Here is a 71108-nt window from a genome sequence, read left to right as displayed (position 1 = left end):
GCAAAAAACACATCTGTTTTCTTTCAAAAAATGTGATGTGTCCACGTTGTGTTTTGGGGCATTTCCTGTCACGGGCGCTAGGCCTACCCACACAAGTGAGGTATCATTTTTATCGGGAGACTTGGGGGAACGCTGGGTGGAAGGAAATTTGTGGCTTCTCTCAGGTTCCAAACTTTCTGTCACCGAAATGTGAGGAAAACGTGTTTTTTTAGCCAAATTTTGAGGTTTGCAATGGATTCTGGGTAACTGAACCTGGTAAGAGCCCCACAAGTCACCCCATCGTGGATTCCCCTAGGTCTCTAGTTTTCAAAAATGCACAGGTTTGGTAGGTTTCCCTAGGTGCCGGCTGAGCTAGAGGCCAAAATCCAGAGGTAGGCACTTTGCAAAAAACACCTGTATTTTCTTTAAAAAAATGTGATGTGTCCACATTGTGTTTTGGGGCATTTCCTGTCACGGGCGCTAGGCCTACCCACACAACTGAGGTAGCATGTTTATCGGGAGACTTAGGGGAACGCTGGGAGGAAGGAAATTTGTGGCTCCTCTCAGGTTCCAAACTTTCTGTCACCAAAATGTGAGGAAAACGTGTTTTTTTAGCCAAATTTTGAGGTTTGCAAAGGATTCTGGGTAACTGAACCTGGTAAGAGCCCCACAAGTCACCCCATCTTGGATTCCCCTAGGTCTCCAGTTTTAAAAAATGCACAGGTTTGGTAGGTTTCCCTAGGTGCCGGCTGAGCTAGGGGGCAAAATCTACAGGTAGGCACTTTACAAAAAACACTTCTGTTTTCTTTCAAAAAATGTGATGTGTCCACGTTGTGTTTTGGGGCATTTCCTGTCACGGGCGCTAGGCCTACCCACACAAGTGAGGTATAATTTTTATCGGGAGACTTGGGAGAACGCTGGGTGGAAGGAAATTTGTGGCTCCTCTCAGATTCCAGAACTTTCTGTCACCGAAATGTGAGGAAAATGTGTTTTTTTAGCCAAATTTTGAGGTTTGCAAAGGATTCTGGGTAACAGAACCTGGTCAGAGCCTCAAAAGTCACCCCATCATGGATTCCCCTAGGTCTTTAGTTTTCAAAAATGCACAGGTTTGGTAGGTTTCCCTAGGTGCCGGGTGAGCTAGAGGCCAAAATCTACAGGTAGGCACTTTGCAAAAAACACATCTGTTTTCTTTCAAAAAATGTGATGTGTCCACGTTGTGTTTTGGGGCATTTCCTGTCGCGGGCGATAGGCCTAGCCACACAAGTGAGGTATCATTTTTATCGGGAGACTTGGGGGAACGCTGGGTGGAAGGAAATTTGTGGCTCCTCTCTGATTCCACAACTTTCTGTCACCGGAATGTGAGGAAAACTTGTTTTTTTAGCCAAATTTTGAGGTTTGCAATGGATTCTGGGGAACAGAACCTGGTCAGAGCCCCACAAGTCACCCCATCTTGGATTCCCCTAGGTCTCTAGTTTTCAAAAATGCACAGGTTTGTTAGATTTCCTTAGGTGAAGGCTGAGCTAGAGGCCAATATCTACAGGTAGGCACTTTGTAAAAAACACCTCTGTTTTCTGTCAAAAATTGTGATGTGTCCACGGTGTGTTTAGGGGCATTTCTTGTCGTGGGCGATAGGCCTAGCCACACAAGTGAGGTATCATTTTTATCGGGAGACTTGGGAGAACGCGGGGTGGAAGGAAATTTTGGCTTCTCTCAGATTCCAGAACTTTCTGTCACCGAAATGTGAGGAAAATGTGTTTTTTTAGCCAAATTTTGAGGTTTGCAAAGGATTCTGGGTAACTGAACCTGGTCTGAGCCCCACAAGTCACCCCATCCTGGATTCCCCGAGGTCTCCAGTTTCTAAAAAATGCACAGGTTTGGTAGGTTTCCCTAGGTGCCGGCAGAGCTAGGGGCCAAAATCTACAGGTAGGCACTTTACAAAAAACACCTCTGTTTTCTGTCAAAAAATGTGATGTGTCCACGTTGTGTTTTGGGGCATTTCCTGTCACGGGCGCTAGGCCTACCCACACAAGTGAGGTATCATTTTTATCGAGAGACTTGGGAGAGCGCTGGGTGGAAGGAAATTTGTGGCTCCTCTCAGATTCCAGAACTTTCTGTCACCGAAATGTGAGGAAAATGTGTTTTTTTAGCCAAATTTTGAGGTTTGCAAAGGATTGTGGGTAACAGAACCTGGTCAGAGCCCCAAAAGTCACCCCATCGTGGATTCCCCTAGGTCTTTAGTTTTCAAAAATGCACAGGTTTGGTAGGTTTCCCTAGGTGCCGGGTGAGCTAGAGGCCAAAATCTACAGGTAGGCACTTTGCAAAGAACACATCTGTTTTCTTTCAAAAAATTTGATGTGTCCACGTTGTGTTTTGGGGCATTTCCTGTCACGGGCGCTAGGCCTACCCACACAAGTGAGGTATCATTTTTATCGGGAGACTTGGGGGAACGCTGGGTGGAAGGAAATTTGTGGCTCCGCTCAGATTCCACAACTTTCTGTCACCAGAATGTGAGGAAAACGTGTTTTTTTAGCCAAATTTTGAGGTTTGCAATGGATTCTGGGAAACTGACCCTGGTCAGAGCCCCACAAGTCACTCCATCTTGGATTCCCCTAGGTCTCTAGTTTTCAAAAATGCACAGGTTTGTTAGATTTCCCTAGGTGCCGGCTGAGCTAGAGGCCAATATCTACAGGTAGGCACTTTGTAAAAAACACCTCTGTTTTCTGTCAAAAATTGTGATGTGTCCACGTTGTGTTTAGGGGCATTTCCTGTCGCGGGCGATAGGCCTAGCCACACAAGTGAGGTATCATTTTTATCGGGAGATTTGGGGGAACGCTGGGTGGAAGGAAATTTGTGTCTCCTCTCAGATTCCACAACTTTCTGTCACCGGAATGTGAGGAAAACGTGTTTTTTTAGCCAAATTTTGAGGTTTGCAATGGATTCTGGGTAACAGAACCTGGTCAGAGCCCCACAAGTCACCCCATCTTGGATTCCCCTAGGTCTCTAGTTTTCAAAAATGCACAGGTTTGTTAGATTTCCCTAGGTGCTGGCTGAGCTAGAGGCCAATATCTACAGGTAGGCACTTTGTAAAAAACACCTCTGTTTTCTGTCAAAAATTGTGATGTGTCCACGTTGTGTTTAGGGGCATTTCCTGTCGCGGGCGATAGGCCTAGCCACACAAGTGAGGTATCATTTTTATCGGGAGACTTGGGGGAACGCTGGGTGGAAGGAAATTTGTGTCTCCTCTCAGATTCCACAACTTTCTGTCACCGGAATGTGAGGAAAACTTGTTTTTTTAGCCAAATTTTGAGGTTTGCAATGGATTATGGGGAACAGAACCTGGTCAGAGCCCCACAAGTCACCCCATCTTGGATTCCCCTAGGTCTCTAGTTTTCAAAAATGCACAGGTTTGTTAGATTTCCCTAGGTGCCGGCTGAGCTAGAGGCCAATATCTACAGGTAGGCACTTTGTAAAAAACACCTCTGTTTTCTGTCAAAAATTGTGATGTGTCCACGTTGTGTTTAGGGGCATTTCCTGTCGCGGGCGATAGGCCTAGCCACACAAGTGAGGTATCATTTTTATCGGGAGACTTGGGGGAACGCTGGGTGGAAGGAAATTTGTGTCTCCTCTCAGATTCCACAACTTTCTGTCACCGGAATGTGAGGAAAACGTGTTTTTTTAGCCAAATTTTGAGGTTTGCAATGGATTCTGGGTAACAGAACCTGGTCAGAGCCCCACAAGTCACCCCATCTTGGATTCCCCTAGGTCTCTAGTTTTCAAAAATGCACAGGTTTGTTAGATTTCCCTAGGTGCTGGCTGAGCTAGAGGCCAATATCTACAGGTAGGCACTTTGTAAAAAACACCTCTGTTTTCTGTAAAAAATTGTGATGTGTCCACGTTGTGTTTAGGGGCATTTCCTGTCGCGGGCGATAGGCCTAGCCACACAAGTGAGGTATCATTTTTATCGGGAGACTTGGGAGAACGCTGGGTGGAAGGAAATTTTGGCTCCTCTCAGATTCCAGAACTTTCTGTCACCGAAATGTGAGGAAAATGTGTTTTTTTAGCCAAATTTTGAGGTTTGCAAAGGATTCTGGGTAACTGAACCTGGTCAGAGCCCCACAAGTCACCCCATCTTGGATTCCCCGAGGTCTCCAGTTTTAAAAAATGCACAGGTTTGGTAGGTTTCCCTAGGTGCCGGCAGAGCTAGGGGCCAAAATCTACAGGTAGGCACTTTACAAAAAACACCTCTGTTTTCTGTCAAAAAATGTGATGTGTCCACGTTGTGTTTTGGGGCATTTCCTGTCACGGGCGCTAGGCCTACCCACACAAGTGAGGTATCATTTTTATCGGGAGACTTGGGAGAGCGCTGGGTGGAAGGAAATTTGTGGCTCCTCTCAGATTCCAGAACTTTCTGTCACCGAAATGTGAGGAAAATGTGTTTTTTTAGCCAAATTTTGAGGTTTGCAAAGGATTGTGGGTAACAGAACCTGGTCAGAGCCCCAAAAGTCACCCCATCGTGGATTCCCCTAGGTCTTTAGTTTTCAAAAATGCACAGGTTTGGTAGGTTTCCCTAGGTGCCGGGTGAGCTAGAGGCCAAAATCTACAGGTAGGCACTTTGCAAAGAACACATCTGTTTTCTTTCAAAAAATTGATGTGTCCACGTTGTGTTTTGGGGCATTTCCTGTCACGGGCGCTAGGCCTACCCACACAAGTGAGGTATCATTTTTATCGGGAGACTTGGGGGAACGCTGGGTGGAAGGAAATTTGTGGCTCCGCTCAGATTCCACAACTTTCTGTCACCGGAATGTGAGGAAAACGTGTTTTTTTAGCCAAATTTTGAGGTTTGCAATGGATTCTGGGAAACTGCCCCTGGTCAGAGCCCCACAAGTCACTCCATCTTGGATTCCCCTAGGTCTCTAGTTTTCAAAAATGCACAGGTTTGTTAGATTTCCCTAGGTGCCGGCTGAGCTAGAGGCCAATATCTACAGGTAGGCACTTTGTAAAAAACACCTCTGTTTTCTGTCAAAAATTGTGATGTGTCCACGTTGTGTTTAGGGGCATTTCCTGTCGCGGGCGATAGGCCTAGCCACACAAGTGAGGTATCATTTTTATCGGGAGACTTGGGGGAACGCTGGGTGGAAGGAAATTTGTGTCTCCTCTCAGATTCCACAACTTTCTGTCACCGGAATGTGAGGAAAACGTGTTTTTTTAGCCAAATTTTGAGGTTTGCAATGGATTCTGGGTAACAGAACCTGGTCAGAGCCCCACAAGTCACCCCATCTTGGATTCCCCTAGGTCTCTAGTTTTCAAAAATGCACAGGTTTGTTAGATTTCCCTAGGTGCTGGCTGAGCTAGAGGCCAATATCTACAGGTAGGCACTTTGTAAAAAACACCTCTGTTTTCTGTCAAAAATTGTGATGTGTCCACGTTGTGTTTAGGGGCATTTCCTGTCGCGGGCGATAGGCCTAGCCACACAAGTGAGGTATCATTTTTATCGGGAGACTTGGGAGAACACTGGGTGGAAGGAAATTTGTGGCTCATCTCAAGTTCCACAACTTTCTGTCACCGGAATGTGAGGAAAACGTGTTTTTTAGCCAAATTTTGAGGTTTGCAATGGATTCTGGGTAACTGAACCTGGTCAGAGCCCCACAAGTCAACCCATCTTGGATTCCCCTAGGTCTCTAGTTTTAAAAAATGCACAGGTTTGGTAGGTTTCCCCTGGTGCCGGCTGAGCTAGAGGCCAAAATCTACATGTAGGCACTTTGCAAAAAACACCTGTATTTTCTTTCAAAAAATGTGATGTGTCCACATTGTGTTTTGGGGCATTTCCTGTCACGGGCGCTAGGCCTACCCACACAAGTGAGGTATCATGTTTATGGGGAGACTTAGGGGAACGCTGGGAGGAAGGAAATTTGTGGCTCCTCTCAGGTTCCAAACTTTCTGTCACCAAAATGTGAGGAAAACGTGTTTTTTTAGCCAAATTTTGAGGTTTGCAAAGGATTCTGGGTAACTGAACCTGGTCAGAGCCCCACAAGTCACCCCATCTTGGATTCCCCGAGGTCTCCAGTTTTAAAAAATGCACAGGTTTGGTAGGTTTCTCTAGGTGCCGGCTGAGCTAGGGGCCAAAATCTACAGGTAGGCACTTTACAAAAAACACCTCTGTTTTCTGTCAAAAAATGTGATGTGTCCACGTTGTGTTTTGGGGCATTTCCTGTCACGGGCGCTAGGCCTACCCACACAAGTGAGGTATCATTTTTATCGGGAGACTTGGGAGAACGCTGGGTGGAAGGAAATTTGTGGCTCCTCTCAGATTCCAGAACTTTCTGTCACCGAAATGTGAGGAAAATGTGTTTTTTTAGCCAAATTTTGAGGTTTGCAAAGGATTCTGGGTAACAGAACCTGGTCAGAGCCCCAAAAGTCACCCCATCGTGGATTCCCCTAGGTCTTTAGTTTTCAAAAATGCACAGGTTTGGTAGGTTTCCCTAGGTGCCGGGTGAGCTAGAGGCCAAAATCTACAGGTAGGCACTTTGCAAAAAACACATCTGTTTTCTTTAAAAAAATGTGATGTGTCCACGTTGTGTTTTGGGGCATTTCCTGTCACGTGCGCTAGGCCTACCCACACAAGTGAGGTATCATTTTTATCGGGAGCCTTGGGGGAACGCTGGGTGGAAGGAAATTTGTGTCTCCTCTCAGATTCCACAACTTTCTGTCACCGGAATGTGAGGAAAACGTGTTTTTTTAGCCAAATTTTGAGGTTTGCAATGGATTCTGGGTAACAGAACCTGGTCAGAGCCCCACAAGTCACCCCATCTTGGATTCCCCTAGGTCTCTAGTTTTCAAAAATGCACAGGTTTGTTAGATTTCCCTAGGTGCTGGCTGAGCTAGAGGCCAATATCTACAGGTAGGCACTTTGTAAAAAACACCTCTGTTTTCTGTCAAAAATTGTGATGTGTCCACGTTGTGTTTAGGGGCATTTCCTGTCGCGGGCGATAGGCCTAGCCACACAAGTGAGGTATCATTTTTATCGGGAGACTTGGGGGAACGCTGGGTGGAAGGAAATTTGTGGCTCCTCTCAGATTCCACAACTTTCTGTCACCGGAATGTGAGGAAAACTTGTTTTTTTAGCCAAATTTTGAGGTTTGCAATGGATTCTGGGGAACAGAACCTGGTCAGAGCCCCACAAGTCACCCCATCTTGGATTCCCCTAGGTCTCTAGTTTTCAAAAATGCACAGGTTTGTTAGATTTCCCTAGGTGCCGGCTGAGCTAGAGGCCAATATCTACAGGTAGGCACTTTGTAAAAAACACCTCTGTTTTCTGTAAAAAATTGTGATGTGTCCACGTTGTGTTTAGGGGCATTTCCTGTCGCGGGCGATAGGCCTAGCCACACAAGTGAGGTATCATTTTTATCGGGAGACTTGGGAGAACGCTGGGTGGAAGGAAATTTTGGCTCCTCTCAGATTCCAGAACTTTCTGTCACCGAAATGTGAGGAAAATGTGTTTTTTTAGCCAAATTTTGAGGTTTGCAAAGGATTCTGGGTAACTGAACCTGGTCAGAGCCCCACAAGTCACCCCATCTTGGATTCCCCGAGGTCTCCAGTTTTAAAAAATGCACAGGTTTGGTAGGTTTCCCTAGGTGCCGGCAGAGCTAGGGGACAAAATCTACAGGTAGGCACTTTACAAAAAACACCTCTGTTTTCTGTCAAAAAATGTGATGTGTCCACGTTGTGTTTTGGGGCATTTCCTGTCACGGGCGCTAGGCCTACCCTCACAAGTGAGGTATCATTTTTATCGGGAGACTTGGGAGAGCGCTGGGTGGAAGGAAATTTGTGGCTCCTCTCAGATTCCAGAACTTTCTGTCACCGAAATGTGAGGAAAATGTGTTTTTTTAGCCAAATTTTGAGGTTTGCAAAGGATTGTGGGTAACAGAACCTGGTCAGAGCCCCAAAAGTCACCCCATCGTGGATTCCCCTAGGTCTTTAGTTTTCAAAAATGCACAGGTTTGGTAGGTTTCCCTAGGTGCCGGGTGAGCTAGAGGCCAAAATCTACAGGTAGGCACTTTGCAAAGAACACATCTGTTTTCTTTCAAAAAATTTGATGTGTCCACGTTGTGTTTTGGGGCATTTCCTGTCACGGGCGCTAGGCCTACCCACACAAGTGAGGTATCATTTTTATCGGGAGACTTGGGGGAACGCTGGGTGGAAGGAAATTTGTGGCTCCGCTCAGATTCCACAACTTTCTGTCACCGGAATGTGAGGAAAACGTGTTTTTTTAGCCAAATTTTGAGGTTTGCAATGGATTCTGGGAAACTGCCCCTGGTCAGAGCCCCACAAGTCACTCCATCTTGGATTCCCCTAGGTCTCTAGTTTTCAAAAATGCACAGGTTTGTTAGATTTCCCTAGGTGCCGGCTGAGCTAGAGGCCAATATCTACAGGTAGGCACTTTGTAAAAAACACCTCTGTTTTCTGTCAAAAATTGTGATGTGTCCACGTTGTGTTTAGGGGCATTTCCTGTCGCGGGCGATAGGCCTAGCCACACAAGTGAGGTATCATTTTTATCGGGAGACTTGGGGGAACGCTGGGTGGAAGGAAATTTGTGTCTCCTCTCAGATTCCACAACTTTCTGTCACCGGAATGTGAGGAAAACGTGTTTTTTTAGCCAAATTTTGAGGTTTGCAATGGATTCTGGGTAACAGAACCTGGTCAGAGCCCCACAAGTCACCCCATCTTGGATTCCCCTAGGTCTCTAGTTTTCAAAAATGCACAGGTTTGTTAGATTTCCCTAGGTGCTGGTTGAGCTAGAGGCCAATATCTACAGGTAGGCACTTTGTAAAAAACACCTCTGTTTTCTGTCAAAAATTGTGATGTGTCCACGTTGTGTTTAGGGGCATTTCCTGTCGCGGCGATAGGCCTAGCCACACAAGTGAGGTATCATTTTTATCGGGAGACTTGGGAGAACACTGGGTGGAAGGAAATTTGTGGCTCATCTCAAGTTCCACAACTTTCTGTCACCGGAATGTGAGGAAAACGTGTTTTTTAGCCAAATTTTGAGGTTTGCAATGGATTCTGGGTAACTGAACCTGGTCAGAGCCCCACAAGTCAACCCATCTTGGATTCCCCTAGGTCTCTAGTTTTAAAAAATGCACAGGTTTGGTAGGTTTCCCCTGGTGCCGGCTGAGCTAGAGGCCAAAATCTACATGTAGGCACTTTGCAAAAAACACCTGTATTTTCTTTCAAAAAATGTGATGTGTCCACATTGTGTTTTGGGGCATTTCCTGTCACGGGCGCTAGGCCTACCCACACAAGTGAGATATCATGTTTACGGGGAGACTTAGGGGAACGCTGGGAGGAAGGAAATTTGTGGCTCCTCTCAGGTTCCAAACTTTCTGTCACCAAAATGTGAGGAAAACGTGTTTTTTTAGCCAAATTTTGAGGTTTGCAAAGGATTCTGGGTAACTGAACCTGGTCAGAGCCCCACAAGTCACCCCATCTTGGATTCCCCGAGGTCTCCAGTTTTAAAAAATGCACAGGTTTGGTAGGTTTCTCTAGGTGCCGGCTGAGCTAGGGGCCAAAATCTACAGGTAGGCACTTTACAAAAAACACCTCTGTTTTCTGTCAAAAAATGTGATGTGTCCACGTTGTGTTTTGGGGCATTTCCTGTCACGGGCGCTAGGCCTACCCACACAAGTGAGGTATCATTTTTATCGGGAGACTTGGGAGAACGCTGGGTGGAAGGAAATTTGTGGCTCCTCTCAGATTTCAGAACTTTCTGTCACCGAAATGTGAGGAAAATTTGTTTTTTTAGCCAAATTTTGAGGTTTGCAAAGGATTCTGGGTAACAGAACCTGGTCAGAGCCCCAAAAGTCACCCCATCGTGGATTCCCCTAGGTCTTTAGTTTTCAAAAATGCACAGGTTTGGTAGGTTTCCCTAGGTGCCGGGTGAGCTAGAGGCCAAAATCTACAGGTAGGCACTTTGCAAAAAACACATCTGTTTTCTTTAAAAAAATGTGATGTGTCCACGTTGTGTTTTGGGGCATTTCCTGTCACGTGCGCTAGGCCTACCCACACAAGTGAGGTATCATTTTTATCGGGAGCCTTGGGGGAACGCTGGGTGGAAGGAAATTTGTGGCTCCTCTCAGATTCCACAACTTTCTGTCACCGGAATGTGAGGAAAACGTGTTTTTTTAGCCAAATTTTGAGGTTTGCAATGGATTCTGGGTAACTGAACCTGGTCAGAGCCCCACAAGTCAACCCATCTTGTATTCCCCTAGGTCTCTAGTTTTCAAAAATGCACAGGTTTGGTAGGTTTCCCTAGGTGCCGGCTGAGCTAGGGGCCAAAATCTACAGGTAGGCACTTTACAAAAAACACCTCTGTTTTCTGTCAAAAAATGTGATGTGTCCACGTTGTGTTTTGGGGCATTTCCTGTCACGGGCGCTAGGCCTACCCACACAAGTGAGGTATCATTTTTATCGGGAGACTTGGGAGAACGCTGGGTGGAAGGAAATTTGTGGCTCCTCTCAGATTCCAGAACTTTCTGTCACCGAAATGTGAGGAAAATGTGTTTTTTTAGCCACATTTTGAGGTTTGCAAAGGATTCTGGGTAACAGAACCTGGTCAGAGCCCCAAAAGTCACCCCATCGTGGATTCCCCTAGGTCTTTAGTTTTTAAAAATGCACAGGTTTGGTAGGTTTCCCTAGGTGCCGGGTGAGCTAGAGGCCAATATCTACAGGTAGGCACTTTGTAAAAAACACCTCTGTTTTCTGTCAAAAATTGTGATGTGTCCACGTTGTGTTTAGGGGCATTTCCTGTCGCGGGCGATAGGCCTAGCCACACAAGTGAGGTATCATTTTTATCGGGAGACTTGGGGGAACGCTGGGTGGAAGGAAATTTGTGGCTCCTCTCAGATTCCACAACTTTCTGTCACCGGAATGTGAGGAAAACTTGTTTTTTTAGCCAAATTTTGAGGTTTGCAATGGATTCTGGGGAACAGAACCTGGTCAGAGCCCCACAAGTCACCCCATCTTGGATTCCCCTAGGTCTCTAGTTTTCAAAAATGCACAGGTTTGTTAGATTTCCCTAGGTGCCGGCTGAGCTAGAGGCCAATACCTACAGGTAGGCACTTTGTAAAAAACACCTCTGTTTTCTGTCAAAAATTGTGATGTGTCCACGTTGTGTTTAGGGGCATTTCCTGTCGCGGGCGATAGGCCTAGCCACACAAGTGAGGTATCATTTTTATCGGGAGACTTGGGGGAACGCTGGGTGGAAGGAAATTTGTGTCTCCTCTCAGATTCCTCAACTTTCTGTCACCGGAATGTGAGGAAAACGTGTTTTTTTAGCCAAATTTTGAGGTTTGCAATGGATTCTGGGTAACAGAACCTGGTCAGAGCCCCACAAGTCACCCCATCTTGGATTCCCCTAGGTCTCTAGTTTTAAAAAATGCACAGGTTTGTTAGATTTCCCTAGGTGCTGGCTGAGCTAGAGGCCAATATCTACAGGTAGGCACTTTGTAAAAAACACCTCTGTTTTCTGTCAAAAATTGTGATGTGTCCACGTTGTGTTTAGGGGCATTTCCTGTCGCGGGCGATAGGCCTAGCCACACAAGTGAGGTATCATTTTTATCGGGAGACTTGGGGGAACGCTGGGTGGAAGGAAATTTGTGGCTCCTCTCAGATTCCACAACTTTCTGTCACCGGAATGTGAGGAAAACTTGTTTTTTTAGCCAAATTTTGAGGTTTGCAATGGATTCTGGGGAACAGAACCTGGTCAGAGCCCCACAAGTCACCCCATCTTGGATTCCCCTAGGTCTCTAGTTTTCAAAAATGCACAGGTTTGTTAGATTTCCCTAGGTGCCGGCTGAGCTAGAGGCCAATATCTACAGGTAGGCACTTTGTAAAAAACACCTCTGTTTTCTGTAAAAAATTGTGATGTGTCCACGTTGTGTTTAGGGGCATTTCCTGTCGCGGGCGATAGGCCTAGCCACACAAGTGAGGTATCATTTTTATCGGGAGACTTGGGAGAACGCTGGGTGGAAGGAAATTTTGGCTCCTCTCAGATTCCAGAACTTTCTGTCACCGAAATGTGAGGAAAATGTGTTTTTTTAGCCAAATTTTGAGGTTTGCAAAGGATTCTGGGTAACTGAACCTGGTCAGAGCCCCACAAGTCACCCCATCTTGGATTCCCCGAGGTCTCCAGTTTTAAAAAATGCACAGGTTTGGTAGGTTTCCCTAGGTGCCGGCAGAGCTAGGGGCCAAAATCTACAGGTAGGCACTTTACAAAAAACACCTCTGTTTTCTGTCAAAAAATGTGATGTGTCCACGTTGTGTTTTGGGGCATTTCCTGTCACGGGCGCTAGACCTACCCACACAAGTGAGGTATCATTTTTATCGGGAGACTTGGGAGAGTGCTGGGTGGAAGGAAATTTGTGGCTCCTCTCAGATTCCAGAACTTTCTGTCACCGAAATGTGAGGAAAATGTGTTTTTTTAGCCAAATTTTGAGGTTTGCAAAGGATTGTGGGTAACAGAACCTGGTCAGAGCCCCAAAAGTCACCCCATCGTGGATTCCCCTAGGTCTTTAGTTTTCAAAAATGCACAGGTTTGGTAGGTTTCCCTAGGTGCCGGGTGAGCTAGAGGCCAAAATCTACAGGTAGGCAGTTTGCAAAGAACACATCTGTTTTCTTTCAAAAAATTTGATGTGTCCACGTTGTGTTTTGGGGCATTTCCTGTCACGGGCGCTAGGCCTACCCACACAAGTGAGGTATCATTTTTATCGGGAGACTTGGGAGAACGCTGGGTGGAAGGAAATTTGTGGCTCCTCTCAGATTCCAGAACTTTCTGTCACCGAAATGTGAGGAAAATGTGTTTTTTTAGCCACATTTTGAGGTTTGCAAAGGATTCTGGGTAACAGAACCTGGTCAGAGCCCCAAAAGTCACCCCATCGTGGATTCCCCTAGGTCTTTAGTTTTTAAAAATGCACAGGTTTGGTAGGTTTCCCTAGGTGCCGGGTGAGCTAGAGGCCAATATCTACAGGTAGGCACTTTGTAAAAAACACCTCTGTTTTCTGTCAAAAATTGTGATGTGTCCACGTTGTGTTTAGGGGCATTTCCTGTCGCGGGCGATAGGCCTAGCCACACAAGTGAGGTATCATTTTTATCGGGAGACTTGGGGGAACGCTGGGTGGAAGGAAATTTGTGGCTCCTCTCAGATTCCACAACTTTCTGTCACCGGAATGTGAGGAAAACTTGTTTTTTTAGCCAAATTTTGAGGTTTGCAATGGATTCTGGGGAACAGAACCTGGTCAGAGCCCCACAAGTCACCCCATCTTGGATTCCCCTAGGTCTCTAGTTTTCAAAAATGCACAGGTTTGTTAGATTTCCCTAGGTGCCGGCTGAGCTAGAGGCCAATACCTACAGGTAGGCACTTTGTAAAAAACACCTCTGTTTTCTGTCAAAAATTGTGATGTGTCCACGTTGTGTTTAGGGGCATTTCCTGTCGCGGGCGATACGCCTAGCCACACAAGTGAGGTATCATTTTTATCGGGAGACTTGGGGGAACGCTGGGTGGAAGGAAATTTGTGTCTCCTCTCAGATTCCACAACTTTCTGTCACCGGAATGTGAGGAAAACGTGTTTTTTTAGCCAAATTTTGAGGTTTGCAATGGATTCTGGGTAACAGAACCTGGTCAGAGCCCCACAAGTCACCCCATCGTGGATTCCCCTAGGTCTTTAGTTTACAAAAATGCACAGGTTTGGTAGGTTTCCCTAGGTGCCGGGTGAGCTAGAGGCCAAAATCTACAGGTAGGCACTTTGCAAAAAACACATCTGTTTTCTTTAAAAAAATGTGATGTGTCCACGTTGTGTTTTGGGGCATTTCCTGTCACGTGCGCTAGGCCTACCCACACAAGTGAGGTATCATTTTTATCGGGAGCCTTGGGGGAACGCTGGGTGGAAGGAAATTTGTGGCTCCTCTCAGATTCCACAACTTTCTGTCACCGGAATGTGAGGAAAACGTGTTTTTTTAGCCAAATTTTGAGGTTTGCAATGGATTCTGGGTAACAGAACCTGGTCAGAGCCCCACAAGTCACCCCATCTTGGATTCCCCTAGGTCTCTAGTTTTAAAAAATGCACAGGTTTGTTAGATTTCCCTAGGTGCTGGCTGAGCTAGAGGCCAATATCTACAGGTAGGCACTTTGTAAAAAACACCTCTGTTTTCTGTCAAAAATTGTGATGTGTCCACGTTGTGTTTAGGGGCATTTCCTGTCGCGGGTGATAGGCCTAGCCACACAAGTGAGGTATCATTTTTATCGGGAGACTTGGGGGAACGCTGGGTGGAAGGAAATTTGTGGCTCCTCTCAGATTCCACAACTTTCTGTCACCGGAATGTGAGGAAAACTTGTTTTTTTAGCCAAATTTTGAGGTTTGCAATGGATTCTGGGGAACAGAACCTGGTCAGAGCCCCACAAGTCACCCCATCTTGGATTCCCCTAGGTCTCTAGTTTTCAAAAATGCACAGGTTTGTTAGATTTCCCTAGGTGCCGGCTGAGCTAGAGGCCAATATCTACAGGTAGGCACTTTGTAAAAAACACCTCTGTTTTCTGTAAAAAATTGTGATGTGTCCACGTTGTGTTTAGGGGCATTTCCTGTCGCGGGCGATAGGCCTAGCCACACAAGTGAGGTATCATTTTTATCGGGAGACTTGGGAGAACGCTGGGTGGAAGGAAATTTTGGCTCCTCTCAGATTCCAGAACTTTCTGTCACCGAAATGTGAGGAAAATGTGTTTTTTTAGCCAAATTTTGAGGTTTGCAAAGGATTCTGGGTAACTGAACCTGGTCAGAGCCCCACAAGTCACCCCATCTTGGATTCCCCGAGGTCTCCAGTTTTAAAAAATGCACAGGTTTGGTAGGTTTCCCTAGGTGCCGGCAGAGCTAGGGGCCAAAATCTACAGGTAGGCACTTTACAAAAAACACCTCTGTTTTCTGTCAAAAAATGTGATGTGTCCACGTTGTGTTTTGGGGCATTTCCTGTCACGGGCGCTAGGCCTACCCACACAAGTGAGGTATCATTTTTATCGGGAGACTTGGGAGAGTGCTGGGTGGAAGGAAATTTGTGGCTCCTCTCAGATTCCAGAACTTTCTGTCACCGAAATGTGAGGAAAATGTGTTTTTTTAGCCAAATTTTGAGGTTTGCAAAGGATTGTGGGTAACAGAACCTGGTCAGAGCCCCAAAAGTCACCCCATCGTGGATTCCCCTAGGTCTTTAGTTTTCAAAAATGCACAGGTTTGGTAGGTTTCCCTAGGTGCCGGGTGAGCTAGAGGCCAAAATCTACAGGTAGGCAGTTTGCAAAGAACACATCTGTTTTCTTTCAAAAAATTTGATGTGTCCACGTTGTGTTTTGGGGCATTTCCTGTCACGGGCGCTAGGCCTACCCACACAAGTGAGGTATCATTTTTATCGGGAGACTTGGGGGAACGCTGGGTGGAAGGAAATTTGTGGCTCCGCTCAGATTCCACAACTTTCTGTCACCGGAATGTGAGGAAAACGTGTTTTTTTAGCCAAATTTTGAGGTTTGCAATGGATTCTGGGAAACTGCCCCTGGTCAGAGCCCCACAAGTCACTCCATCTTGGATTCCCCTAGGTCTCTAGTTTTCAAAAATGCACAGGTTTGTTAGATTTCCCTAGGTGCCGGCTGAGCTAGAGGCCAATATCTACAGGTAGGCACTTTGTAAAAAACACCTCTGTTTTCTGTCAAAAATTGTGATGTGTCCACGTTGTGTTTAGGGGCATTTCCTGTCGCGGGCGATAGGCCTAGCCACACAAGTGAGGTATCATTTTTATCGGGAGACTTGGGGGAACGCTGGGTGGAAGGAAATTTGTGTCTCCTCTCAGATTCCACAACTTTCTGTCACCGGAATGTGAGGAAAACGTGTTTTTTTAGCCAAATTTTGAGGTTTGCAATGGATTCTGGGTAACAGAACCTGGTCAGAGCCCCACAAGTCACCCCATCTTGGATTCCCCTAGGTCTCTAGTTTTAAAAAATGCACAGGTTTGGTAGGTTTCCCCTGGTGCCGGCTGAGCTAGAGGCCAAAATCTACATGTAGGCACTTTGCAAAAAACACCTGTATTTTCTTTAAAAAAATGTGATGTGTCCACATTGTGTTTTGGGGCATTTCCTGTCACGGGCGCTAGGCCTACCCACACAAGTGAGGTATCATGTTTATGGGGAGACTTAGGGGAAGGCTGGGAGGAAGGAAATTTGTGGCTCCTCTCAGGTTCCAAACTTTCTGTCACCAAAATGTGAGGAAAACGTGTTTTTTTAGCCAAATTTTGAGGTTTGCAAAGGATTCTGGGTAACTGAACCTGGTCAGAGCCCCACAAGTCACCCCATCTTGGATTCCCCGAGGTCTCCAGTTTTAAAAAATGCACAGGTTTGGTAGGTTTCTCTAGGTGCCGGCTGAGCTAGGGGCCAAAATCTACAGGTAGGCACTTTACAAAAAACACCTCTGTTTTCTGTCAAAAAATGTGATGTGTCCACGTTGTGTTTTGGGGCATTTCCTGTCACGGGCGCTAGGCCTACCCACACAAGTGAGGTATCATTTTTATCGGGAGACTTGGGAGAACGCTGGGTGGAAGGAAATTTGTGGCTCCTCTCAGATTCCAGAACTTTCTGTCACCGAAATGTGAGGAAAATGTGTTTTTTTAGCCAAATTTTGAGGTTTGCAAAGGATTCTGGGTAACAGAACCTGGTCAGAGCCCCAAAAGTCACCCCATCGTGGATTCCCCTAGGTCTTTAGTTTTCAAAAATGCACAGGTTTGGTAGGTTTCCCTAGGTGCCGGGTGAGCTAGAGGCCAAAATCTACAGGTAGGCACTTTGCAAAAAACACATCTGTTTTCTTTAAAAAAATGTGATGTGTCCACGTTGTGTTTTGGGGCATTTCCTGTCACGTGCGCTAGGCCTACCCACACAAGTGAGGTATCATTTTTATCGGGAGCCTTGGGGGAACGCTGGGTGGAAGGAAATTTGTGGCTCCTCTCAGATTCCACAACTTTCTGTCACCGGAATGTGAGGAAAACGTGTTTTTTTAGCCAAATTTTGAGGTTTGCAATGGATTCTGGGTAACTGAACCTGGTCAGAGCCCCACAAGTCAACCCATCTTGTATTCCCCTAGGTCTCTAGTTTTCAAAAATGCACAGGTTTGGTAGGTTTCCCTAGGTGCCGGCTGAGCTAGGGGCCAAAATCTACAGGTAGGCACTTTGCAAAAAACACCTCTGTTTTCTGTCAAAAAATGTGATGTGTCCACGTTGTGTTTTGGGGCATTTCCTGTCACGGGCGCTAGGCCTACCCACACAAGTGAGGTATCATTTTTATCGGGAGACTTGGGAGAACGCTGGGTGGAAGGAAATTTGTGGCTCCTCTCAGATTCCAGAACTTTCTGTCACCGAAATGTGAGGAAAATGTGTTTTTTTAGCCACATTTTGAGGTTTGCAAAGGATTCTGGGTAACAGAACCTGGTCAGAGCCCCAAAAGTCACCCCATCGTGGATTCCCCTAGGTCTTTAGTTTTTAAAAATGCACAGGTTTGGTAGGTTTCCCTAGGTGCCGGGTGAGCTAGAGGCCAAAATCTACAGGTAGGCACTTTGCAAAAAACACATCTGTTTTCTTTAAAAAAATGTGATGTGTCCACGTTGAGTTTTTGGGCATTTCCTGTCACGTGCGCTAGGCCTACCCACACAAGTGAGGTATCATTTTTATCGGGAGACTTGGGGGAACGCTGGGTGGAAGGAAATTTGTGGCTCCTCTCAGATTCCACAACTTTCTGTCCCCGGAATGTGAGGAAAACGTGTTTTTTTAGCCAAATTTTGAGGTTTGCAATGGATTCTGGGTAACTGAACCTGGTCAGAGCCCCACAAGTCACCCCATCTTGGATTCCCCTAGGTCTCTAGTTTTAAAAAATGCACAGGTTTGTTAGATTTCCCTAGGTGCCGGCTGAGCTAGAGGCCAGTATCTACAGGTAGGCACTTTGTAAAAAACACCTTTGTTTTCTGTCAAAAATTGTGATGTGTCCACGTTGTGTTTAGGGGCATTTCCTGTCGCGGGCGATAGGCCTAGCCACACAAGTGAGGTATCATTTTTATCGGGAGACTTGGGGGAACGCTGGGTGGAAGGAAATTTGTGGCTCCTCTCAGATTCCACAACTTTCTGTCACCGGAATGTGAGGAAAACGTGTTTCTTTAGCCAAATTTTGAGGTTTGCAATGGATTCTGGGTAACAGAACCTGGTCAGAGCCCCACAAGTCACCCCATCTTGGATTCCCCTAGGTCTGTAGTTTTCAAAAATGAACAGGTTTGTTAGATTTCCCTAGGTGCCGGCTGAGCTAGAGGCCAATATCTACAGGTAGGCACTTTGTTAAAAACACCTCTGTTTTCTGTCAAAAATTGTGATGTGTCCACGTTGTGTTTAGGGGCATTTCCTGTCGCGGGCGATAGGCCTAGCCACACAAGTGAGGTATCATATTTATCGGGAGACTTGGGGGAATGCTGGGTGGAAGGAAATTTGTGGCTCCTCTCAGATTCCACAACTTTCTGTCACCGAAATGTGAGGAAAATGTGTTTTTTAAGCCAAATTTTGAGGTTTGCAAAGGATTCTGGGTAACAGAACCTGGTCAGAGCCCCACAAGTCACCCCATCGTGGATTCCCCTAGATCTCTAGTTTTCAAAAATGCACAGGTTTGGTAGGTTTCCCTAGGTGCCGGGTGAGCTAGAGGCCAAAATCTACAGGTAGGCACTTGGCAAAAAACACATCTGTTTTCTTTCAAAAAATGTGATGTGTCCACGTTGTGTTTTGGGGCATTTCCTGTCACGGGCGCTAGGCCTACCCACACAAGTGAGGTATCATTTTTATCGGGAGACTTGGGGGAACGCTGGGTGGAAGGAAATTTGTGGCTCCTCTCAGATTCCACAACTTTCTGTCACCGGAATGTGAGGAAAACGTGTTTTTTTAGCCAAATTTTGAGGTTTGCAATGGATTCTGGGTAACAGAACCTGGTCAGAGCCCCACAAGTCACCCCATCGTGGATTCCCCTAGGTCTTTAGTTTTCAAAAATGCACAGGTTTGGTAGGTTTCCCTAGGTGCCGGGTGAGCTAGAGGCCAAAATCTACAGGTAGGCACTTTGCAAAAAACACATCTGTTTTCTTTAAAAAAATGTGATGTGTCCACGTTGTGTTTTGGGGCATTTCCTGTCACGTGCGCTAGGCCTACCCACACAAGTGAGGTATCATTTTTATCGGGAGCCTTGGGGGAACGCTGGGTGGAAGGAAATTTGTGGCTCCTCTCAGATTCCACAACTTTCTGTCACCGGAATGTGAGGAAAACGTGTTTTTTTAGCCAAATTTTGAGGTTTGCAATGGATTCTGGGTAACAGAACCTGGTCAGAGCCCCACAAGTCACCCCATCTTGGATTCCCCTAGGTCTCTAGTTTTAAAAAATGCACAGGTTTGTTAGATTTCCCTAGGTGCTGGCTGAGCTAGAGGCCAATATCTACAGGTAGGCACTTTGTAAAAAACACCTCTGTTTTCTGTCAAAAATTGTGATGTGTCCACGTTGTGTTTAGGGGCATTTCCTGTCGCGGGCGATAGGCCTAGCCACACAAGTGAGGTATCATTTTTATCGGGAGACTTGGGGGAACGCTGGGTGGAAGGAAATTTGTGGCTCCTCTCAGATTCCACAACTTTCTGTCACCGGAATGTGAGGAAAACTTGTTTTTTTAGCCAAATTTTGAGGTTTGCAATGGATTCTGGGGAACAGAACCTGGTCAGAGCCCCACAAGTCACCCCATCTTGGATTCCCCTAGGTCTCTAGTTTTCAAAAATGCACAGGTTTGTTAGATTTCCCTAGGTGCCGGCTGAGCTAGAGGCCAATATCTACAGGTAGGCACTTTGTAAAAAACACCTCTGTTTTCTGTAAAAAATTGTGATGTGTCCACGTTGTGTTTAGGGGCATTTCCTGTCGCGGGCGATAGGCCTAGCCACACAAGTGAGGTATCATTTTTATCGGGAGACTTGGGAGAACGCTGGGTGGAAGGAAATTTTGGCTCCTCTCAGATTCCAGAACTTTCTGTCACCGAAATGTGAGGAAAATGTGTTTTTTTAGCCAAATTTTGAGGTTTGCAAAGGATTCTGGGTAACTGAACCTGGTCAGAGCCCCACAAGTCACCCCATCTTGGATTCCCCGAGGTCTCCAGTTTTAAAAAATGCACAGGTTTGGTAGGTTTCCCTAGGTGCCGGCAGAGCTAGGGGCCAAAATCTACAGGTAGGCACTTTACAAAAAACACCTCTGTTTTCTGTCAAAAAATGTGATGTGTCCACGTTGTGTTTTGGGGCATTTCCTGTCACGGGCGCTAGGCCTACCCACACAAGTGAGGTATCATTTTTATCGGGAGACTTGGGAGAGTGCTGGGTGGAAGGAAATTTGTGGCTCCTCTCAGATTCCAGAACTTTCTGTCACCGAAATGTGAGGAAAATGTGTTTTTTTAGCCAAATTTTGAGGTTTGCAAAGGATTGTGGGTAACAGAACCTGGTCAGAGCCCCAAAAGTCACCCCATCGTGGATTCCCCTAGGTCTTTAGTTTTCAAAAATGCACAGGTTTGGTAGGTTTCCCTAGGTGCCGGGTGAGCTAGAGGCCAAAATCTACAGGTAGGCAGTTTGCAAAGAACACATCTGTTTTCTTTCAAAAAATTTGATGTGTCCACGTTGTGTTTTGGGGCATTTCCTGTCACGGGCGCTAGGCCTACCCACACAAGTGAGGTATCATTTTTATCGGGAGACTTGGGGGAACGCTGGGTGGAAGGAAATTTGTGGCTCCGCTCAGATTCCACAACTTTCTGTCACCGGAATGTGAGGAAAACGTGTTTTTTTAGCCAAATTTTGAGGTTTGCAATGGATTCTGGGAAACTGCCCCTGGTCAGAGCCCCACAAGTCACTCCATCTTGGATTCCCCTAGGTCTCTAGTTTTCAAAAATGCACAGGTTTGTTAGATTTCCCTAGGTGCCGGCTGAGCTAGAGGCCAATATCTACAGGTAGGCACTTTGTAAAAAACACCTCTGTTTTCTGTCAAAAATTGTGATGTGTCCACGTTGTGTTTAGGGGCATTTCCTGTCGCGGGCGATAGGCCTAGCCACACAAGTGAGGTATAATTTTTATCGGGAGACTTGGGGGAACGCTGGGTGGAAGGAAATTTGTGTCTCCTCTCAGATTCCACAACTTTCTGTCACCGGAATGTGAGGAAAACGTGTTTTTTTAGCCAAATTTTGAGGTTTGCAATGGATTCTGGGTAACAGAACCTGGTCAGAGCCCCCACAAGTCACCCCATCTTGGATTCCCCTAGGTCTCTAGTTTTAAAAAATGCACAGGTTTGGTAGGTTTCCCCTGGTGCCGGCTGAGCTAGAGGCCAAAATCTACATGTAGGCACTTTGCAAAAAACACCTGTATTTTCTTTCAAAAAATGTGATGTGTCCACATTGTGTTTTGGGGCATTTCCTGTCACGGGCGCTAGGCCTACCCACACAAGTGAGGTATCATGTTTATGGGGAGACTTAGGGGAAGGCTGGGAGGAAGGAAATTTGTGGCTCCTCTCAGGTTCCAAACTTTCTGTCACCAAAATGTGAGGAAAACGTGTTTTTTTAGCCAAATTTTGAGGTTTGCAAAGGATTCTGGGTAACTGAACCTGGTCAGAGCCCCACAAGTCACCCCATCTTGGATTCCCCGAGGTCTCCAGTTTTAAAAAATGCACAGGTTTGGTAGGTTTCTCTAGGTGCCGGCTGAGCTAGGGGCCAAAATCTACAGGTAGGCACTTTACAAAAAACACCTCTGTTTTCTGTCAAAAAATGTGATGTGTCCACGTTGTGTTTTGGGGCATTTCCTGTCACGGGCGCTAGGCCTACCCACACAAGTGAGGTATCATTTTTATCGGGAGACTTGGGAGAACGCTGGGTGGAAGGAAATTTGTGGCTCCTCTCAGATTCCAGAACTTTCTGTCACCGAAATGTGAGGAAAATGTGTTTTTTTAGCCAAATTTTGAGGTTTGCAAAGGATTCTGGGTAACAGAACCTGGTCAGAGCCCCAAAAGTCACCCCATCGTGGATTCCCCTAGGTCTTTAGTTTTCAAAAATGCACAGGTTTGGTAGGTTTCCCTAGGTGCCGGGTGAGCTAGAGGCCAAAATCTACAGGTAGGCACTTTGCAAAAAACACATCTGTTTTCTTTAAAAAAATGTGATGTGTCCACGTTGTGTTTTGGGGCATTTCCTGTCACGTGCGCTAGGCCTACCCACACAAGTGAGGTATCATTTTTATCGGGAGCCTTGGGGGAACGCTGGGTGGAAGGAAATTTGTGGCTCCTCTCAGATTCCACAACTTTCTGTCACCGGAATGTGAGGAAAACGTCTTTTTTTAGCCAAATTTTGAGGTTTGCAATGGATTCTGGGTAACTGAACCTGGTCAGAGCCCCACAAGTCAACCCATCTTGTATTCCCCTAGGTCTCTAGTTTTCAAAAATGCACAGGTTTGGTAGGTTTCCCTAGGTGCCGGCTGAGCTAGGGGCCAAAATCTACAGGTAGGCACTTTACAAAAAACACCTCTGTTTTCTGTCAAAAAATGTGATGTGTCCACGTTGTGTTTTGGGGCATTTCCTGTCACGGGCGCTAGGCCTACCCACACAAGTGAGGTATCATTTTTATCGGGAGACTTGGGAGAACGCTGGGTGGAAGGAAATTTGTGGCTCCTCTCAGATTCCAGAACTTTCTGTCACCGAAATGTGAGGAAAATGTGTTTTTTTAGCCACATTTTGAGGTTTGCAAAGGATTCTGGGTAACAGAACCTGGTCAGAGCCCCAAAAGTCACCCCATCGTGGATTCCCCTAGGTCTTTAGTTTTTAAAAATGCACAGGTTTGGTAGGTTTCCCTAGGTGCCGGGTGAGCTAGAGGCCAAAATCTACAGGTAGGCACTTTGCAAAAAACACATCTGTTTTCTTTAAAAAAATGTGATGTGTCCACGTTGAGTTTTGGGGCATTTCCTGTCACGTGCGCTAGGCCTACCCACACAAGTGAGGTATCATTTTTATCGGGAGACTTGGGGGAACGCTGGGTGGAAGGAAATTTGTGGCTCCTCTCAGATTCCACAACTTTCTGTCCCCGGAATGTGAGGAAAACGTGTTTTTTTAGCCAAATTTTGAGGTTTGCAATGGATTCTGGGTAACTGAACCTGGTCAGAGCCCCACAAGTCACCCCATCTTGGATTCCCCTAGGTCTCTAGTTTTAAAAAATGCACAGGTTTGTTAGATTTCCCTAGGTGCCGGCTGAGCTAGAGGCCAGTATCTACAGGTAGGCACTTTGTAAAAAACACCTTTGTTTTCTGTCAAAAATTGTGATGTGTCCACGTTGTGTTTAGGGGCATTTCCTGTCGCGGGCGATAGGCCTAGCCACACAAGTGAGGTATCATTTTTATCGGGAGACTTGGGGGAACGCTGGGTGGAAGGAAATTTGTGGCTCCTCTCAGATTCCACAACTTTCTGTCACCGGAATGTGAGGAAAACGTGTTTCTTTAGCCAAATTTTGAGGTTTGCAATGGATTCTGGGTAACAGAACCTGGTCAGAGCCCCACAAGTCACCCCATCTTGGATTCCCCTAGGTCTGTAGTTTTCAAAAATGAACAGGTTTGTTAGATTTCCCTAGGTGCCGGCTGAGCTAGAGGCCAATATCTACAGGTAGGCACTTTGTTAAAAACACCTCTGTTTTCTGTCAAAAATTGTGATGTGTCCACGTTGTGTTTAGGGGCATTTCCTGTCGCGGGCGATAGGCCTAGCCACACAAGTGAGGTATCATATTTATCGGGAGACTTGGGGGAATGCTGGGTGGAAGGAAATTTGTGGCTCCTCTCAGATTCCACAACTTTCTGTCACCGAAATGTGAGGAAAATGTGTTTTTTAAGCCAAATTTTGAGGTTTGCAAAGGATTCTGGGTAACAGAACCTGGTCAGAGCCCCACAAGTCACCCCATCGTGGATTCCCCTAGATCTCTAGTTTTCAAAAATGCACAGGTTTGGTAGGTTTCCCTAGGTGCCGGGTGAGCTAGAGGCCAAAATCTACAGGTAGGCACTTGGCAAAAAACACATCTGTTTTCTTTCAAAAAATGTGATGTGTCCACGTTGTGTTTTGGGGCATTTCCTGTCACGGGCGCTAGGCCTACCCACACAAGTGAGGTATCATTTTTATCGGGAGACTTGGGGGAACGCTGGGTGGAAGGAAATTTGTGGCTCCTCTCAGATTCCACAACTTTCTGTCACCGGAATGTGAGGAAAACGTGTTTTTTTAGCCAAATTTTGAGGTTTGCAATGGATTCTGGGTAACTGAACCTGGTCAGAGCCCCACAAGTCAACCCATCTTGGATTCCCCTAGGTCTCTAGTTTTCAAAAATGCACAGGTTTGGTAGGTTTCCCTAGGTGCCGGCTGAGCTAGAGGCCAAAATCTACAGGTAGGCACTTTGCAAAAAACACCTGTATTTTCTTTCAAAAAATGTGATGTGTCCACATTGTGTTTTGGGGCATTTCCTGTCACGGGCGCTAGGCCTACCCACAGAAGTGAGGTATCATGTTTATCGGGAGACTTAGGGGAACGCTGGGAGGAAGGAAATTTGTGGCTCCTCTCAGGTTCCAAACTTTCTGTCACCAAAATGTGAGGAAAACGTATTTTTTTAGCCAAATTTTGTGGTTTGCAAAGGATTCTGGGTAACTGAACCTGGTCAGAGCCCCACAAGTCACCCCATCTTGGATTCCCCGAGGTCTCCAGTTTTAAAAAATGCACAGGTTTGGTAGGTTTCCCTAGGTGCCGGCTGAGCTAGGGGCCAAAATCTACAGGTAGGCACTTTACAAAAAGCACCTCTGTTTTCTGTCAAAAAATGTGATGTGTCCACGTTGTGTTTTGGGGCATTTCCTGTCACGGGCGCTAGGCCTACCCACACAAGTGAGGTATCATTTTTATCGGGAGACTTGGGAGAACGCTGGGTGGAAGGAGATTTGTGGCTCCTCTCAGATTCCAGAACTTTCTGTCACCGAAATGTGAGGAAAATGTGTTTTTTTAGCCAAATTTGGAGGTTTGCAAAGGATTGTGGGTAACAGAACCTGGTCAGAGCCCCAAAAGTCACCCCATCGTGGATTCCCCTAGGTCTTTAGTTTTCAAAAATGCACAGGTTTGGTAGGTTTCCCTAGGTGCCGGGTGAGCTAGAGGCCAAAATCTACAGGTAGGCACTTTGCAAAGAACACATCTGTTTTCTTTCAAAAAATGTGATGTGTCCACGTTGTGTTTTGGGGCATTTCCTGTCACGGGCGCTAGGCCTACCCACACAAGTGAGGTATCATTTTTATCGGGAGACTTGGGGGAACTCTGGGTGGAAGGAAATTTGTGGCTCCTCTCAGATTCCACAACTTTCTGTCACCGGAATGTGAGGAAAACGTGTTTTTTTAGCCAAATTTTGAGGTTTGCAATGGATTCTGGGTAACTGACCCTGGTCAGAGTCCCACAAGTCACTCCATCTTGGATTCCCCTAGGTCTCTAGTTTTAAAAAATGCACAGGTTTGTTAGATTTCCCTAGGTGCCGGCTGAGCTAGAGGCCAATATCTACAGGTAGGCACTTTGTAAAAAACACCTCTGTTTTCTGTCAAAAATTGTGATGTGTCCACGTTGTGTTTAGGGGCATTTCCTGTCGCGGGCGATAGGCCTAGCCACACAAGTGAGGTATCATTTTTATCGGGAGACTTGGGAGAACGCTGGGTGGAAGGAAATCTGTGGCTCCTCTCAGATTCCAGAACTTTCTGTCACCGAAATGTGAGGAAAATGTGTTTTTTTAGCCACATTTTGAGGTTTGCAAAGGATTCTGGGTAAAAGAACCTGGTCAGAGCCCCACAAGTCACCCCATCGTGGATTCCCCTAGGTCTCTAGTTTTCAAAAATGCACAGGTTTGGTAAGTTTCCCTAGGTGCCGGCTGAGCTAGAGGCCAAAATCTACAGGAAGGCACTTTGCAAAAAACACATCTGTTTTCTTTCAAAAAATGTGATGTGTCCACGTTGTGTTTTGGGGCATTTCCTGTCACGGGCGCTAGGCCTACCCACACAAGTGAGGTATCATTTTTATCGAGAGACTTAGGGGAACGCTGGGTGGAAGGAAATTTGTGGCTCCTCTCAAGTTCCACAACTTTCTGTCACCGGAATGTGAGGAAAACTTGTTTTTTTAGCCAAATTTTGAGGTTTGCAATGCATTCTGGGTAACTGAACCTGGTCAGAGCCCCACAAGTCAACCCATCTTGGATTCCCCTAGGTCTCTAGTTTTCAAAAATGCACAGGTTTGGTAGGTTTCCCTAGGTGCCGGCTGAGCTAGAGGCCAAAATCTACAGGTAGGCACTTTGCAAAAAACACCTGTATTTTCTTTAAAAAAAAATTGATGTGTCCACATTGTGTTTTGGGGCATTTCCTGTCACGGGCGCTAGGCCTACCCACACAAGTGAGGTAGCATGTTTATCGGGAGACTTAGGGGAACGCTGGGAGGAAGGAAATTTGTGGCTCCTCTCAGGTTCCAAACTTTCTGTCACCGAAATGTGAGGAAAACGTGTTTTTTTAGCCAGATTTTGAGGTTTGCAAAGGATTCTGGGTAACTGAACCTGGTCAGAGCCCCACAAGTCACCCCATCGTGGATTCCCCTAGGTCTCTAGTTTTAAAAAATGCACAGGTTTGGTAGGTTTCCCTAGGTGCCGGGTGAGCTAGAGGCCAAAATCTACAGGTAGGCACTTGGCAAAAAAACACATCTGTTTTCTTTAAAAAAATTTGATGTGTCCACGTTCTGTTTTGGGGCATTTCCTGTCACGGGCGCTAGGCCTACCCACACAAGTGAGGTATCATTTTTATCAGGAGACTTGTGGGAGCGCTGGGTGGAAGGAAATTTGTGGCTCCTCTCAGATTCCAGAACTTTCTGTCACCGAAATGTGAGGAAAATGTGTTTTTTTAGCCAAATTTTGAGGTTTGCAAAGGATTCTGGGTAACAGAACCTGGTCAGATCACCACAAGTCACCCCATCTTGGATTCCCCTAGGTCTCTAGTTTTAAAAAATGCACAGGTTTGGTAGGTTTCCCTAGGTGCCGGCTGAGCTAGAGGCCAAAATCTACAGGTAGGCACTTTGCAAAAAACACATCTGTTTTCTTTCAAAAAATGTGATGTGTCCACGTTGTGTTTTGGGGCATTTCCTGTCACGGGCGCTAGGCCTACCCACACAAGTGAGGTATCATTTTTATCGGGAGACTTGGAGGAACGCTGGGTGGAAGGAAATTTGTGGCTCCTCTCAGATTCCAGAACTTTCTGTCACCGGAATGTGAGGAAAACGTGCTTTTTTAGCCAAATTTTGAGGTTTGCAATGGATTCTGGGTAACTGAACCTGGTCAGAGCCCCACAAGTCACCCCATCTTGGATTCCCCTAGGTCTCTAGGTTTCAAAAATGCACAGGTTTGTTAGATTTCCCTAGGTGCCGGCTGAGCTAGAGGCCACTATCTACAGGTAGGCACTTTGTATAAAACACCTCTGTTTTCTGTCAAAAATTGTGATGTGTCCACGTTGTGTTTAGGGGCATTTCCTGTCGCGGGCGATAGGCCTAGCCACACAAGTGAGGTATCATTTTTATCGGGAGACTTGGGGGAACGCTGGGTGGAAGGAAATTTGTGTCTCCTCTCAGATTCCACAACTTTCTGTCACCGGAATGTGAGGAAAACGTGTTTTTTTAGCCAAATTTTGAGGTTTGCAATGGATTCTGGGTAACAGAACCTGGTCAGAGCCCCACAAGTCACCCCATCTTGGATTCCCCTAGGTCTCTAGTTTTCAAAAATGCACAGGTTTCTTAGATTTCCCTAGGTGCTGGCTGAGCTAGAGGCCAATATCTACAGGTAGGCACTTTGTAAAAAACACCTCTGTTTTCTGTCAAAAATTGTGATGTGTCCACGTTGTGTTTAGGCGCATTTCCTGTCGCGGGCGATAGGCCTAGCCGCACAAGTGAGGTATCATTTTTATCGGGAGACTTGGGAGAACGCTGGGTGGAAGGAAATCTGTGGCTCCTCTCAGATTCCAGAACTTTCTGTCACCGAAATGTGAGGAAAATGTGTTTTTTTAGCCACATTTTGAGGTTTGCAAAGGATTCTGGGTAAAAGAACCTGGTCAGAGCCCCACAAGTCACCCCATCGTGGATTCCCCTAGGTCTCTAGTTTTCAAAAATGCACAGGTTTGGTAAGTTTCCCAAGGTGCCGGCTGAGCTAGAGGCCAAAATCTACAGGAAGGCACTTTGCAAAAAACACATCTGTTTTCTTTCAAAAAATGTGATGTGTCCACGTTGTGTTTTGGGGCATTTCCTGTCACGGGCGCTAGGCCTACCCACACAAGTGAGGTATCATTTTTATCGAGAGACTTAGGGGAACGCTGGGTGGAAGGAAATTTGTGGCTCCTCTCAAGTTCCACAACTTTCTGTCACCGGAATGTGAGGAAAACTTGTTTTTTTAGCCAAATTTTGAGGTTTGCAATGCATTCTGGGTAACTGAACCTGGTCAGAGCCCCACAAGTCAACCCATCTTGGATTCCCCTAGGTCTCTAGTTTTCAAAAATGCACAGGTTTGGTAGGTTTCCCTAGGTGCCGGCTGAGCTAGAGGCCAAAATCTACAGGTAGGCACTTTGCAAAAAACACCTGTATTTTCTTTAAAAAAAAATTGATGTGTCCACATTGTGTTTTGGGGCATTTCCTGTCACGGGCGCTAGGCCTACCCACACAAGTGAGGTAGCATGTTTATCGGGAGACTTAGGGGAACGCTGGGAGGAAGGAAATTTGTGGCTCCTCTCAGGTTCCAAACTTTCTGTCACCGAAATGTGAGGAAAACGTGTTTTTTTAGCCAAATTTTGAGGTTTGCAAAGGATTCTGGGTAACTGAACCTGGTCAGAGCCCCACAAGTCACCCCATCGTGGATTCCCCTAGGTCTCTAGTTTTCAAAAATGCACAGGTTTGGTAGGTTTCCCTAGGTGCCGGGTGAGCTAGAGGCCAAAATCTACAGGTAGGCACTTGGCAAAAAACACATCTGTTTTCTTTAAAAAAAATTTATGTGTCCACGTTCTGTTTTGGGGCATTTCCTGTCACGGGCGCTAGGCCTACCCACACAAGTGAGGTATCATTTTTATCAGGAGACTTGTGGGAGCGCTGGGTGGAAGGAAATTTGTGGCTCCTCTCAGATTCCAGAACTTTCTGTCACCGAAATGTGAGGAAAATGTGTTTTTTTAGCCAAATTTTGAGGTTTGCAAAGGATTCTGGGTAACAGAACCTGGTCAGAGCACCACAAGTCACCCCATCTTGGATTCCCCTAGGTCTCTAGTTTTAAAAAATGCACAGGTTTGGTAGGTTTCCCTAGGTGCCGGCTGAGCTAGAGGCCAAAATCTACAGGTAGGCACTTTGTAAAAAACACCTCTGTTTTCTGTCAAAAATTGTGATGTGTCCACGTTGTGTTTAGGGGCATTTCCTGTCGCGGGCGATAGGCCTAGCCACACAAGTGAGGTATCATTTTTATCGGGAGACTTGGGGGAACGCTGGGTGGAAGGAAATTTGTGTCTCCTCTCAGATTCCACAACTTTCTGTCACCGGAATGTGAGGAAAACGTGTTTTTTTAGCCAAATTTTGAGGTTTGCAATGGATTCTGGGTAACAGAACCTGGTCAGAGCCCCACAAGTCACCCCATCTTGGATTCCCCTAGGTCTCTAGTTTTCAAAAATGCACAGGTTTGTTAGATTTCCCTAGGTGCTGGCTGAGCTAGAGGCCAATATCTACAGGTAGGCACTTTGTAAAAAACACCTCTGTTTTCTGTCAAAAATTGTGATGTGTCCACGTTGTGTTTAGGGGCATTTCCTGTCGCGGGCGATAGGCCTAGCCACACAAGTGAGGTATCATTTTTATCGGGAGACTTGGGAGAACACTGGGTGGAAGGAAATTTGTGGCTCATCTCAAGTTCCACAACTTTCTGTCACCGGAATGTGAGGAAAACGTGTTTTTTAGCCAAATTTTGAGGTTTGCAATGGATTCTGGGTAACTGAACCTGGTCAGAGCCCCACAAGTCAACCCATCTTGGATTCCCCTAGGTCTCTAGTTTTAAAAAATGCACAGGTTTGGTAGGTTTCCCCTGGTGCCGGCTGAGCTAGAGGCCAAAATCTACATGTAGGCACTTTGCAAAAAACACCTGTATTTTCTTTCAAAAAATGTGATGTGTCCACATTGTGTTTTGGGGCATTTCCTGTCACGGGCGCTAGGCCTACCCACACAAGTGAGGTATCATGTTTATGGGGAGACTTAGGGGAACGCTGGGAGGAAGGAAATTTGTGGCTCCTCTCAGGTTCCAAACTTTCTGTCACCAAAATGTGAGGAAAACGTGTTTTTTTAGCCAAATTTTGAGGTTTGCAAAGGATTCTGGGTAACTGAACCTGGTCAGAGCCCCACAAGTCACCCCATCTTGGATTCCCCGAGGTCTCCAGTTTTAAAAAATGCACAGGTTTGGTAGGTTTCTCTAGGTGCCGGCTGAGCTAGGGGCCAAAATCTACAGGTAGGCACTTTACAAAAAACACCTCTGTTTTCTGTCAAAAAATGTGATGTGTCCACGTTGTGTTTTGGGGCATTTCCTGTCACGGGCGCTAGGCCTACCCACACAAGTGAGGTATCATTTTTATCGGGAGACTTGGGAGAACGCTGGGTGGAAGGAAATTTGTGGCTCCTCTCAGATTCCAGAACTTTCTGTCACCGAAATGTGAGGAAAATGTGTTTTTTTAGCCAAATTTTGAGGTTTGCAAAGGATTCTGGGTAACAGAACCTGGTCAGAGCCCCAAAAGTCACCCCATCGTGGATTCCCCTAGGTCTTTAGTTTTCAAAAATGCACAGGTTTGGTAGGTTTCCCTAGGTGCCGGGTGAGCTAGAGGCCAAAATCTACAGGTAGGCACTTTGCAAAAAACACATCTGTTTTCTTTAAAAAAATGTGATGTGTCCACGTTGTGTTTTGGGGCATTTCCTGTCACGTGCGCTAGGCCTACCCACACAAGTGAGGTATCATTTTTATCGGGAGCCTTGGGGGAACGCTGGGTGGAAGGAAATTTGTGGCTCCTCTCAGATTCCACAACTTTCTGTCACCGGAATGTGAGGAAAACGTGTTTTTTTAGCCAAATTTTGAGGTTTGCAATGGATTCTGGGTAACTGAACCTGGTCAGAGCCCCACAAGTCAACCCATCTTGTATTCCCTTAGGTCTCTAGTTTTCAAAAATGCACAGGTTTGGTAGGTTTCCCTAGGTGCCGGCTGAGCTAGGGGCCAAAATCTACAGGTAGGCACTTTACAAAAAACACCTCTGTTTTCTGTCAAAAAATGTGATGTGTCCACGTTGTGTTTTGGGGCATTTCCTGTCACGGGCGCTAGGCCTACCCACACAAGTGAGGTATCATTTTTATCGGGAGACTTGGGAGAACGCTGGGTGGAAGGAAATTTGTGGCTCCTCTCAGATTCCAGAACTTTCTGTCACCGAAATGTGAGGAAAATGTGTTTTTTTAGCCACATTTTGAGGTTTGCAAAGGATTCTGGGTAACAGAACCTGGTCAGAGCCCCAAAAGTCACCCCATCGTGGATTCCCCTAGGTCTTTAGTTTTTAAAAATGCACAGGTTTGGTAGGTTTCCCTAGGTGCCGGGTGAGCTAGAGGCCAATATCTACAGGTAGGCACTTTGTAAAAAACACCTCTGTTTTCTGTCAAAAATTGTGATGTGCCCACGTTGTGTTTAGGGGCATTTCCTGTCGCGGGCGATAGGCCTAGCCACACAAGTGAGGTATCATTTTTATCGGGAGACTTGGGGGAACGCTGGGTGGAAGGAAATTTGTGGCTCCTCTCAGATTCCACAACTTTCTGTCACCGGAATGTGAGGAAAACTTGTTTTTTTAGCCAAATTTTGAGGTTTGCAATGGATTCTGGGGAACAGAACCTGGTCAGAGCCCCACAAGTCACCCCATCTTGGATTCCCCTAGGTCTCTAGTTTTCAAAAATGCACAGGTTTGTTAGATTTCCCTAGGTGCCGGCTGAGCTAGAGGCCAATATCTACAGGTAGGCACTTTGTAAAAAACACCTCTGTTTTCTGTCAAAAATTGTGATGTGTCCACGTTGTGTTTAGGGGCATTTCCTGTCGCGGGCGATAGGCCTAGCCACACAAGTGAGGTATCATTTTTATCGGGAGACTTGGGGGAACGCTGGGTGGAAGGAAATTTGTGTCTCCTCTCAGATTCCACAACTTTCTGTCACCGGAATGTGAGGAAAACGTGTTTTTTTAGCCAAATTTTGAGGTTTGCAATGGATTCTGGGTAACAGAACCTGGTCAGAGCCCCACAAGTCACCCCATCTTGGATTCCCCTAGGTCTCTAGTTTTAAAAAATGCACAGGTTTGTTAGATTTCCCTAGGTGCTGGCTGAGCTAGAGGCCAATATCTACAGGTAGGCACTTTGTAAAAAACACCTCTGTTTTCTGTCAAAAATTGTGATGTGTCCACGTTGTGTTTAGGGGCATTTCCTGTCGCGGGCGATAGGCCAAGCCACACAAGTGAGGTATCATTTTTATCGGGAGACTTGGGGGAACGCTGGGTGGAAGGAAATTTGTGGCTCCTCTCAGATTCCACAACTTTCTGTCACCGGAATGTGAGGAAAACTTGTTTTTTTAGCCAAATTTTGAGGTTTGCAATGGATTCTGGGGAACAGAACCTGGTCAGAGCCCCACAAGTCACCCCATCTTGGATTCCCCTAGGTCTCTAGTTTTCAAAAATGCACAGGTTTGTTAGATTTCCCTAGGTGCCGGCTGAGCTAGAGGCCAATATCTACAGGTAGGCACTTTGTAAAAAACACCTCTGTTTTCTGTAAAAAATTGTGATGTGTCCACGTTGTGTTTAGGGGCATTTCCTGTCGCGGGCGATAGGCCTAGCCACACAAGTGAGGTATCATTTTTATCGGGAGACTTGGGAGAACGCTGGGTGGAAGGAAATTTTGGCTCCTCTCAGATTCCAGAACTTTCTGTCACCGAAATGTGAGGAAAATGTGTTTTTTTAGCCAAATTTTGAGGTTTGCAAAGGATTCTGGGTAACTGAACCTGGTCAGAGCCCCACAAGTCACCCCATCTTGGATTCCCCGAGGTCTCCAGTTTTAAAAAATGCACAGGTTTGGTAGGTTTCCCTAGGTGCCGGCAGAGCTAGGGGCCAAAATCTACAGGTAGGCACTTTACAAAAAACACCTCTGTTTTCTGTCAAAAAATGTGATGTGTCCACGTTGTGTTTTGGGGCATTTCCTGTCACGGGCGCTAGGCCTACCCACACAAGTGAGGTATCATTTTTATCGGGAGACTTGGGAGAGTGCTGGGTGGAAGGAAATTTGTGGCTCCTCTCAGATTCCAGAACTTTCTGTCACCGAAATGTGAGGAAAATGTGTTTTTTTAGCCAAATTTTGAGGTTTGCAAAGGATTGTGGGTAACAGAACCTGGTCAGAGCCCCAAAAGTCACCCCATCGTGGATTCCCCTAGGTCTTTAGTTTTCAAAAATGCACAGGTTTGGTAGGTTTCCCTAGGTGCCGGGTGAGCTAGAGGCCAAAATCTACAGGTAGGCACTTTGCAAAGAACACATCTGTTTTCTTTCAAAAAATTTGATGTGTCCACGTTGTGTTTTGGGGCATTTCCTGTCACGGGCGCTAGGCCTACCCACACAAGTGAGGTATCATTTTTATCGGGAGACTTGGGGGAACGCTGGGTGGAAAGAAATTTGTGGCTCCGCTCAGATTCCACAACTTTCTGTCACCGGAATGTGAGGAAAACGTGTTTTTTTAGCCAAATTTTGAGGTTTGCAATGGATTCTGGGAAACTGCCCCTGGTCAGAGCCCCACAAGTCACTCCATCTTGGATTCCCCTAGGTCTCTAGTTTTCAAAAATGCACAGGTTTGTTAGATTTCCCTAGGTGCCGGCTGAGCTAGAGGCCAATATCTACAGGTAGGCACTTTGTAAAAAACACCTCTGTTTTCTGTCAAAAATTGTGATGTGTCCACGTTGTGTTTAGGGGCATTTCCTGTCGCGGGCGATAGGCCTAGCCACACAAGTGAGGTATCATTTTTATCGGGAGACTTGGGGGAACGCTGGGTGGAAGGAAATTTGTGTCTCCTCTCAGATTCCACAACTTTCTGTCACCGGAATGTGAGGAAAACGTGTTTTTTTAGCCAAATTTTGAGGTTTGCAATGGATTCTGGGTAACAGAACCTGGTCAGAGCCCCACAAGTCACCCCATCTTGGATTCCCCTAGGTCTCTAGTTTTCAAAAATGCACAGGTTTGTTAGATTTCCCTAGGTGCTGGCTGAGCTAGAGGCCAATATCTACAGGTAGGCACTTTGTAAAAAACACCTCTGTTTTCTGTCAAAAATTGTGATGTGTCCACGTTGTGTTTAGGGGCATTTCCTGTCGCGGGCGATAGGCCTAGCCACACAAGTGAGGTATCATTTTTATCGGGAGACTTGGGAGAACACTGGGTGGAAGGAAATTTGTGGCTCATCTCAAGTTCCACAACTTTCTGTCACCGGAATGTGAGGAAAACGTGTTTTTTAGCCAAATTTTGAGGTTTGCAATGGATTCTGGGTAACTGAACCTGGTCAGAGCCCCACAAGTCAACCCATCTTGGATTCCCCTAGGTCTCTAGTTTTAAAAAATGCACAGGTTTGGTAGGTTTCCCCTGGTGCCGGCTGAGCTAGAGGCCAAAATCTACATGTAGGCACTTTGCAAAAAACACCTGTATTTTCTTTCAAAAAATGTGATGTGTCCACATTGTGTTTTGGGGCATTTCCTGTCACGGGCGCTAGGCCTACCCACACAAGTGAGGTATCATGTTTATGGGGAGACTTAGGGGAAGGCTGGGAGGAAGGAAATTTGTGGCTCCTCTCAGGTTCCAAACTTTCTGTCACCAAAATGTGAGGAAAACGTGTTTTTTTAGCCAAATTTTGAGGTTTGCAAAGGATTCTGGGTAACTGAACCTGGTCAGAGCCCCACAAGTCACCCCATCTTGGATTCCCCGAGGTCTCCAGTTTTAAAAAATGCACAGGTTTGGTAGGTTTCTCTAGGTGCCGGCTGAGCTAGGGGCCAAAATCTACAGGTAGGCACTTTACAAAAAACACCTCTGTTTTCTGTCAAAAAATGTGATGTGTCCACGTTGTGTTTAGGGGCATTTCCTGTCACGGGCGCTAGGCCTACCCACACAAGTGAGGTATCATTTTTATCGGGAGACTTGGGAGAACGCTGGGTGGAAGGAAATTTGTGGCTCCTCTCAGATTCCAGAACTTTCTGTCACCGAAATGTGAGGAAAATGTGTTTTTTTAGCCAAATTTTGAGGTTTGCAAAGGATTCTGGGTAACAGAACCTGGTCAGAGCCCCAAAAGTCACCCCATCGTGGATTCCCCTAGGTCTTTAGTTTTCAAAAATGCACAGGTTTGGTAGGTTTCCCTAGGTGCCGGGTGAGCTAGAGGCCAAAATCTACAGGTAGGCACTTTGCAAAAAACACATCTGTTTTCTTTAAAAAAATGTGATGTGTCCACGTTGTGTTTTGGGGCATTTCCTGTCACGTGCGCTAGGCCTACCCACACAAGTGAGGTATCATTTTTATCGGGAGCCTTGGGGGAACGCTGGGTGGAAGGAAATTTGTGGCTCCTCTCAGATTCCACAACTTTCTGTCACCGGAATGTGAGGAAAACGTGTTTTTTTAGCCAAATTTTGAGGTTTGCAATGGATTCTGGGTAACTGAACCTGGTCAGAGCCCCACAAGTCAACCCATCTTGTATTCCCCTAGGTCTCTAGTTTTCAAAAATGCACAGGTTTGGTAGGTTTCCCTAGGTGCCGGCTGAGCTAGGGGCCAAAATCTACAGGTAGGCACTTTACAAAAAACACCTCTGTTTTCTGTCAAAAAATGTGATGTGTCCACGTTGTGTTTTGGGGCATTTCCTGTCACGGGCGCTAGGCCTACCCACACAAGTGAGGTATCATTTTTATCGGGAGACTTGGGAGAACGCTGGGTGGAAGGAAATTTGTGGCTCCTCTCAGATTCCAGAACTTTCTGTCACCGAAATGTGAGGAAAATGTGTTTTTTTAGCCACATTTTGAGGTTTGCAAAGGATTCTGGGTAACAGAACCTGGTCAGAGCCCCAAAAGTCACCCCATCGTGGATTCCCCTAGGTCTTTAGTTTTTAAAAATGCACAGGTTTGGTAGGTTTCCCTAGGTGCCGGGTGAGCTAGAGGCCAAAATCTACAGGTAGGCACTTTGCAAAAAACACATCTGTTTTCTTTAAAAAAATGTGATGTGTCCACGTTGAGTTTTGGGGCATTTCCTGTCACGTGCGCTAGGCCTACCCACACAAGTGAGGTATCATTTTTATCGGGAGACTTGGGGGAACGCTGGGTGGCAGGAAATTTGTGGCTCCTCTCAGATTCCACAACTTTCTGTCCCCGGAATGTGAGGAAAACGTGTTTTTTTAGCCAAATTTTGAGGTTTGCAATGGATTCTGGGTAACTGAACCTGGTCAGAGCCCCACAAGTCACCCCATCTTGGATTCCCCTAGGTCTCTAGTTTTAAAAAATGCACAGGTTTGTTAGATTTCCCTAGGTGCCGGCTGAGCTAGAGGCCAGTATCTACAGGTAGGCACTTTGTAAAAAACACCTTTGTTTTCTGTCAAAAATTGTGATGTGTCCACGTTGTGTTTAGGGGCATTTCCTGTCGCGGGCGATAGGCCTAGCCACACAAGTGAGGTATCATTTTTATCGGGAGACTTGGGGGAACGCTGGGTGGAAGGAAATTTGTGGCTCCTCTCAGATTCCACAACTTTCTGTCACCGGAATGTGAGGAAAACGTGTTTCTTTAGCCAAATTTTGAGGTTTGCAATGGATTCTGGGTAACAGAACCTGGTCAGAGCCCCACAAGTCACCCCATCTTGGATTCCCCTAGGTCTGTAGTTTTCAAAAATGAACAGGTTTGTTAGATTTCCCTAGGTGCCGGCTGAGCTAGAGGCCAATATCTACAGGTAGGCACTTTGTTAAAAACACCTCTGTTTTCTGTCAAAAATTGTGATGTGTCCACGTTGTGTTTAGGGGCATTTCCTGTCGCGGGCGATAGGCCTAGCCACACAAGTGAGGTATCATATTTATCGGGAGACTTGGGGGAATGCTGGGTGGAAGGAAATTTGTGGCTCCTCTCAGATTCCACAACTTTCTGTCACCGAAATGTGAGGAAAATGTGTTTTTTAAGCCAAATTTTGAGGTTTGCAAAGGATTCTGGGTAACAGAACCTGGTCAGAGCCCCACAAGTCACCCCATCGTGGATTCCCCTAGATCTCTAGTTTTCAAAAATGCACAGGTTTGGTAGGTTTCCCTAGGTGCCGGGTGAGCTAGAGGCCAAAATCTACAGGTAGGCACTTGGCAAAAAACACATCTGTTTTCTTTCAAAAAATGTGATGTGTCCACGTTGTGTTTTGGGGCATTTCCTGTCACGGGCGTTAGGCCTACCCACACAAGTGAGGTATCATTTTTATCGGGAGACTTGGGGGAACGCTGGGTGGAAGGAAATTTGTGGCTCCTCTCAGATTCCACAACTTTCTGTCACCGGAATGTGAGGAAAACGTGTTTTTTTAGCCAAATTTTGAGGTTTGCAATGGATTCTGGGTAACTGAACCTGGTCAGAGCCCCACAAGTCAACCCATCTTGGATTCCCCTAGGTCTCTAGTTTTCAAAAATGCACAGGTTTGGTAGGTTTCCCTAGGTGCCGGCTGAGCTAGAGGCCAAAATCTACAGGTAGGCACTTTGCAAAAAACACCTGTATTTTCTTTCAAAAAATGTGATGTGTCCACATTGTGTTTTGGGGCATTTCCTGTCACGGGCGCTAGGCCTACCCACAGAAGTGAGGTATCATGTTTATCGGGAGACTTAGGGGAACGCTGGGAGGAAGGAAATTTGTGGCTCCTCTCAGGTTCCAAACTTTCTGTCACCAAAATGTGAGGAAAACGTATTTTTTTAGCCAAATTTTGTGGTTTGCAAAGGATTCTGGGTAACTGAACCTGGTCAGAGCCCCACAAGTCACCCCATCTTGGATTCCCCGAGGTCTCCAGTTTTAAAAAATGCACAGGTTTGGTAGGTTTCCCTAGGTGCCGGCTGAGCTAGGGGCCAAAATCTACAGGTAGGCACTTTACAAAAAGCACCTCTGTTTTCTGTCAAAAAATGTGATGTGTCCACGTTGTGTTTTGGGGCATTTCCTGTCACGGGCGCTAGGCCTACCCACACAAGTGAGGTATCATTTTTATCGGGAGACTTGGGAGAACGCTGGGTGGAAGGAGATTTGTGGCTCCTCTCAGATTCCAGAACTTTCTGTCACCGAAATGTGAGGAAAATGTGTTTTTTTAGCCAAATTTGGAGGTTTGCAAAGGATTGTGGGTAACAGAACCTGGTCAGAGCCCCAAAAGTCACCCCATCGTGGATTCCCCTAGGTCTTTAGTTTTCAAAAATGCACAGGTTTGGTAGGTTTCCCTAGGTGCCGGGTGAGCTAGAGGCCAAAATCTACAGGTAGGCACTTTGCAAAGAACACATCTGTTTTCTTTCAAAAAATGTGATGTGTCCACGTTGTGTTTTGGGGCATTTCCTGTCACGGGCGCTAGGCCTACCCACACAAGTGAGGTATCATTTTTATCGGGAGACTTGGGGGAACTCTGGGTGGAAGGAAATTTGTGGCTCCTCTCAGATTCCACAACTTTCTGTCACCGGAATGTGAGGAAAACGTGTTTTTTTAGCCAAATTTTGAGGTTTGCAATGGATTCTGGGTAACTGACCCTGGTCAGAGTCCCACAAGTCACTCCATCTTGGATTCCCCTAGGTCTCTAGTTTTAAAAAATGCACAGGTTTGTTAGATTTCCCTAGGTGCCGGCTGAGCTAGAGGCCAATATCTACAGGTAGGCACTTTGTAAAAAACACCTCTGTTTTCTGTCAAAAATTGTGATGTGTCCACGTTGTGTTTAGGGGCATTTCCTGTCGCGGGCGATAGGCCTAGCCACACAAGTGAGGTATCATTTTTATCGGGAGACTTGGGAGAACGCTGGGTGGAAGGAAATCTGTGGCTCCTCTCAGATTCCAGAACTTTCTGTCACCGAAATGTGAGGAAAATGTGTTTTTTTAGCCACATTTTGAGGTTTGCAAAGGATTCTGGGTAAAAGAACCTGGTCAGAGCCCCACAAGTCACCCCATCGTGGATTCCCCTAGGTCTCTAGTTTTCAAAAATGCACAGGTTTGGTAAGTTTCCCTAGGTGCCGGCTGAGCTAGAGGCCAAAATCTACAGGAAGGCACTTTGCAAAAAACACATCTGTTTTCTTTCAAAAAATGTGATGTGTCCACGTTGTGTTTTGGGGCATTTCCTGTCACGGGCGCTAGGCCTACCCACACAAGTGAGGTATCATTTTTATCGAGAGACTTAGGGGAACGCTGGGTGGAAGGAAATTTGTGGCTCCTCTCAAGTTCCACAACTTTCTGTCACCGGAATGTGAGGAAAACTTGTTTTTTTAGCCAAATTTTGAGGTTTGCAATGCATTCTGGGTAACTGAACCTGGTCAGAGCCCCACAAGTCAACCCATCTTGGATTCCCCTAGGTCTCTAGTTTTCAAAAATGCACAGGTTTGGTAGGTTTCCCTAGGTGCCGGCTGAGCTAGAGGCCAAAATCTACAGGTAGGCACTTTGCAAAAAACACCTGTATTTTCTTTAAAAAAAAATTGATGTGTCCACATTGTGTTTTGGGGCATTTCCTGTCACGGGCGCTAGGCCTACCCACACAAGTGAGGTAGCATGTTTATCGGGAGACTTAGGGGAACGCTGGGAGGAAGGAAATTTGTGGCTCCTCTCAGGTTCCAAACTTTCTGTCACCGAAATGTGAGGAAAACGTGTTTTTTTAGCCAAATTTTGAGGTTTGCAAAGGATTCTGGGTAACTGAACCTGGTCAGAGCCCCACAAGTCACCCCATCGTGGATTCCCCTAGGTCTCTAGTTTTCAAAAATGCACAGGTTTGGTAGGTTTCCCTAGGTGCCGGGTGAGCTAGAGGCCAAAATCTACAGGTAGGCACTTGGCAAAAAACACATCTGTTTTCTTTAAAAAAAATGTTATGTGTCCACGTTCTGTTTTGGGGCATTTCCTGTCACGGGCGCTAGGCCTACCCACACAAGTGAGGTATCATTTTTATCAGGAGACTTGTGGGAGCGCTGGGTGGAAGGAAATTTGTGGCTCCTCTCAGATTCCAGAACTTTCTGTCACCGAAATGTGAGGAAAATGTGTTTTTTTAGCCAAATTTTGAGGTTTGCAAAGGATTCTGGGTAACAGAACCTGGTCAGATCACCACAAGTCACCCCATCTTGGATTCCCCTAGGTCTCTAGTTTTAAAAAATGCACAGGTTTGGTAGGTTTCCCTAGGTGCCGGCTGAGCTAGAGGCCAAAATCTACAGGTAGGCACTTTGCAAAAAACACATCTGTTTTCTTTCAAAAAATGTGATGTGTCCACGTTGTGTTTTGGGGCATTTCCTGTCACGGGCGCTAGGCCTACCCACACAAGTGAGGTATCATTTTTATCGGGAGACTTGGAGGAACGCTGGGTGGAAGGAAATTTGTGGCTCCTCTCAGATTTCAGAACTTTCTGTCACCGGAATGTGAGGAAAACGTGCTTTTTTAGCCAAATTTTGAGGTTTGCAATGGATTCTGGGTAACTGAACCTGGTCAGAGCCAAACAAGTCACCCCATCTTGGATTCCCCTAGGTCTCTAGGTTTCAAAAATGCACAGGTTTGTTAGATTTCCCTAGGTGCCGGCTGAGCTAGAGGCCACTATCTACAGGTAGGCACTTTGTATAAAACACCTCTGTTTTCTGTCAAAAATTGTGATGTGTCCACGTTGTGTTTAGGCGCATTTCCTGTCGCGGGCGATAGGCCTAGCCGCACAAGTGAGGTATCATTTTTATCGGGAGACTTGGGAGAACGCTGGGTGGAAGGAAATCTGTGGCTCCTCTCAGATTCCAGAACTTTCTGTCACCGAAATGTGAGGAAAATGTGTTTTTTTAGCCACATTTTGAGGTTTGCAAAGGATTCTGGGTAAAAGAACCTGGTCAGAGCCCCACAAGTCACCCCATCGTGGATTCCCCTAGGTCTCTAGTTTTCAAAAATGCACAGGTTTGGTAAGTTTCCCTAGGTGCCGGCTGAGCTAGAGGCCAAAATCTACAGGAAGGCACTTTGCAAAAAACACATCTGTTTTCTTTCAAAAAATGTGATGTGTCCACGTTGTGTTTTGGGGCATTTCCTGTCACGGGCGCTAGGCCTACCCACACAAGTGAGGTATCATTTTTATCGAGAGACTTAGGGGAACGCTGGGTGGAAGGAAATTTGTGGCTCCTCTCAAGTTCCACAACTTTCTGTCACCGGAATGTGAGGAAAACTTGTTTTTTTAGCCAAATTTTGAGGTTTGCAATGCATTCTGGGTAACTGAACCTGGTCAGAGCCCCACAAGTCAACCCATCTTGGATTCCCCTAGGTCTCTAGTTTTCAAAAATGCACAGGTTTGGTAGGTTTCCCTAGGTGCCGGCTGAGCTAGAGGCCAAAATCTACAGGTAGGCACTTTGCAAAAAACACCTGTATTTTCTTTAAAAAAAAATTGATGTGTCCACATTGTGTTTTGGGGCATTTCCTGTCACGGGCGCTAGGCCTACCCACACAAGTGAGGTAGCATGTTTATCGGGAGACTTAGGGGAACGCTGGGAGGAAGGAAATTTGTGGCTCCTCTCAGGTTCCAAACTTTCTGTCACCGAAATGTGAGGAAAACGTGTTTTTTTAGCCAAATTTTGAGGTTTGCAAAGGATTCTGGGTAACTGAACCTGGTCAGAGCCCCACAAGTCACCCCATCGTGGATTCCCCTAGGTCTCTAGTTTTCAAAAATGCACAGGTTTGGTAGGTTTCCCTAGGTGCCGGGTGAGCTAGAGGCCAAAATCTACAGGTAGGCACTTGGCAAAAAACACATCTGTTTTCTTGAAAAAAATTTTATGTGTCCACGTTCTGTTTTGGGGCATTTCCTGTCACGGGCGCTAGGCCTACCCACACAAGTGAGGTATCATTTTTATCAGGAGACTTGTGGGAGCGCTGGGTGGAAGGAAATTTGTGGCTCCTCTCAGATTCCAGAACTTTCTGTCACCGAAATGTGAGGAAAATGTGTTTTTTTAGCCAAATTTTGAGGTTTGCAAAGGATTCTGGGTAACAGAACCTGGTCAGAGCACCACAAGTCACCCCATCTTGGATTCCCCTAGGTCTCTAGTTTTAAAAAATGCACAGGTTTGGTAGGTTTCCCTAGGTGCCGGCTGAGCTAGAGGCCAAAATCTACAGGTAGGCACTTTGCAAAAAACACATCTGTTTTCTTTCAAAAAATGTGATGTGTCCACGTTGTGTTTTGGGGCATTTCCTGTCACGGGCGCTAGGCCTACCCACACAAGTGAGGTATCATTTTTATCGGGAGACTTGGAGGAACGCTGGGTGGAAGGAAATTTGTGGCTCCTCTCAGATTCCAGAACTTTCTGTCACCGGAATGTGAGGAAAACGTGCTTTTTTAGCCAAATTTTGAGGTTTGCAATGGATTCTGGGTAACTGAACCTGGTCAGAGCCCCACAAGTCACCCCATCTTGGATTCCCCTAGGTCTCTAGGTTTCACAAATGCACAGGTTTGTTAGATTTCCCTAGGTGCCGGCTGAGCTAGAGGCCACTATCTACAGGTAGGCACTTTGTATAAAACACCTCTGTTTTCTGTCAAAAATTGTGATGTGTCCACGTTGTGTTTAGGGGCATTTCCTGTCGCGGGCGATAGGCCTAGCCACACAAGTGAGGTATCATTTTTATCGGGAGACTTGGGGGAACGCTGGGTGGAAGGAAATTTGTGGCTCCTCTCAGATTCCACAACTTTCTGTCACCGGAATGTGAGGAAAACGTGTTTTTTTAGCCAAATTTTGAGGTTTGCAATGGATTCTGGGTAACAGAACCTGGTCAGAGCCCCACAAGTCACCCCATCGTGGATTCCCCAAGGTCTCTAGTTTTCAAAAATGCACAGGTTTGGTAGGTTTCCCTAGGTGCCGGCTGAGCTAGAGGCCAAAATCTACAGGTAGGCACTTTACAAAAAACACATCTGTTTTCTTTAAAAAAATGTGATGTGTCCACGTTGTGTTTTGGGGCATTTCCTGTCACGGGCGCTAGGCCTACCCACACAAGTGAGGTATCATTTTTATCGGGAGACTTAGGGGAACGCTGGGTGGAAGGAAATTTGTGGCTCCTCTCAGATTCCAGAACTTTCTGTCACCGAAATGTGAGGAAAATGTGTTTTTTTAGCCAAATTTTGAGGTTTGCAAAGGATTCTGGGTAACAGAACCTGGTCAGAGCCCCACAAGTCACCCCATCGTGGATTCCCCTAGGTCTCTAGTTTTCAAAAATGCACAGGTTTGGTAGGTTTCCCTAGGTGCCGGGTGAGCTAGAGGCCAAAATCTACAGGTAGGCACTTGGCAAAAAACACATCTGTTTTCTTTAAAAAAATTTGATGTGTCCACGTTCTGTTTTGGGGCATTTCCTGTCACGGGCGCTAGGCCTACCCACACAAGTGAGGTATCATTTTTATCAGGAGACTTGGGGGAGCGCTGGGTGGAAGGAAATTTGTGGCTCCTCTCAGATTCCAGAACTTTCTGTCACCGAAATGTGAGGAAAATGTGTTTTTTTAGCCAAATTTTGAGGTTTGCAAAGGATTCTGGGTAACAGAACCTGGTCAGAGCCCCACAAGTCACCCCATCGTGGATTCCCCTCGGTCTCTAGTTTTCAAAAATGCACAGGTTTGGTAGGTTTCCCTAGGTGCCGGCTGAGCTAGAGGCCAAAATCTACAGGTAGGCACTTTGCAAAAAACACATCTGTTTTCTTTCAAAAAATGTGATGTGTCCACGTTGTGTTTTGGGGCATTTCCTGTCACGGGCGCTAGGCCTACCCACACAAGTGAGGTATCATTTTTATCGGGAGACTTGGAGGAACGCTGGGTGGAAGGAAATTTGTGGCTCCTCTCAGATTCCAGAACTTTCTGTCACCGGAATGTGAGGAAAACGTGCTTTTTTAGCCAAATTTTGAGGTTTGCAATGGATTCTGGGTAACTGAACCTGGTCAGAGCCCCACAAGTCACCCCATCTTGGATTCCCCTAGGTCTCTAGGTTTAAAAAATGCACAGGTTTGTTAGATTTCCCTAGGTGCCGGCTGAGCTAGAGGCCACTATCTACAGGTAGGCACTTTGTATAAAACACCTCTGTTTTCTGTCAAAAATTGTGATGTGTCCACGTTGTGTTTAGGGGCATTTCCTGTCGCGGGCGATAGGCCTAGCCACACAAGTGAGGTATCATTTTTATCGGGAGACTTGGGGGAACGCTGGGTGGAAGGAAATTTGTGGCTCCTCTCAGATTCCACAACTTTCTGTCACCGGAATGTGAGGAAAACGTGTTTTTTTAGCCAAATTTTGAGGTTTGCAATGGATTCTGGGTAACAGAACCTGGTCAGAGCCCCACAAGTCACCCCATCGTGGATTCCCCAAGGTCTCTAGTTTTCAAAAATGCACAGGTTTGGTAGGTTTCCCTAGGTGCCGGCTGAGCTAGAGGCCAAAATCTACAGGTAGGCACTTTACAAAAAACACATCTGTTTTCTTTAAAAAAATGTGATGTGTCCACGTTGTGTTTTGGGGCATTTCCTGTCACGGGCGCTAGGCCTACCCACACAAGTGAGGTATCATTTTTATCGGGAGACTTAGGGGAACGCTGGGTGGAAGGAAATTTGTGGCTCCTCTCAGATTCCAGAACTTTCTGTCACCGAAATGTGAGGAAAATGTGTTTTTTTAGCCAAATTTTGAGGTTTGCAAAGGATTCTGGGTAACAGAACCTGGTCAGAGCCCCACAAGTCACCCCATCGTGGATTCCCCTAGGTCTCTAGTTTTCAAAAATGCACAGGTTTGGTAGGTTTCCCTAGGTGCCGGGTGAGCTAGAGGCCAAAATCTACAGGTAGGCACTTGGCAAAAAACACATCTGTTTTCTTTAAAAAAAATTGATGTGTCCACGTTCTGTTTTGGGGCATTTCCTGTCACGGGCGCTAGGCCTACCCACACAAGTGAGGTATCATTTTTATCAGGAGACTTGGGGGAGCGCTGGGTGGAAGGAAATTTGTGGCTCCTCTCAGATTCCAGAACTTTCTGTCACCGAAATGTGAGGAAAATGTGTTTTTTTAGCCAAATTTTGAGGTTTGCAAAGGATTCTGGGTAACAGAACCTGGTCAGAGCCCCACAAGTCACCCCATCGTGGATTCCCCTCGGTCTCTAGTTTTAAAAAATGCACAGGTTTGGTAGGTTTCCCTAGGTGCCGGCTGAGCTAGAGGCCAAAATCTACAGGTAGGCACTTTGCAAAAAACACCTGTATTTTCTTTCAAAAAATGTGATGTGTCCACATTGTGTTTTGGGGCATTTCCTGTCACGGGCGCTAGGCCTACCCACACAAGTGAGGTATCATGTTTATGGGGAGACTTAGGGGAACGCTGGGAGGAAGGAAATTTGTGGCTCCTCTCAGGTTCCAAACTTTCGGTCACCAAAATGTGAGGAAAACGTATTTTTTTAGCCAAATTTTGAGGTTTGCAAAGGATTCTGGGTAACTGAACCTGGTCAGAGCCCCACAAGTCACCCAATCTTGGATTCCCCGAGGTCTCCAGTTTTAAAAAATGCACAGGTTTGGTAGGTTTCCCTAGGTGCCGGCTGAGCTAGGGGCCAAAATCTACAGGTAGGCACTTTACAAAAAACACCTCTGTTTTCTGTCAAAAAATGTGATGTGTCCACGTTGTGTTTTGGGGCATTTCCTGTCACGGGCGCTAGGCCTACCCACACAAGTGAGGTATCATTTTTATCGGGAGACTTGGGAGAACGCTGGGTGGAAGGAAATTTGTGGCTCCTCTCAGATTCCAGAACTTTCTGTCACCGAAATGTGAGGAAAATGTGTTTTTTTAGCCAAATTTTGAGGTTTGCAAAGGATTCTGGGTAACAGAACCTGGTCAGAGCCCCAAAAGTCACCCCATCGTTTATTCCCCTAGGTCTTCAGTTTTTAAAAATGCACAGGTTTGGTAGGTTTCCCTAGGTGCCGGGTGAGCTAGAGGCCAAAATCTACAGGTAGGCACTTTGCAAAAAACACATCTGTTTTCTTTTAAAAAATGTGATGTGTCCACGTTGTGTTTTGGGGCATTTCAGGTCACGTGCGCTAGGCCTACCCACACAAGTGAGGTATCATTTTTATCGGGAGACTTGGGGGAACGCTGGGTGGAAGGAAATTTGTGGCTCCTCTCAGATTCCACAACTTTCTGTCACCGGAATGTGAGGAAAACGTGTTTTTTAGCCAAATTTTGAGGTTTGCAATGGATTCTGGGTAACTGAACCTGGTCAGAGCCCCACAAGTCAACCCATCTTGGATTCCCCTAGGTCTCTAGTTTTCAAAAAGGCACAGGTTTGGTAGGTTTCCCTAGGTGCCGGGTGAGCTAGAGGCCAAAATCTACAGGTAGGCACTTGGCAAAAAACACATCTGTTTTCTTTAAAAAAAATTGATGTGTCCACGTTCTGTTTTGGGGCATTTCCTGTCACGGGCGCTAGGCCTACCCACACAAGTGAGGTATCATTTTTATCAGGAGACTTGGGGGAGCGCTGGGTGGAAGGAAATTTGTGGCTCCTCTCAGATTCCAGAACTTTCTGTCACCGAAATGTGAGGAAAATGTGTTTTTTTAGCCAAATTTTGAGGTTTGCAAAGGATTCTGGGTAACAGAACCTGGTCAGAGCCCCACAAGTCACCCCATCGTGGATTCCCCTCGGTCTCTAGTTTTAAAAAATGCACAGGTTTGGTAGGTTTCCCTAGGTGCCGGCTGAGCTAGAGGCCAAAATCTACAGGTAGGCACTTTGCAAAAAACACATCTGTTTTCTTTCAAAAAATGTGATGTGTCCACGTTGTGTTTTGGGGCATTTCCTGTCACGGGCGCTAGGCCTACCCACACAAGTGAGGTATCATTTTTATCGGGAGACTTGGGGGAACGTTGGGTGGAAGGAAATTTGTGGCTCATCTCAAGTTCCACTACTTTCTGTCACCGGAATGTGAGGAAAACGTGTTTTTTAGCCAAATTTTGAGGTTTGCAATGGATTCTGGGTAACTGAACCTGGTCAGAGCCCCACAAGTCAACCCATCTTGGATTCCCCTAGGTCTCCAGTTTTAAAAAATGCACAGGTTTGGTAGGTTTCCCCTGGTGCCGGCTGAGCTAGAGGCCAAAATCTACATGTAGGCACTTTGCAAAAAACACCTGTATTTTCTTTCAAAAAATGTGATGTGTCCACATTGTGTTTTGGGGCATTTCCTGTCACGGGCGCTAGGCCTACCCACACAAGTGAGGTATCATGTTTATGGGGAGACTTAGGGGAACGCTGGGAGGAAGGAAATTTGTGGCTCCTCTCAGGTTCCAAACTTTCGGTCACCAAAATGTGAGGAAAACGTATTTTTTTAGCCAAATTTTGAGGTTTGCAAAGGATTCTGGGTAACTGAACCTGGTCAGAGCCCCACAAGTCACCCAATCTTGGATTCCCCGAGGTCTCCAGTTTTAAAAAATGCACAGGTTTGGTAGGTTTCCCTAGGTGCCGGCTGAGCTAGGGGCCAAAATCTACAGGTAGGCACTTTACAAAAAACACCTCTGTTTTCTGTCAAAAAATGTGATGTGTCCACGTTGTGTTTTGGGGCATTTCCTGTCACGGGCGCTAGGCCTACCCACACAAGTGAGGTATCATTTTTATCGGGAGACTTGGGAGAACGCTGGGTGGAAGGAAATTTGTGGCTCCTCTCAGATTCCAGAACTTTCTGTCACCGAAATGTGAGGAAAATGTGTTTTTTTAGCCAAATTTTGAGGTTTGCAAAGGATTCTGGGTAACAGAACCTGGTCAGAGCCCCAAAAGTCACCCCATCGTTTATTCCCCTAGGTCTTCAGTTTTTAAAAATGCACAGGTTTGGTAGGTTTCCCTAGGTGCCGGGTGAGCTAGAGGCCAAAATCTACAGGTAGGCACTTTGCAAAAAACACATCTGTTTTCTTTTAAAAAATGTGATGTGTCCACGTTGTGTTTTGGGGCATTTCCTGTCACGTGCGCTAGGCCTACCCACACAAGTGAGGTATCATTTTTATCGGGAGACTTGGGGGAACGCTGGGTGGAAGGAAATTTGTGGCTCCTCTCAGATTCCACAACTTTCTGTCACCGGAATGTGAGGAAAACGTGTTTTTTTAGCCAAATTTTGAGGTTTGCAATGGATTCTGGGTAACTGAACCTGGTCAGAGCCCCACAAGTCACCCCATCTTGGATTCCCCTAGGTCTCTAGTTTTAAAAAATGCACAGGTTTGTTAGATTTCCCTAGGTGCCGGCTGAGCTAGAGGCCAATATCTACAGGTAGGCACTTTGTAAAAAACACCTCTGTTTTCTGTCAAAAATTGTGATGTGTCCACGTTGTGTTTAGGGGCATTTCTTGTCGCGGGCGATAGGCCTAGCCACACAAGTGAGGTATCATTTTTATCGGGAGACTTGGGGGAACGCTGGGTGGAAGGAAATTTGTGGCTCCTCTCAGATTCCACAACTTTCTGTCACCGGAATGTGAGGAAAACGTGTTTTTTTAGCCAAATTTTGAGGTTTGCAATGGATTCTGGGTAACAGAACCTGGTCAGAGCCCCACAAGTCACCCCATCTTGGATTCCCCTAGGTCTCTAGTTTTCAAAAATGCACAGGTTTGTTAGATTTCCCTAGGTGCCGGCTGAGCTAGAGGCCAATATCTACAGGTAGGCACTTTGTTAAAAACACCCCTGTTTTCTGTCAAAAATTGTGATGTGTCCACGTTGTGTTTAGGGGCATTTCCTGTCGCGGGCGATAGGCCTAGCCACACAAGTGAGGTATCATATTTATCGGGAGACTTGGGGGAACGCTGGGTGGAAGGAAATTTGTGGCTCCTCTCAGATTCCACAACTTTCTGTCACCGAAATGTGAGGAAAATGTGTTTTTTTAGCCATATTTTGAGGTTTGCAAAGGATTCTGAGTAACAGAACCTGGTCAGAGCCCCACAAGTCACCCCATCGTGGATTCCCCTAGGTCTCTAGTTTTAAAAAATGCACAGGTTTGGTAGGTTTCCCTAGGTGCCGGGTGAGCTAGAGGCCAAAATCTACAGGTAGGCACTTGGCAAAAAACACATCTGTTTTCTTTAAAAAAATGTGATGTGTCCACGTTGTGTTTTGGGGCATTTCCTGTCACGGGCGCTAGGCCTACCCACACAAGTGAGGTATCATTTTTATCGGGAGACTTGGGGGAACGCTGGGTGGAAGGAAATTTGTGGCTCCTCTCAGATTCCACAACTTTCTGTCACCGGAATGTGAGGAAAACGTGTTTTTTTAGCCAAATTTTGAGGTTTGCAATGGATTCTGGGTAACAGAACCTGGTCAGAGCCCCACAAGTCAACCCATCTTGGATTCCCCTAGGTCTCTAGTTTTCAAAAATGCACAGGTTTGGTAGGTTTCCCTAGGTGCCGGCTGAGCTAGAGGCCAAAATCTACAAGTAGGCACTTTGCAAAAAACACCTGTATTTTCTTTAAAAAAATGTGATGTGTCCACATTCTGTTTTGGGGCATTTCCTGTCACGGGCGCTAGGCCTACCCACAGAAGTGAGGTTTCATGTTTATCGGGAGACTTAGGGGAACGCTGGGAGGAAGGAAATTTGTGGCTCCTCTCAGGTTCCAAACTTTCTGTCACCAAAATGTGAGGAAAACGTATTTTTTTAGCCAAATTTTGAGGTTTGCAAAGGATTCTGGGTAACTGAACCTGGTCAGAGCCCCACAAGTCACCCCATCTTGGATTCCCCGAGGTCTCCAGTTTTAAAAAATGCACAGGTTTGGTAGGTTTCCCTAGGTGCCGGCTGAGCTAGGGGCCAAAATCTACAGGTAGGCACTTTACAAAAAGCACCTCTGTTTTCTGTCAAAAAATGTGATGTGTCCACGTTGTGTTTTGGGGCATTTCCTGTCACGGGCGCTAGGCCTACCCACACAAGTGAGGTATCATTTTTATCGGGAGACTTGGGAGAACGCTGGGTGGAAGGAAATTTGTGGCTCCTCTCAGATTCCAGAACTTTCTGTCACCGAAATGTGAGGAAAATGTGTTTTTTTAGCCAAATTTTGAGGTTTGCAAAGGATTGTGGGTAACAGAACCTGGTCAGAGCCCCAAAAGTCACCCCATCGTGGATTCCCCTAGGTCTTTAGTTTTCAAAAATGCACAGGTTTGGTAGGTTTCCCTAGGTGCCGGGTGAGCTAGAGGCCAAAATCTACAGGTAGGCACTTTGCAAAGAACACATCTGTTTTCGTTCAAAAAATGTGATGTGTCCACGTTGTGTTTTGGGGCATTTCCTGTCACGGGCGCTAGGCCTACCCACACAAGTGAGGTATCATTTTTATCGGGAGACTTGGGGGAATGCTGGGTGGAAGGAAATTTGTGGCTCCTCTCAGATTCCACAACTTTCTGTCACCGGAATGTGAGGAAAACGTGTTTTTTTAGCCAAATTTTGAGGTTTGCAATGGATTCTGGGTAACTGACCCTGGTCACAGCCCCACAAGTCACTCCATCTTGGATTCCCCTAGGTCTCTAGTTTTCAAAAATGCACAGGTTTGTTAGATTTCCCTAGGTGCCGGCTGAGCTAGAGGCCAATATCTACAGGTAGGCACTTTGTAAAAAACACCTCTGTTTTCTGTCAAAAATTGTGATGTATCCACGTTGTGATTAGGGGCATTTCCTGTCGCGGGTGATAGGCCTAGCCACACAAGTGAGGTATCATTTTTATCGGGAGACTTGGGGGAACGCTGGGTGGAAGGAAATTTGTGGCTCCTCTCAGATTCCACAACTTTCTGTCACCGAAATGTGAGGAAAATGTGTTTTTTTAGCCACATTTTGAGGTTTGCAAAGGATTCTGGGTAAAAGAACCTGGTCAGAGCCCCACAAGTCACTCCATCGTGGATTCCCCTAGGTCTCTAGTTTTCAAAAATGCACAGGTTTGGTAGGTTTCCCTAGGTGCCGGCTGAGCTAGAGGCCAAAATCTACAGGTAGGCACTTTGCAAAAAACACATCTGTTTTCTTTAAAAAAATGTGATGTGTCCACGTTGTGTTTTGGGGCATTTCCTGTCACGGGCGCTAGGCCTACCCACACAAGTGAGGTATCATTTTTATCGGGAGACTTAGGGGAACGCTGGGTGGAAGGAAATTTGTGGCTCCTCTCAAGTTCCACAACTTTCTGTCACCGGAATGTGAGGAAAACGTGTTTTTTTAGCCAAATTTTGAGGTTTGCAATGCATTCTGGGTAACTGAACCTGGTCAGAGCCCCACAAGTCAACCCATTTTGGATTCCCCTAGGTCTCTAGTTTTCAAAAATGCACAGGTCTGGTAGGTTTCCCTAGGTGCCGGCTGAGCTAGAGGCCAAAATCTACAGGTAGGCACTTTGCAAAAAACACCTGTATTTTCTTTAAAAAAATGTGATGTGTCCACATTGTGTTTTGGGGCATTTCCTGTCACGGGCGCTAGGCCTACCCACACAAGTGAGGTAGCATGTTTATCGGGAGACTTAGGGGAACGCTGGGAGGAAGGAAATTTGTGGCTCCTCTCAGGTTCCAAACTTTCTGTCACCGAAATGTGAGGAAAATGTGTTTTTTTAGCCAAATTTTGAGGTTTGCAAAGGATTCTGGGTAACTGAACCTGGTAAGAGCCCCACAAGTCACCCCATCTTGGATTCCCCTAGGTCTCCAGTTTTAAAAAATGCACAGGTTTGGTAGGTTTCCCTAGGTGCCGGCTGAGCTAGGGGCCAAAATCTACAGGTTGGCACTTTACAAAAAAAACCTCTGTTTTCTTTCAAAAATGTGATGTGTCCACGTTGTGTTTTGGGGCATTTCCTGTCAAGGGCGCTAGGCCTAGCCACACAAGTGAGGTATCATTTTTATCGGGAGACTTGGGAGAACGCTGGGTGGAAGGAAATTTGTGGCTCCTCTCAGATTCCAGAACTTTCTGTCACCGAAATGTGAGGAAAATGTGTTTTTTTAGCCAAATTTTGAGGTTTGCAAAGGATTCTGGGTAACAGAACCTGGTCAGAGCCCCAAAAGTCACCCCATCGTGGATTCCCCTAGGTCTTTAGTTTTCAAACATGCACAGGTTTGGTAGGTTTCCCTAGGTGCCGGGTGAGCTAGAGGCCAAAATCTACAGGTAGACACTTTGCAAAAAACACATCTGTTTTCTTTCAAAAAATGTGATGTGTCCACGTTGTGTTTTGGGGCATTTCCTGTCACGGGCGCTAGGCCTACCCACACAAGTGAGGTATCATTTTTATCGGGAGACTTGGGGGAACGCTGGGTGGAAGGAAATTTGTGGCTCCTCTCAGGTTCCAAACTTTCTGTCACCGAAATGTGAGGAAAACGTGTTTTTTTTGCCAAATTTTGAGGTTTGCAATGGATTCTGGGTAACTGAACCTGGGAAGAGCCCCACAAGTCACCCCATCGTGGATTCCCCTAGGTCTCTAGTTTTCAAAAATGCACAGGTTTGGTAGGTTTCCCTAGGTGCCGGCTGAGCTAGAGGCCAAAATCTACAGGTAGGCACTTTGCAAAAAACACCTGTATTTTCTTTAAAAAAATGTGATGTGTCCACATTCTGTTTTGGGGCATTTCCTGTCACGGGCGCTAGGCCTACCCACACAAGTGAGGTAGCATGTTTATCGGGAGACTGAGGGGAACGCTGGGAGGAAGGAAATTTGTGGCTCCTCTCAGGTTCCAAACTTTCTGTCACCAAAATGTGAGGAAAACGTGTTTTTTTAACCAAATTTTGAGGTTTGCAAAGGATTCTGGGTAACTGAACCTGGTAAGAGCCCCACAAGTCACCCCATCTTGGATTCCCCTAGGTCTCCAGTTTTAAAAAATGCACAGGTTTGGTAGGTTTCCCTAGGTGCCGGCTGAGCTAGTGGCCAAAATCTACAGGTAGGCACTTTACAAAAAGCACCTCTGTTTTCTGTCAAAAAATGTGATGTGTCCACGTTGTGTTTTGGGGCATTTCCTGTCACGGGCGCTAGGCCTACCCACACAAGTGAGGTATCATTTTTATCGGGAGATTTGGGAGAACGCTGGGTGGAAGGAAATTTGTGGCTCCTCTCAGATTCCAGAACTTTCTGTCACCGAAATGTGAGGAAAATGTGTTTTTTTAGCCAAATTTTGAGGTTTGCAAAGGATTCTGGGTAACAGAACCTGGTCAGAGCCCCAAAAGTCACCCCATCGTGGATTCCCCTAGGTCTTTGGTTTTAAAAAATGCACAGGTTTGTTAGATTTCCCTAGGTGCCGGCTGAGCTAGAGGCCAATATCTACAGGTAGGCACTTTGTAAAAAACACCTCTGTTTTCTGTCAAAAATTGTGATGTGTCCACGTTGTGTTTAGGGGCATTTCCTGTCGCGGGCGATAGGCCTAGCCACACAAGTGAGGTATCATTTTTATCGGGAGACTTGGGGGAACGCTGGGTGGAAGGAAATTTGTGGCTCCTCTCAGATTCCACAACTTTCTGTCACCGGAATGTGAGGAAAACGTGTTTTTTTAGCCAAATTTTGAGGTTTGCAATGGATTCTGGGTAACAGAACCTGGTCAGAGCCCCACAAGTCACCCCATCTTGGATTCCCCTAGGTCTCTAGTTTTCAAAAATGCACAGGTTTGTTAGATTTCCCTAGGTGCCGGCTGAGCTAGAGGCCAATATCTACAGGTAGGCACTTTGTTAAAAACACCTCTGTTTTCTGTCAAAAATTGTGATGTGTCCACGTTGTGTTTAGGGGCATTTCCTGTCGCGGGCGATAGGCCTAGCCACACAAGTGAGGTATCATATTTATCGGGAGACTTGGGGGAACGCTGGGTGGAAGGAAATTTGTGGCTCCTCTCAGATTCCAGAACTTTCTGTCACCGAAATGTGAGGAAAATGTGTTTTTTTAGCCAAATTTTGAGGTTTGCAAAGGATTCTGGGTAACAGAACCTGGTCAGAGCCCCACAAGTCACCCCATCGTGGATTCCCCTAGGTCTCTAGTTTTCAAAAATGCACAGGTTTGGTAGGTTTCCCTAGGTGCCGGGTGAGCTAGAGGCCAAAATCTACAGGTAGGCTCTTGGCAAAAAACACATCTGTTTTCTTTCAAAAAATTTGATGTGTCCACGTTGTGTTTTGGGGCATTTCCTGTCACAGGCGCTAGGCCTACCCACACAAGTGAGGTATCATTTTTATCGGGAGACTTGGGGGAACGCTGGGTGGAAGGAAATTTGTGGCTCCTCTCAGATTCCACAACTTTCTGTCACCGGAATGTGAGGAAAACGTATTTTTTTAGCCAAATTTTGAGGTTTGCAAAGGATTCTGGGTAACTGAACCTGGTCAGAGCCCCACAAGTCACCCCATCTTGGATTCCCCGAGGTCTCCAGTTTTAAAAAATGCACAGGTTTGGTAGGTTTCCCTGGGTGCCGGCTGAGCTAGGGGCCAAAATCTACAGGTAGGCACTTTACAAAAAGCACCTCTGTTTTCTGTCAAAAAATGTGATGTGTCCACGTTGTGTTTCGGGGCATTTCCTGTCACGGGCGCTAGGCCTACCCACACAAGTGAGGTATCATTTTTATCGGGAGACTTGGGAGAACGCTGGGTGGAAGGAAATTTGTGGCTCCTCTCAGATTCCACAACTTTCTGTCACCGAAATGTGAGGAAAATGTGTTTTTTTTAGCCAAATTTTGAGGTTTGCAAAGGATTGTGGGTAACAGAACCTGGTCAGAGCCCCAAAAGTCACCCCATTGTGGATTCCCCTAGGTCTTTAGTTTTCAAAAATGCACAGGTTTGGTAGGTTTCCCCAGGTGCCGGGTGAGCTAGAGGCCAAAATCTACAGGTAGGCACTTTGCAAAGAACACATCTGTTTTCTTTCAAAAAATGTGATGTGTCCACGTTGTGTTTTGGGGCATTTCCTGTCACGGGCGCTAGGCCTACCCACACAAGTGAGGTATCATTTTTATCGGGAGACTTGGGGGAACGCTGGGTGGAAGGAAATTTGTGGCTCCTCTCAGATTCCACAACTTTCTGTCACCGGAATGTGAGCAAAACGTGTTTTTTTAGCCAGATTTTGAGGTTTGCAATGGATTCTGGGTAACTGAACCTGGTCAGAGCCCCACAAGTCATCCCATCTTGGATTCCCCTAGGTCTCTAGTTTTCAAAAATGCACAGGTTTGTTAGATTTCCCTAGGTGCCGGCTGAGCTAGAGGCCAATATCTACAGGTAGGCACTTTGTAAAAAACACCTCTGTTTTCTGTCAAAAATTGTGATGTGTCCACGTTGTGTTTAGGGGCATTTCCTGTCGAGGGCGATAGGCCTAGCCACACAAGTGAGGTATCATTTTTATCGGGAGGCTTGGGGGAACGCTGGGTGGAAGGAAATTTGTGGCTCCTCTCAGATTCCACAACTTTCTGTCACCGGAATGTGAGGAAAACGTGTTTTTTTAGCCAAATTTTGAGGTTTGCAATGGATTCTGGGTAACAGAACCTGGTCAGAGCCCCACAAGTCACCCCATCCTGGATTCCCCTAGGTCTCTAGTTTTCAAAAATGCACAGGTTTGTTAGATTTCCCTAGGTGCCGGCTGAGCTAGAGGCCAATATCTACAGGTAGGCACTTTGTAAAAACACCTCTGTTTTCTGTCAAAAATTGTGATGTGTCCACGTTGTGTTTAGGGGCATTTCCTGTCGCAGGCGATAGGCCTAGCCACACAAGTGAGGTATCATTTTTATCGGGAGACTTGGGAGAACGCTGGGTGGAAGGAAATTTGTGGCTCCTCTCAGATTCCACAACTTTCTGTCACTGAAATCTGAGGAAAATGTGTTTTTTTAGCCACATTTTGAGGTTTTCAAAGGATTCTGGGTAACAGAACCTGGTCAGAGCCCCACAAGTCACCCCATCGTGGATTCCCCTAGGTCTCTAGTCTTCAAAAATGCACAGGTTTGGTAGGTTTCCCTAGGTGCCGGCTGAGCTAGAGGCCAAAATCTACAGGTAGGCACTTTGCAAAAAACACATCTGTTTTCTTTCAAAAAATGTGATGTGTCCACGTTGTGTTTTGGGGCATTTCCTGTCACGGGCGCTAGGCCTACTCACACAAGTGAGGTATCATTTTTATCGGGAGACTTAGGGGAACTCTGGGTGGAAGGAAATTTGTGGCTCCTCTCAAGTTCTACAACTTTCTGTCACCGGAATGTGAGGAAAATGTGTTTTTTTAGCCAAATTGTGAGGTTTGCAATGGATTCTGGGTAACTGAACCTGGTCAGAGCCCCACAAGTCAACCCATCTTGGATTCCCCTAGGTCTCTAGTTTTCAAAAATGCACAGGTTTGGTAGGTTTCCCTAGGTGCCGGCTGAGCTAGAGGCCAAAATCTACAGGTAGGCACTTTGCAAAAAACACCTGTATTTTCTTTCAAAAAATGTGATGTGTCCACATTGTGTTTTGGGGAATTTCCTGTCACGGGCGCTAGGCCTACCCACACAAGTGAGGTATCATGTTTATCGGGAGACTTAGGGGAACGCTGGGAGGAAGGAAATTTGTGGCTCCTCTCAGGTTCCAAACTTTCTGTCACCAAAATGTGAGGAAAACGTGTTTTTTTAGCCAAATTTTGAGGTTTGCATAGGATTCTGGGTAACTGAACCTGGTCAGAGCCCCACAAGTCACCCCATCTTGGATTCCCCAAGGTCTCCAGTTTTAAAAAATGCACAGGTTTGGTAGGTTTCCCTAGGTGCCGGCTGAGCTAGGGGCCAAAATCTACAGGTAGGCACTTTACAAAAAGCACCTCTGTTTTCTGTCAAAAAATGTGATGTGTCCACGTTGTGTTTTGGGGCATTTCCTGTCACGGGCGCTAGGCCTACCCACACAAGTGAGGTATCATTTTTATCGGGAGACTTGGGAGAACGCTGGGTGGAAGGAAATTTGTGGCTCCTCTCAGATTCCACAACTTTCTGTCACCGAAATGTGAGGAAAATTTGTTTTTTTTAGCCAAATTTTGAGGTTTGCAAAGGATTGTGGGTAACAGAACCTGGTCAGAGCCCCAAAAGTCACCCCATCGTGGATTCCCCTAGGTCTTTAGTTTTAAAAAATGCACAGGTTTGGTAGGTTTCCCTAGGTGCCGGCTGAGCTAGAGGCCAAAATCTACAGGTAGGCACTTTGCAAAAAACACATCGGTTTTCTTTCAAAAAATGTGATGTGTCCACGTTGTGTTTTGGGGCATTTCCTGTCACGGGCGCTAGGCCTACTCACACAAGTGAGGTATCATTTTTATCGGGAGACTTAGGGGAACTCTGGGTGGAAGGAAATTTGTGGCTCCTCTCAGATTCCACAACTTTCTGTCACCGGAATGTGAGGAAAACGTGTTTGTTTAGCCAAATTTTGAGGTTTGCAATGGATTCTGGGTAACTGAACCTGGTCAGAGCCCCACAAGTCACCCCATCTTGGATTCCCCTAGGTCTCTAGTTTTAAAAAATCCACAGGTTTGTTAGAGTTCCCTAGGTGCCGGCTGAGCTAGAGGCCAATATCTACAGGTAGGCACTTTGTAAAAAACACCTCTGTTTTCTGTCAAAAATTGTGATGTGTCCACGTTGTGTTTAGGGGCATTTCCTGTCACGGGCGATAGGCCTAGCCACACAAGTGAGGTATCATTTTTATCGGGAGACTTGGGGGAACGCTGGGTGGAAGGAAATTTGTGGCTCCTCTCAGATTCCACAACTTTCTGTCACCGGAATGTGAGGAAAACGTGTTTTTTTAGCCAAATTTTGAGGTTTGCAATGGATTCTGGGTAACAGAACCTGGTCAGAGCCCCACAAGTCACCCCATCCTGGATTCCCCTAGGTCTCTAGTTTTCAAAAATGCACAGGTTTGTTAGATTTCCCTAGGTGCCGGCTGAGCTAGAGGCCAATATCTACAGGTAGGCACTTTGTAAAAACACCTCTGTTTTCTGTCAAAAATTGTGATGTGTCCACGTTGTGTTTAGGGGCATTTCCTGTCGCGGGCGATAGGCCTAGCCACACAAGTGAGGTATCATTTTTATCGGGAGACTTGGGAGAACGCTGGGAGGAAGGAAATTTGTGGCTCCTCTCAGATTCCACAACTTTCTGTCACTGAAATGTGAGGAAAATGTGTTTTTTTAGCCACATTTTGAGGTTTTCAAAGGATTCTGGGTAACAGAACCTGGTCAGAGCCCCACAAGTCACCCCATCGTGGATTCCCCTAGGTCTCTAGTCTTCAAAAATGCACAGGTTTGGTAGGTTTCCCTAGGTGCCGGCTGAGCTAGAGGCCAAAATCTACAGGTAGGCACTTTGCAAAAAACACATCTGTTTTCTTTCAAAAAATGTGATGTGTCCACGTTGTGTTTTGGGGCATTTCCTGTCAAGGGCGCTAGGCCTAGCCACACAAGTGAGGTATCATTTTTATCGGGAGACTTGGGAGAACGCTGGGTGGAAGGAAATTTGTGGCTCCTCTCAGATTCCAGAACTTTCTGTCACCGAAATGTGAGGAAAATGTGTTTTTTTAGCCAAATTTTGAGGTTTGCAAAGGATTCTGGGTAACAGAACCTGGTCAGAGCCCCAAAAGTTACCCCATCGTGGATTCCCCTAGGTCTTTAGTTTTAAAAAATGCACAGGTTTGGTAGGTTTCCCTAGGTGCCGGGTGAGCTAGAGGCCAAAATCTACAGGTAGACACTTTGCAAAAAACACATCTGTTTTCTTTCAAAAAATGTGATGTGTCCACGTTGTGTTTTGGGGCATTTCCTGTCACGGGCGCTAGGCCTACCCACACAAGTGAGGTATCATTTTTATCGGGAGACTTGGGGGAACGCTGGGTGGAAGGAAATTTGTGGCTCCTCTCAGGTTCCAAACTTTCTGTCACCGAAATGTGAGGAAAACGTGTTTTTTTTGCCAAATTTTGAGGTTTGCAATGGATTCTGGGTAACTGAACCTGGGAAGAGCCCCACAAGTCACCCCATCGTGGATTCCCCTAGGTCTCTAGTTTTCAAAAATGCACAGGTTTGGTAGGTTTCCCTAGGTGCCGGCTGAGCTAGAGGCCAAAATCTACAGGTAGGCTCTTGGCAAAAAACACATCTGTTTTCTTTCAAAAAATGTGATGTGTCCACGTTGTGTTTTGGGGCATTTCCTGTCACGGGCGCTAGGCCTACCCACACAAGTGAGGTATCATTTTTATCGGGAGACTTGGGGGAACGCTGGGTGGAAGGAAATTTGTGGCTCCTCTCAGATTCCACAACTTTCTGTCACCGGAATGTGAGGAAAACGTATTTTTTTAGCCAAATTTTGAGGTTTGCAAAGGATTCTGGGTAACTGAACCTGATCAGAGCCCCACAAGTCACCCCATCTTGGATTCCCCGAGGTCTCCAGTTTTAAAAAATGCACAGGTTTGGTAGGTTTCCCTAGGTGCCGGCTGAGCTAGGGGCCAAAATCTACAGGTAGGCACTTTGCAAAAAACACCTGTATTTTCTTTCAAAAAATGTGATGTGTCCACATTGTGTTTTGGGGCATTTCCTGTCACGGGCGCTAGGCCTACCCACAGAAGTGAGGTTTCATGTTTATCGGGAGACTTAGGGGAACGCTGGGAGGAAGGAAATTTGTGGCTCCTCTCAGGTTCCAAACTTTCTGTCACCAAAATGTGAGGAAAACGTATTTTTTTAGCCAAATTTTGAGGTTTGCAAAGGATTCTGGGTAACTGAACCTGGTCAGAGCCCCACAAGTCACCCCATCTTGGATTCCCCGAGGTCTCCAGTTTTAAAAAATGCACAGGTTTGGTAGGTTTCCCTAGGTGCCGGCTGAGCTAGGGGCCAAAATCTACAGGTAGGCACTTTACAAAAAGCACCTCTGTTTTCTGTCAAAAAATGTGATGTGTCCACGTTGTGTTTTGGGGCATTTCCTGTCATGGGTGCTAGGCCTACCCACACAAGTGAGGTATCATTTTTATCGGGAGACTTGGGAGAACGCTGGGTGGAAGGAAATTTGTGGCTCCTCTCAGATTCCACAACTTTCTGTCACCGGAATGTGAGGAAAACGTGTTTTTTTAGCCAAATTTTGAGGTTTGCAATGGATTCTGGGTAACAGAACCTGGTCAGAGCCCCACAAGTCACCCCATCTTGGATTCCCCTAGGTCTCTAGTTTTCAAAAATGCACAGGTTTGTTAGATTTCCCTAGGTGCCGGCTGAGCTAGAGGCCAATATCTACAGGTAGGCACTTTGTTAAAAACACCTCTGTTTTCTGTCAAAAATTGTGATGTGTCCACGTTGTGTTTAGGGGCATTTCCTGTCGCGGGCGATAGGCCTAGCCACACAAGTGAGGTATCATATTTATCGGGAGACTTGGGGGAACGCTGGGTGGAAGGAAATTTGTGGCTCCTCTCAGATTCCACAACTTTCTGTCACCGAAATGTGAGGAAAATGTGTTTTTTTAGCCAAATTTTGAGGTTTGCAAAGGATTCTGGGTAACAGAACCTGGTCAGAGCCCCACAAGTCACCCCATCGTGGATTCCCCTAGGTCTCTAGTTTTCAAAAATGCACAGGTTTGGTAGGTTTCCCTAGGTGCCGGGTGAGCTAGAGGCCAAAATCTACAGGTAGGCTCTTGGCAAAAAACACATCTGTTTTCTTTCAAAAAATGTGATGTGTCCACGTTGTGTTTTGGGGCATTTCCTGTCACGGGCGCTAGGCCTACCCACACAAGTGAGGTATCATTTTTATCGGGAGACTTGGGGGAACGCTGGGTGGAAGGAAATTTGTGGCTCCTCTCAGATTCCACAACTTTCTGTCACCGGAATGTGAGGAAAACGTATTTTTTTAGCCAAATTTTGAGGTTTGCAAAGGATTCTGGGTAACTGAACCTGATCAGAGCCCCACAAGTCACCCCATCTTGGATTCCCCGAGGTCTCCAGTTTTAAAAAATGCACAGGTTTGGTAGGTTTCCCTAGGTGCCGGCTGAGCTAGGGGCCAAAATCTACAGGTAGGCACTTTGCAAAAAACACCTGTATTTTCTTTCAAAAAATGTGATGTGTCCACATTGTGTTTTGGGGCATTTCCTGTCACGGGCGCTAGGCCTACCCACAGAAGTGAGGTTTCATGTTTATCGGGAGACTTAGGGGAACGCTGGGAGGAAGGAAATTTGTGGCTCCTCTCAGGTTCCAAACTTTCTGTCACCAAAATGTGAGGAAAACGTATTTTTTTAGCCAAATTTTGAGGTTTGCAAAGGATTCTGGGTAACTGAACCTGGTCAGAGCCCCACAAGTCACCCCATCTTGGATTCCCCGAGGTCTCCAGTTTTAAAAAATGCACAGGTTTGGTAGGTTTCCCTAGGTGCCGGCTGAGCTAGGGGCCAAAATCTACAGGTAGGCACTTTACAAAAAGCACCTCTGTTTTCTGTCAAAAAATGTGATGTGTCCACGTTGTGTTTTGGGGCATTTCCTGTCACGGGTGCTAGGCCTACCCACACAAGTGAGGTATCATTTTTATCGGGAGACTTGGGAGAACGCTGGGTGGAAGGAAATTTGTGGCTCCTCTCAGATTCCACAACTTTCTGTCACCGGAAAGTGAGGAAAACGTGTTTTTTTAGCCAAATTTTGAGGTTTGCAATGGATTCTGGGTAACAGAACCTGGTCAGAGCCCCACAAGTCACCCCATCTTGGATTCCCCTAGGTCTCTAGTTTTCAAAAATGCACAGGTTTGTTAGATTTCCCTAGGTGCCGGCTGAGCTAGAGGCCAATATCTACAGGTAGGCACTTTGTTAAAAACACCTCTGTTTTCTGTCAAAAATTGTGATGTGTCCACGTTGTGTTTAGGGGCATTTCCTGTCGCGGGCGATAGGCCTAGCCACACAAGTGAGGTATCATATTTATCGGGAGACTTGGGGGAACGCTGGGTGGAAGGAAATTTGTGGCTCCTCTCAGATTCCACAACTTTCTGTCACCGAAATGTGAGGAAAATGTGTTTTTTTAGCCAAATTTTGAGGTTTGCAAAGGATTCTGGGTAACAGAACCTGGTCAGAGCCCCACAAGTCACCCCATCGTGGATTCCCCTAGGTCTCTAGTTTTCAAAAATGCACAGGTTTGGTAGGTTTCCCTAGGTGCCGGGTGAGCTAGAGGCCAAAATCTACAGGTAGGCTCTTGGCAAAAAACACATCTGTTTTCTTTCAAAAAATGTGATGTGTCCACGTTGTGTTTTGGGGCATTTCCTGTCACGGGCGCTAGGCCTACCCACACAAGTGAGGTATCATTTTTATCGGGAGACTTGGGGGAACGCTGGGTGGAAGGAAATTTGTGGCTCCTCTCAGATTCCACAACTTTCTGTCACCGGAATGTGAGGAAAACGTATTTTTTTAGCCAAATTTTGAGGTTTGCAAAGGATTCTGGGTAACTGAACCTGATCAGAGCCCCACAAGTCACCCCATCTTGGATTCCCCGAGGTCTCCAGTTTTAAAAAATGCACAGGTTTGGTAGGTTTCCCTAGGTGCCGGCTGAGCTAGGGGCCAAAATCTACAGGTAGGCACTTTACAAAAAGCACCTCTGTTTTCTGTCAAAAAATGTGATGTGTCCACGTTGTGTTTTGGGGCATTTCCTGTCACGGGCGCTAGGCCTACCCACACAAGTGAGGTATCATTTTTATCGGGAGACTTGGGAGAACGCTGGGTGGAAGGAAATTTGTGGCTCCTCTCAGATTCCACAACTTTCTGTCACCGAAATGTGAGGAAAATGTGTTTTTTTAGCCAAATTTTGAGGTTTGCAAAGGATTGTGGGTAGCAGAACCTGGTCAGAGCCCCAAAAGTCCCCCCATTGTGGATTCCCCTAGGTCTTTAGTTTTCAAAAATGCACAGGTTTGGTAGGTTTCCCCAGGTGCCGGGTGAGCTAGAGGCCAAAATCTACAGGTAGGCACTTTGCAAAGAACACATCTGTTTTCTTTCAAAAAATGTGATGTGTCCACGTTGTGTTTTGGGGCATTTCCTGTCACGGGCGCTAGGCCTACCCACACAAGTGAGGTATCATTTTTATCGGGAGACTTGGGGGAACGCTGGGTGGAAGGAAATTTGTGGCTCCTCTCAGATTCCACAACTTTCTGTCACCGGAATGTGAGCAAAACTTGTTTTTTTAGCCAAATTTTGAGGTTTGCAATGGATTCTGGGTAACTGAACCTGGTCAGAGCCCCACAAGTCATCCCATCTTGGATTCCCCTAGGTCTCTAGTTTTCAAAAATGCACAGGTTTGTTAGATTTCCCTAGGTGCCGGCTGAGCTAGAGGCCAATATCTACAGGTAGGCACTTTGTAAAAAACACCTCTGTTTTCTGTCAAAAATTGTGATGTGTCCACGTTGTGTTTAGGGGCATTTCCTGTCGAGGGCGATAGGCCTAGCCACACAAGTGAGGTATCATTTTTTTCGGGAGGCTTGGGGGAACGCTGGGTGGAAGGAAATTTGTGGCTCCTCTCAGATTCCACAACTTTCTGTCACCGGAATGTGAGGAAAACGTGTTTTTTTAGCCAAATTTTGAGGTTTGCAATGGATTCTGGGTAACAGAATCTGGTCAGAGCCCCACAAGTCACCCCATCCTGGATTCCCCTAGGTCTCTAGTTTTCAAAAATGCACAGGTTTGTTAGATTTCCCTAGGTGCCGGCTGAGCTAGAGGCCAATATCTACAGGTAGGCACTTTGTAAAAACACCTCTGTTTTCTGTCAAAAATTGTGATGTGTCCACGTTGTGTTTAGGGGCATTTCCTGTCGCAGGCGATAGGCCTAGCCACACAAGTGAGGTATCATTTTTATCGGGAGACTTGGGAGAACGCTGGGTGGAAGGAAATTTGTGGCTCCTCTCAGATTCCACAACTTTCTGTCACTGAAATCTGAGGAAAATGTGTTTTTTTAGCCACATTTTGAGGTTTTCAAAGGATTCTGGGTAACAGAACCTGGTCAGAGCCCCACAAGTCACCCCATCGTGGATTCCCCTAGGTCTCTAGTCTTCAAAAATGCACAGGTTTGGTAGGTTTCCCTAGGTGCCGGCTGAGCTAGAGGCCAAAATCTACAGGTAGGCACTTTGCAAAAAACACATCTGTTTTCTTTCAAAAAATGTGGTGTGTCCACGTTGTGTTTTGGGGCATTTCCTGTCACGGGCGCTAGGCCTACTCACACAAGTGAGGTATCATTTTTATCGGGAGACTTAGGGGAACTCTGGGTGGAAGGAAATTTGTGGCTCCTCTCAAGTTCTACAACTTTCTGTCACCGGAATGTGAGGAAAATGTGTTTTTTTAGCCAAATTGTGAGGTTTGCAATGGATTCTGGGTAACTGAACCTGGTCAGAGCCCCACAAGTCATCCCATCTTGGATTCCCCTAGGTCTCTAGTTTTCAAAAATGCACAGGTTTGTTAGATTTCCCTAGGTGCCGGCTGAGCTAGAGGCCAATATCTACAGGTAGGCACTTTGTAAAAAACACCTCTGTTTTCTGTCAAAAATTGTGATGTGTCCACGTTGTGTTTAGGGGCATTTCCTGTCGAGGGCGATAGGCCTAGCCACACAAGTGAGGTATCATTTTTATCGGGAGGCTTGGGGGAACGCTGGGTGGAAGGAAATTTGTGGCTCCTCTCAGATTCCACAACTTTCTGTCACCGGAATGTGAGGAAAACGTGTTTTTTTAGCCAAATTTTGAGGTTTGCAATGGATTCTGGGTAACAGAACCTGGTCAGAGCCCCACAAGTCACCCCATCCTGGATTCCCCTAGGTCTCTAGTTTTCAAAAATGCACAGGTTTGTTAGATTTCCCTAGGTGCCGGCTGAGCTAGAGGCCAATATCTACAGGTAGGCACTTTGTAAAAACACCTCTGTTTTCTGTCAAAAATTGTGATGTGTCCACGTTGTGTTTAGGGGCATTTCCTGTCGCAGGCGATAGGCCTAGCCACACAAGTGAGGTATCATTTTTATCGGGAGACTTGGGAGAACGCTGGGTGGAAGGAAATTTGTGGCTCCTCTCAGATTCCACAACTTTCTGTCACTGAAATCTGAGGAAAATGTGTTTTTTTAGCCACATTTTGAGGTTTTCAAAGGATTCTGGGTAACAGAACCTGGTCAGAGCCCCACAAGTCACCCCATCGTGGATTCCCCTAGGTCTCTAGTCTTCAAAAATGCACAGGTTTGGTAGGTTTCCCTAGGTGCCGGCTGAGCTAGAGGCCAAAATCTACAGGTAGGCACTTTGCAAAAAACACATCTGTTTTCTTTCAAAAAATGTGATGTGTCCACGTTGTGTTTTGGGGCATTTCCTGTCACGGGCGCTAGGCCTACTCACACAAGTGAGGTATCATTTTTATCGGGAGACTTAGGGGAACTCTGGGTGGAAGGAAATTTGTGGCTCCTCTCAAGTTCTACAACTTTCTGTCACCGGAATGTGAGGAAAATGTGTTTTTTTAGCCAAATTGTGAGGTTTGCAATGGATTCTGGGTAACTGAACCTGGTCAGAGCCCCACAAGTCAACCCATCTTGGATTCCCCTAGGTCTCTAGTTTTCAAAAATGCACAGGTTTGGTAGGTTTCCCTAGGTGCCGGCTGAGCTAGAGGCCAAAATCTACAGGTAGGCACTTTGCAAAAAACACCTGTATTTTCTTTCAAAAAATGTGATGTGTCCACATTGTGTTTTGGGGAATTTCCTGTCACGGGCGCTAGGCCTACCCACACAAGTGAGGTATCATGTTTATCGGGAGACTTAGGGGAACGCTGGGAGGAAGGAAATTTGTGGCTCCTCTCAGGTTCCAAACTTTCTGTCACCGAAATGTGAGGAAAACGTGTTTTTTTAGCCAAATTGTGAGGTTTGCAATGGATTCTGGGTAACTGAACCTGGTCAGAGCCCCACAAGTCACCCCATCTTGGATTCCCCAAGGTCTCCAGTTTTAAAAAATGCACAGGTTTGGTAGGTTTCCCTAGGTGCCGGCTGAGCTAGGGGCCAAAATCTACAGGTAGGCACTTTACAAAAAGCACCTCTGTTTTCTGTCAAAAAATGTGATGTGTCCACGTTGTGTTTTGGGGCATTTCCTGTCACGGGCGCTAGGCCTACCCACACAAGTGAGGTATCATTTTTATCGGGAGACTTGGGAGAACGCTGGGTGGAAGGAAATTTGTGGCTCCTCTCAGATTCCAGAACTTTCTGTCACCGAAATGTGAGGAAAATGTGTTTTTTTAGCCAAATTTTGAGGTTTGCAAAGGATTGTGGGTAACAGAACCTGGTCAGAGCCCCAAAAGTCACCCCATCGTGGATTCCCCTAGGTCTTTAGTTTTAAAAAATGCACAGGTTTGGTAGGTTTCCCTAGGTGCCGGCTGAGCTAGAGGCCAAAATCTACAGGTAGGCACTTTGCAAAAAACACATCTGTTTTCTTTCAAAAAATGTGATGTGTCCACGTTGTGTTTTGGGGCATTTCCTGTCACGGGCGCTAGGCCTACTCACACAAGTGAGGTATCATTTTTATCGGGAGACTTAGGGGAACTCTGGGTGGAAGGAAATGTGTGGCTCCTCTCAGATTCCACAACTTTCTGTCACCGGAATGGGAGGAAAACGTGTTTGTTTAGCCAAATTTTGAGGTTTGCAATGGATTCTGGGTAACTGAACCTGGTCAGAGCCCCACAAGTCACCCCATCTTGGATTCCCCTAGGTCTCTAGTTTTAAAAAATGCACAGGTTTGTTAGATTTCCCTAGGTGCCGGCTGAGCTAGAGGCCAATATCTACAGGTAGGCACTTTGTAAAAAACACCTCTGTTTTCTGTCAAAAATTGTGATGTGTCCACGTTGTGTTTAGGGGCATTTCCTGTCGAGGGCGATAGGCCTAGCCACACAAGTGAGGTATCATTTTTATCGGGAGGCTTGGGGGAACGCTGGGTGGAAGGAAATTTGTGGCTCCTCTCAGATTCCACAACTTTCTGTCACCGGAATGTGAGGAAAACGTGTTTTTTTAGCCAAATTTTGAGGTTTGCAATGGATTCTGGGTAACAGAACCTGGTCAGAGCCCCACAAGTCACCCCATCCTGGATTCCCCTAGGTGTCTAGTTTTCAAAAATGCACAGGTTTGTTAGATTTCCCTAGGTGCCGGCTGAGCTAGAGGCCAATATCTACATGTAGGCACTTTGTAAAAACACCTCTGTTTTCTGTCAAAAATTGTGATGTGTCCACGTTGTGTTTAGGGGCATTTCCTGTCGCAGGCGATAGGCCTAGCCACACAAGTGAGGTATCATTTTTATCGGGAGACTTGGGAGAACGCTGGGTGGAAGGAAATTTGTGGCTCCTCTCAGATTCCACAACTTTCTGTCACTGAAATCTGAGGAAAATGTGTTTTTTTAGCCACATTTTGAGGTTTTCAAAGGATTCTGGGTAACAGAACCTGGTCAGAGCCCCAGAAGTCACCCCATCGTGGATTCCCCTAGGTCTCTAGTCTTCAAAAATGCACAGGTTTGGTAGGTTTCCATAGGTGCCGGCTGAGCTAGAGGCCAAAATCTACAGGTAGGCACTTTGCAAAAAACACATCTGTTTTCTTTCAAAAAATGTGATGTGTCCACGTTGTGTTTTGGGGCATTTCCTGTCACGGGCGCTAGGCCTACTCACACAAGTGAGGTATCATTTTTATCGGGAGACTTAGGGGAACTCTGGGTGGAAGGAAATTTGTGGCTCCTCTCAAGTTCTACAACTTTCTGTCACCGGAATGTGAGGAAAATGTGTTTTTTTAGCCAAATTGTGAGGTTTGCAATGGATTCTGGGTAACTGAACCTGGTCAGAGCCCCACAAGTCAACCCATCTTGGATTCCCCTAGGTCTCTAGTTTTCAAAAATGCACAGGTTTGGTAGGTTTCCCTAGGTGCCGGCTGAGCTAGAGGCCAAAATCTACAGGTAGGCACTTTGCAAAAAACACCTGTATTTTCTTTCAAAAAATGTGATGTGTCCACATTGTGTTTTGGGGAATTTCCTGTCACGGGCGCTAGGCCTACCCACACAAGTGAGGTATCATGTTTATCGGGAGACTTAGGGGAACGCTGGGAGGAAGGAAATTTGTGGCTCCTCTCAGGTTCCAAACTTTCTGTCACCAAAATGTGAGGAAAACGTGTTTTTTTAGCCAAATTTTGAGGTTTGCATAGGATTCTGGGTAACTGAACCTGGTCAGAGCCCCACAAGTCACCCCATCTTGGATTCCCCAAGGTCTCCAGTTTTAAAAAATGCACAGGTTTGGTAGGTTTCCCTAGGTGCCGGCTGAGCTAGGGGCCAAAATCTACAGGTAGGCACTTTACAAAAAGCACCTCTGTTTTCTGTCAAAAAATGTGATGTGTCCACGTTGTGTTTTGGGGCATTTCCTGTCACGGGCGCTAGGCCTACCCACACAAGTGAGGTATCATTTTTATCGGGAGACTTGGGAGAACGCTGGGTGGAAGGAAATTTGTGGCTCCTCTCAGATTCCAGAACTTTCTGTCACCGAAATGTGAGGAAAATGTGTTTTTTTAGCCAAATTTTGAGGTTTGCAAAGGATTGTGGGTAACAGAACCTGGTCAGAGCCCCAAAAGTCACCCCATCGTGGATTCCCCTAGGTCTTTAGTTTTAAAAAATGCACAGGTTTGGTAGGTTTCCCTAGGTGCCGGCTGAGCTAGAGGCCAAAATCTACAGGTAGGCACTTTGCAAAAAACACATCTGTTTTCTTTCAAAAAATGTGATGTGTCCACGTTGTGTTTTGGGGCATTTCCTGTCACGGGCGCTAGGCCTACTCACACAAGTGAGGTATCATTTTTATCGGGAGACTTAGGGGAACTCTGGGTGGAAGGAAATTTGTGGCTCCTCTCAGATTCCACAACTTTCTGTCACCGGAATGTGAGGAAAACGTGTTTGTTTAGCCAAATTTTGAGGTTTGCAATGGATTCTGGGTAACTGAACCTGGTCAGAGCCCCACAAGTCACCCCATCTTGGATTCCCCTAGGTCTCTAGTTTTAAAAAATGCACAGGTTTGTTAGATTTCCCTAGGTGCCGGCTGAGCTAGAGGCCAATATCTACAGGTAGGCACTTTGTAAAAAACACCTCTGTTTTCTGTCAAAAATTGTGATGTGTCCACGTTGTGTTTAGGGGCATTTCCTGTCACGGGCGATAGGCCTAGCCACACAAGTGAGGTATCATTTTTATCGGGAGACTTGGGGGAACGCTGGGTGGAAGGAAATTTGTGGCTCCTCTCAGATTGCACAACTTTCTGTCACCGGAATGTGAGGAAAACGTGTTTTTTTAGCCAAATTTTGAGGTTTGCAATGGATTCTGGGTAACAGAACCTGGTCAGAGCCCCACAAGTCACCCCATCCTGGATTCCCCTAGGTCTCTAGTTTTCAGAAATGCACAGGTTTGTTAGATTTCCCTAGGTGCCGGCTGAGCTAGAGGCCAATATCTACAGGTAGGCACTTTGTAAAAACACCTCTGTTTTCTGTCAAAAATTGTGATGTGTCCACGTTGTGTTTAGGGGCATTTCCTGTCGCGGGCGATAGGCCTAGCCACACAAGTGAGGTATCATTTTTATCGGGAGACTTGGGAGAACGCTGGGAGGAAGGAAATTTGTGGCTCCTCTCAGATTCCACAACTTTCTGTCACTGAAATGTGAGGAAAATGTGTTTTTTTAGCCACATTTTGAGGTTTTCAAAGGATTCTGGGTAACAGAACCTGGTCAGAGCCCCACAAGTCACCCCATCGTGGGTTCCCCTAGGTCTCTAGTCTTCAAAAATGCACAGGTTTGGTAGGTTTCCCTAGGTGCCGGCTGAGCTAGAGGCCAAAATCTACAGGTAGGCACTTTGCAAAAAACACATCTGTTTTCTTTCAAAAAATGTGATGTGTCCACGTTGTGTTTTGGGGCATTTCCTGTCACGGGCGCTAGGCCTACTCACACAAGTGAATTATCATTTTTATCGGGAGACTTAGGGGAACTCTGGGTAGAAGGAAATTTGTGGCTCCTCTCAAGTTCTACAACTTTCTGTCACCGGAATGTGAGGAAAATGTGTTTTTTTAGCCAAATTGTGAGGTTTGCAATGGATAACTGGGTAACTGAACCTGGTCAGAGCCCCACAAGTCAACCCATCTTGGATTCCCCTAGGTCTCTAGTTTTCAAAAATGCACAGGTTTGGTAGGTTTCCCTAGGTGCCGGCTGAGCTAGAGGCCAAAATCTACAGGTAGGCACTTTGCAAAAAACACCTGTATTTTCTATCAAAAAATGTGATGTGTCCACATTGTGTTTTGGGGAATTTCCTGTCACGGGCGCTAGGCCTACCCACACAAGTGAGGTATCATGTTTATCGGGAGACTTAGGGGAACGCTGGGAGGAAGGAAATTTGTGGCTCCTCTCAGGTTCCAAACTTTCTGTCACCAAAATGTGAGGAAAACGTGTTTTTTTAGCCAAATTTTGAGGTTTGCAAAGGATTCTGGGTAACTGAACCTGGTCAGAGCCCCACAAGTCACCCCATCTTGGATTCCCCAAGGTCTCCAGTTTTAAAAAATGCACAGGTTTGGTAGGTTTCCCTAGGTGCCGGCTGAGCTAGGGGCCAAAATCTACAGGTAGGCACTTTACAAAAAGCACCTCTGTTTTCTGTCAAAAAATGTGATGTGTCCACGTTGTGTTTTGGGGCATTTCCTGTCACGGGCGCTAGGCCTACCCACACAAGTGAGGTATCATTTTTATCGGGAGACTTGGGAGAACGCTGGGTGGAAGGAAATTTGTGGCTCCTCTCAGATTCCAGAACTTTCTGTCACCGAAATGTGAGGAAAATGTGTTTTTTTAGCCAAATTTTGAGGTTTGCAAAGGATTGTGGGTAACAGAACCTGGTCAGAGCCCCAAAAGTCACCCCATCGTGGATTCC

The sequence above is a fragment of the Pleurodeles waltl genome, chromosome 8, assembly GCF_031143425.1.
Source record: "Pleurodeles waltl isolate 20211129_DDA chromosome 8, aPleWal1.hap1.20221129, whole genome shotgun sequence".
Classification (NCBI taxonomy): domain Eukaryota; kingdom Metazoa; phylum Chordata; class Amphibia; order Caudata; family Salamandridae; genus Pleurodeles; species Pleurodeles waltl.
This window is presented reverse-complemented; position numbering follows the sequence as displayed.